The sequence below is a fragment of the Ixodes scapularis genome, unplaced genomic scaffold (assembly GCF_016920785.2).
Source record: "Ixodes scapularis isolate PalLabHiFi unplaced genomic scaffold, ASM1692078v2 PGA_scaffold10__122_contigs__length_95168666, whole genome shotgun sequence".
Classification (NCBI taxonomy): domain Eukaryota; kingdom Metazoa; phylum Arthropoda; class Arachnida; order Ixodida; family Ixodidae; genus Ixodes; species Ixodes scapularis.
The window spans coordinates 24,304,453-24,376,541 of NW_024609836.1; the positions used below are offsets into that span (position 1 = coordinate 24,304,453).

Genomic DNA, 72,089 nt, shown 5'->3' on the forward strand with positions numbered 1-72,089 from the left:
CGTAGATCGCTTTACCTTGCGTTTGCCGGATATGGTTGTGAAGTACCCAACTTCCAACCGTCACTTGGATGACTTTTAGGAAAGTCTCAGGTTCCAAAGATTTTTCACAAGGTCGCCGGACTCCCATGTTGCAAGCACAATCTCTTCATCCTCCGGGATATCAAGTTCCTGGAGTGTAAGAAACTGGCCTTTTGGGCAGTGATCACAGTCTCCTTGAAGGCACAGTTCTGTTGCTGGGTCTCACAGAAATGCCGAGTTCATTTCACCAGTGTTGAATGTTGAGCCTGTAACGTTCTCTAGAGCGGAAATACAAAGATAATAATTGGCGCAGCGCACACAAACGCACACTTCCTGGTGTGGAATACATTGGACCCATCTAGGGCGCAACTAATAAAATTTCGTTAGCCCAACGCCGGAATCGGGATGCTTGTCTTTGTATATACGGAAGGCCTCTCGTATTGAGCGTGTCATGAAGCGCTTTGGCACGAACGTTTTCTCTCCGTTGAGCATGACAGAGATGACGTCCTTCTGGTTGGGACTTTGGAGCGAACATTGTAGCTCGTCTTTCGTGAAGTACTCTAGGGCAGCAGACAGGTTCTCAGGGCTCACCTTGCACCTCGTGTAAGGATCCGGCTCATACCACACGCCATGCTTTTCCTTGATTTTTCGGGATTTACTGATGAGGTACATTGAGGCCTGTGGAATCATCTTTTGAACCTCATTCTTCGTCAGTGTTGAGGGCAGGAGTGTAAGCAGTTGACAACGTTCCCGGAGAGAGGTGGCGGTTTCAAAGGCCTGCCGAAAGTTGTCCACCCACTCAGTGCATGTGGAGCATGTTGGTTCGGACGACCCCGATGGTGCGTCCCTGTCGTACGCAATACGTAGCCTTGAGCGTATATTCTTGACAGCAACCTGCTCTAGTTCTGTCTGCTTTCTCTTGACATAGGCAGGCCTGTCCCGACTTCTTACGACGCTTGGTTGTCTCAGCGGCGACACATCTGTAGGTAGTATGCTGCGATTTAGATCTTCAATTGCTTCTTCAGCTGGCACAAATATGTCAGGGCACTGCTCTGAGCTTCGCATCGAGATCTCCTTAGTGATGTGCATGAAGCAATGGTAGCACAGGTAGTCCGTCGCACTCACTTTGGTGGAACAGTCAGGCGGAAGAATTTGCTTCAACGAGTTTAGGTCCAACTCGCCAACACTTCGAAAAGTCCGCTGCTTTGGTATAGTCTTTTTGTGTTTGCAAAAGTAATCTGCACAAAACACTCGTTCGGAGCTCCAGGACGTCTTCATAATGTATACATAAATAATAGAAATTAAACCCCAACTGATGGCATATAATTGCCAAGTGAAAGAACTACTGGGTGCACAAGTGACAAGTCCGAGGCTGAGGAGCTCACTCACTGCAAACGTACATTTGAAAAGAGAGGTCACAACTGAGGCTGTCGGCAAAGCTTGATCCACGTCAAAGGAAGAAAGAGGGAAAGTCTCCAGACAAAAAATTGTGGTCAGCGGCCTTCGAAAAAGACTTTCCGGAATCGCACTGTCGTCCCTCCACGCGCTGATATGAAAGCACCCGAGCTTCTACCACGTGGTTCATGACACGGCCTGAGCCATGTCGGCGACCGGTTCGCGAGGGGTTGGCGGTGGGGTTACGTTGATGGTCACTCGGATTAGCCCTTGCTGTACTGAGCTACCGCCTGCAGTGCCTTATCGCCGGCTGGTGTCAACAACGAGAACACACACACCCTGTCTACACCAAAACTACAAGCGTTCACCGCACACGCGTCGCCGCCGCTTTTAAGCTTTTGTGAAATTGCTTTCTTTTGCCGCGGAGAACCGCCTTATCTTAACTACGCGCCTGAAATCCTTCCAGGCGGGCGTACACAATATCAAGCGTTTCGAGAAATGCCCGTGGAGTAGAACTATGGGAAAATTCGGAGCCCGCGATGTCGATATCGTCGCCGTTGTGTTAGTACGCCGTCGCGTACTGCAGTCCCCCGTTGGGGGAGGGGGGGGGGGGGGCGGTCTTACTACGATAACATGGCGTCAGCGTTTACACTCTATGTATTTACGCGAGGCTCGAGTATTTGGGGATAATGCTGCCGGTTGGTGTGCCCCTTTGTGCCTGATATTATCGCCCGTGACGCCAGCGAGTGAGATGGCGACAGGCATGACTGCTCAGTAAACAGGCGTCGGCGGCCATGTTTTGCTGGTTGAAGCGAACCCCCTTGTCCTTGACAGCGAGCGGGGAAATGCGAAAAAAAGATTGTATCGGCCGTTTTGCCAGAACTAGCGACGAGTGTCGTCTGCGGTTTCCGGCAACTATTTTGCCATAATCGTGAGCTTAGCGAGGAAATGATTTTTGCTAGCCACAGAACACTACCATGCAGAAAGGGAATGCTTGAACATGTTTTTGTTCTGGATATATATCAGGGATATATATGAGAGAGAGAGAGAGAGATGAAGGTAGAGCGGAGGAGGGAATAGCATATAGTGTCGCAGGAGAATAAAGTAAACAAAGTTCCTAGTGGCCGATGGCTGCATGATCTTTTCTCGGATCACTAGTCCGTAATATGATACCTCTTTGTACACAGTAGTTTCTCCTTAATTTAAGTGTGTGAACGATTTCTTTAGTTATCAGTGGCCTCATCTGAATAAAAATATATAAAAGATGTGTGTTGGTTTCATGAAACTGGAACTCAGAGTCAGTTCTTGTATAAAACACTGCTAAGTGTAGGCTTTGAAAAAGGACCCTACTTTGGGGAGTTGTATCTTCTTTCTCAATAAAATGATGCAACATGTTTTTAATGGAAAGGAATGCCGAAATAGAGTATAACAGGTTACCTAAATTTAAAAAAAAATCGAGGGTGGTGTTTTTTTTTTTATTGGCATCGGAATTTTTCTTTGTATGATTTTTTTTCCATGTTTGACTAAATATATCCTAACTATTTTATCACACAGATACCTTAGTTATTTTTTAAATATTAGCTATATATTAGTAGAATAATATCTGCAAATTATATCATAATGATTAAATTATTTCATGAGATACAGACCTCCAAAGTTTGCCATTTGTCGTTCAAGCAGGCATGTTTGTCAATTTTTAGAAAAATAAATAAATTTTAAATAAATATGATTACTTTATATTACGAGCAAGCTATACCCATAGTTTGCGCCTAAAAAGTATTAGAGTTCTCCTAATGTTATCGCTTTAGTTATTGACTCTCAAACGGGCCCCCTCCATCAGTGCGCGTTAATGCAACTGTCCACCACCTCATGCCTTACGATTTGTCCTGTCCCCAAGTATTTTTTCTAGTCAAAACTAAGTTTGGATTCGTTCATACCAGACAATAGACAATAACATATCAAAACATCAGTTGATTTGAAAATGTCGACTAGCCATCCTTTGGTCGATCTTATCTGAAATCACCCTCCTTCAACTTAATGCGGAGTCGACCCAGCCTCTTGAAAAATTTAATGCCTGCCAGGTAATTGTTTTGCATTTAGTTGATATATCAGTATTCAGTTAGGTATCCCAAGTCATTAGTCGTGTAGGTGGTGTCTCTCTGTAAGTCAGTTATGATTAACATTCTTAAAAATGCTTGTCAAATAATGGCACTGTCGAGGGCATGTGCTCAGCTCGAACGATTGCTCGGCACAAGCTGGTCGTGTGGTTACAGGCAGCAAACATCCCGGTTGGAACGTCCTATTTCGCAATGTAGCTGCAGACTAGGTGAGGGCCCTACTCACAAATATCTATACTTTGCGTCTTTTTAGGCTGGACCACTTTTGACACTACAAGCCATTGTTGCAAAAACAGCATGACACATGATTATAAGCTCGACGTACCATGGCGTCCAACTTGAAGGTCACATGGCTTGCTTTGTGCACTGAATTCACAAGGATGGCTTGAAGCTTCTGTCGTGGTTAACTTTAAGCTGAGATAGTTTGGAATAATGCTCTCGGCTTTTAGTGTTGCCCGGCATGGTTAACAAGTTGGTGATATAGTGCTGCATTGAAAAGTCTGTGCATTCATGACTGTATCACCTTATGAATTCACACTAGCTATTAAACTTCATTCCGCAGAGAAATGAAATGCACTTTGCTTCCAGTTGCACCCGCTTCTGTAACTTCATGGTATGAAGCACCTTATGGCTGCAAGCTCTGACCGATCTTGTTCTCTGGTCTGCGCAGGCCCATTGCAGGGAGTCGCTCCGAGAGCCTCACCAGAGTTTCCTGCCCGTGGTCGTTCTAAATTTTTTTTGTTGTAGGTATGCATCCTTTCTGTCTTTCCCTTAATTGTACTCAAACGTCTTGTTTTCATTGTCGCCGATTTGCCTCAAAATTGGTTAAGCACACTAATGGACGCTGTACAACTGTATCGCACATATTTTGTTCAAGTTAACTTTTCTTTGCCAAAGTTACAGATTTTTTTTATAAAGGTTAGTCTTTTTTGTTGTTGTTATTTACAAATTTATGTGAGTTTCCATGGGCAACACTAAAACGTTATGCCAGGGGCAAGGTCAAGCTCACTGCTCTAACTTGTTCTCAACTGATTGCAAGAAATTTCGTTAATGTCGTGAAACCTCCTTCCAGCGCTTGCTTTGCAGCATGAAAAAAAAAATATACATAGGACATAGTCTGTTTTTTAAACTACTTGCTCATTCTGCAGGTCTGCCTGCCATAGATGTCATGCTACTGGAGAGCAGGTGAATTCGATTGTTGGTTTTACCATTGTTTTTTTTTTAGCTGTTGTCTTATTAGTTCTTGTAAATTTAGAGATTTTCCCAAAAAGCAAGCTGGGAAGAATATTTAGTTTGATTAGGTAGCTGAAAATAATGATTTAGTACCCCTTTGTCAGTAAAATGGACACTGTGTGCCGCTGTTAGTGTCAAGCCGAGATCCACGCTTTTTCGGCATTTTGCTCAGAGTAGTACCCATTTTTATTCGTTAGCCTCTTGGTGCGCCAACTAAACTCTTTCTATCCAGGCACCTGCCCTCTGCTGGTACACTCTACCCTCATGTTCAGCGAATGTATGAACTGGAGTTGTACCCCAGTCGACACTCGCTGAGCACGAGGGTAGGAAAATTTTTCCATTGCTGCAGAGCCATATATGGGGAGAGTCTGGCAGTCTATGATTTCGCTGCCGTAACGTCTCCCTTCCGAGTGAGCTAGTCAGCCCGCGGCACATAGCGAGAGGTGTTAGCGCATGCGCGTGAACTCTAGGCTGCTCCCAGCTGAGCGGGGAGGGCAGCCATTTTCATTCATTAGCCCGGCATGGGATCGATATCCAAATTTCAGCTCTTTCCTTTTATTTGGCAGGCTCTTGCAATAAAATGATATAGTGTTATTCCTCGGTGGCTTAAAAACCTAAAGAAAGTTCCTCCATGTTTGAATGCAAACTTTTATTCAGGCAAAAAAAAGAAATAAGCCCGTAGCAGACGACGCGTAGCCTCAACAGTGCTCCGTGCCGACAGCTTTGCGTCAAAATGGCGGTCGTCTCCTCTTTGCCTCTTTGCTGCCTTCTCTCTCCCTCCTTCGGCGTTCTCCTCCCTTTCCTCCTCTCCGGTGCCTTCGTCGCCACACCCACTGGCTAAACTCTCTCACTATACGGCTCTGCATTGCAGTAGTAGTTTTATTTATAGTCTTTAGAGTTGAATGTGAATATTTGACAGAAAACTCTCAGGTTGGGGCGAAAGAGGGTTAAATGAATGCATTTGATCATTCGCCTTAATTCGGTACCCATCATTTTAGTGCCTACATAGCCTTGTCCTGGGGGGTTACTATGACTAAAATAAAAGGATCTATGTGCTGATCACGAAAGAATATGCTAGCCATTCTAATGTAGCTCTGCCAAGTACTTGATTGTGATTTGTTTTTATTTTTAGCTACTTGGGTGCCTCAAGATCTTTAGATCCTAGTGGCCACAAGCATGGACTCAATCTTCTTCTGTGGTCTGGCCAGGACCATGGGGGAGCTAGTCCCAGCAACAAGAGCAGTGCAGTATCTCCCTGCCTGTGACTTTCAATCAGCGTCACCGACAGGGGAGTCCTCGTGCCACCAGGTGTTAGGTATGCCACTTGAAATAAGCATTCTTCTTACCTATTAATAGAACAGCAAAAGCACTACTAAGCCTAAAATGCAAAAAACATATTCAAATCTTGGGTTGGATGGAGTTCCAATTACAAAAAGGAGTCTGCAGACATGATTAACATGTGAACTTAAAGCCCGCGGATGTAGGTTCGAAGGTGTCACAGAAATAACTTCCCGCAGATCACTTTGCTCGTGCTATACCCAAACAAATTCTTAAAATAATCATTGTGTTACGTTGGTGTCATCAATCCTATGTACCTACCACACCCAGCAGTCGGGACATGTGAAATATAAAAAAAACAGGAACTTGCACACTGTTAGCTTTGCAAAGATTTATATAGTAAACAAAGCATAGCACGTTCAACTTAAAAAAAAAATTCAGTGCAGGCCTATAATCATGGTTGACATATGTGTAATTGCTCTTCATAATGAAGTGAAAACTGCTTAAGTTTTGGCCCACTACAGGCTTTCTATTAGTGTTAAAAAGTGTGTTAGAAAACATGATTGCGCTTTGAAGACGGGGACATAGGAAGGACAGACACCACAGAGTGCTAACTTTCAACTGATTTAATTCCAGAACCTCAGCGTAGAAATACACTGCGTCACCGCACCATGTCTCAACCAATCCGTGGCCCTGCCACGGACCGCAAGTACGCCAACTCCTTATCCGCCAAGTCAATTGACGCCACACTGACAGAACACGTGCCGGAACTATTTATAGTGTCAGCCTCCATAATCTCGCTAACAGTCCTATCTTTGTGCCTAGCAAGAACAGTAGACGAAGCAAATAATGGTTTCCACCCGCAGTCATGACAGTGACACGACAGATCATGACTGCGGGTGCAAACCATTATTTGCTTCGTCTACTGTCCTTGCTTGGCACAAAGATAGGACTGTTAGAGAGATTATGGAGGCTGACGCTATAAATAGTTCCGGCACGTGTTGTGTCAGTGTGGAGTTAATTGACATTGCGGATAAGGAGTTGGCGTACTTGCGGCCCGTTGCAGCGCCACGGATTGGTTGAGATGTGGTGCGGTGACGCAGTCTGTTTCTACGCTGAGGTTCTGGAATTAAATCAGTTGAAAGTTAGCACTCTGTGGTGTCTTTCCTTCCTATGTCCCCGTCTTCAAAGCGCAATCATATTTGCTAATGTACCATACCAACTTGCCCAACAACAGCACTTGTTAAGAAGTGCTTTTGTGTTTTAAGCAGCTCGCACCAAATATTTTCTGGAAATACATAGGTTCATGGAAATTATTATGTAGATGTTGGCAGACAGTCATGGTGAAGCCAATCTTTAATGCCAAGTGGTCCACTTATTCAGAGTTGGTTGAGCCTGTAAATACTGTAGGTCGCAAATTAAATTTTTATGAAACGCAATGGGCACAATCATCCGTAATGACTAGCTCTACCTAGGGGAACCTTATACGTTTACTACGGCCAGATGGTTTCGCAAAACGAAGTATTTAGTTTATTCACTCCTGCACTAACCTTGTCTTTAGAAACTTTTTATATTCTTTACAATGCTGAGATAAAATTCTGGAAATAGTTTTTCTAGAACTACTCTAGATATTTCCAGTTCATCATTTTTCTCTCAAAGCATTCGAGGGGGCCAAACCCTGTAATGTACGGAGGGAACTCACAGAATGATGCGACTGACAGTTTGAAGCATTCGGCACTGTAACAGTAACAGTAATAATGACATGTCACTTATTTAATGCTCATTTTCGCAGATCAAACTGCTCTTTCCGTCTACACTCATTTTCGGTAGACTTATTCAGCGAACTCCCACCTGAGACTACAGCGCTGGGTTCTGCGAAGCAATTTGAATGAATATAGATGCAACAGGTTTCTTTGAGTGTGCGTCTAACACATATTCTTCATATTGAATCTGCTAACTGTATTCATTACCATGTCCATAATTGTATCCACATTATACCTAATTTTTATTTTGACATTTGAGTTTTTGAGAGTACTTTTTTTCAAACATTTGTGCTTGTTCAGCCGTACTCAAGCTCATACATCTTGTCTTTCGCTATTACATCTATATATAAAACTGTTGATGCCGAGTGAGAATTCAAGGTACCGAATCTGTTGTGCGAGTTAAGTAAGAACCAATAAAAAGTTCTACAAAGGAATTTTTTCAAAGGGGGTTGTATGGGTATTAGAATTGCACATGCCATGCTAAAAAAATGCAAATTCTTGTTAGGTATGCAAGAATGAGAATGCTGTACCGTTTATGATGTGTCACCAAAAAAAATCTGCCATACAGTGTCGCTTATGGAAGTTCAAACTGTTGAATTCGAAGGCTAGAAATTTTATTCGAGAATGTTCCTCGCTGCAAATGTATTTAGAGATCTGAGCCACCGACTCATGCGTGACTGTGTGGCAAACATTCATTTTCATGAGCATTATAGTTCACAAGGTCTAGTCTGCATTGATTTATTGCATTCATGCTGAAACTGGGAGGGGTTCCCTGGGTATGAATAAAGAGATAAACATTTCTTGAAATCAAAACATTTGAGAACGGACAAAAGGAAGGATCTGAGAACGGCATCTTAGATTCTCTTTTCTTTGTCTTGTCTCTAATTTTTGCTTTATTTCACCTGAGGCATTTAGTTTTTTGAGTGCAGCTCTTAGGCACCTGTTTCCGCATTTCGCGGCGTCGCTGTCGGTGTAACCGCCCGCCCCACTAAACTTGGCAGGAAATTGAATTAATGTTGAGGTCATGTGACGTTAATATTTCCGCTAAGTCTAGCTGAGAAACTAAATTTTTTTATGGATGACGTGGCACAGTCATGCGATGTCATTTTCCCCGCTACTTTTAGCGGGAAAACTGCATTGGTGTTGAGGTCACGTGACATCAATTTCCGCGCTAAATTTAGTGGGAAACTTAACCCGCTAAATTTAGTGGGGAAATTTTCCCGCTAAATGGGAGGGAGCAGAAGAGGAGGAGAGGGCGAGGAGGGGCCATACCCTCCCATCTTCCTTTTCAAGATATGTGCTCTAATTTCACATTAGAGAGAATTGTAAACGTCTCATTTTTCATCTCATGTTTATTGAACTTTTAATATTGCAGGAGCGCTCGCAGCACAAATCTGGGTTGTGCTGATCCTCTACGCACAAGTTAGGAACTCCTGAGTGGCAAGAGTGGGAGTTCGGTCTGACAGCTCAAGGGACACCATTGTTCAGTATTGAATTTATAATTACCTTTTTTTGAGCAAGCTTAAACTTTGCTGCATGCAATTCTTCTAAAAATAAATACCTGCAACCAAATTTGTCAGGTCACTACATTTCGCCTCTGCTTTTAGTGCTCCTGGTGGGCCTCGGATAAGAGCTTACTGGTGTGCAAACATCATGCTTGTTTGAAACCACTCACTGGTGTAGAGACTCGCTGACATCCAGCATTCCAATAAAAGGCTGGATGTCTGCAAGTCCTTCTTGAACGATACAAGTGGGGAAGGAACCATACAATCGTATCGTATTGGGGGACATTCTACAGGGTGTTTTTTTGTATGTTTTACAGATTTTTTTTTTAAAAAGTCATAAAAGCTACATTTACGCGATCTGTGCACGTGGGTTATATCGCCAGGGCAGCATAGTATAAAAGGCCAATTCGTAATGATCAGTCGGCTTATTACAGAGAAGTGCCAAACTTCTTTCAGAAAACTAGATGGAGGTTCATTCTAGCGTAGTTTTATCCCTCGAATCTGAATATCCCGTTCGTATTTTACAAAGATATAACTAAACGTGAGAAAACAGAAAAAACATCCTACCAATAGGGACATCGTAAGAAGACCTTTCAGCCGCCAAGTGTGTGTCGCTTAAGGGCCGCGCGTCCAGTCGCAAGTTTTCTAGGTATATTCTCCCGCACTGGCACCAGTCGTGACATATTTTTCTGCCCTTTTAAAAAATAGCATCTGCGTGCATAGCTTTGATAGGTGCTGAAGATGTGTGAGCAAAGATTTCGAAAGCTGCTTTTGTCACATCGCTCTCCAGGGAAGTGCCTCCAGCAGTGCTTTAAAAATGATTCTATGCAGCCTCGATTAACCAAATTGAGAAATAATTTTGATATTTGATATCCTGGAGGTCAAAAGGAATATTTTAATGTGTTTCCTCAAATGAAAAACCGCTTCAGCTTCCCTTCAAGTATAATATGTTTAAGGGCCGGTCGCACCAACGCCGCTTAGCGCAAAGCGGAGCTTAGCCGGGAACTTAAGCTAAGTTTTGGTTTCGTTCGGTTGCACCAAACTCGCTTATCGCTAAACCCAGCCCTAAACTACGCTTAACTTAAGCGCTCAACATTGGGCGCTTAGTTTTTGGTTGTTTCTTAATCCTGGATTAAAAACATGGCGGCTGGTTTGTGGCGGTCGACGCGGTGGACGAAATTGGTTGTACAAAGAGTTTTAGGCTACAACAGCGTGAGAGTTTCAACAGAATGACTTTCGATTGTGACAAGGATGCAAAATATCGTCGCGTGAAGTGTTTATCGACCCCTGTTTTCAAGTTGGCTCTCCACTTTCAGTGCGTGTTAGCCCTAACCGAGATACGTACAGAGCTGTGGGGCTCACGTCTGTCTTCGCGTTGGTTATTCTGTCCACGACCAACTCTATTGATTCTGTCAACGAGCTTATTCGTATGTACTTTCTGATTTTCGCATAACTGTAACGTATTGTTATTTACCACTTTGTTTATTTCTGCTTGCAACGCATATCCTTCAATCCGATCAGCGCGTTGAATAGTGGCACTACATGATCTCGGCGATCAGCTGATTCTCGACACCACTGCCGTTTGCATCAGATTGCGGCGCTTTTAAGTAATGAAATAGCAAAAATTAAATTTTTGTCGTTTTCTGAGTTTCGAGACAATCTTCAGTGAATGTTCCTTGTCTCGCGAGTAGAATCTTGGCTTCAGAAAACTGTATCGTTTCATAACCGTAACTTTTCTGGTGATCGCGCTTTTTAGGAATATTTTGGTGACGACAAACCGTAACGACTACTATACGAGATTCGTTCAGCGCTGTATTGGGGCAGGCTGGGGCCGGTGATGCGAAGAGACGACCGTTCTCATCGGCATGATGTGATGTACTAGGGGGAGTTTTCGTACTTCGAAGTCTGCCGCCGTCTATTTGTATGAACTCCAGATCTGCCTATATCACTCGCGAACGAGCTTCTGGTTTTTTATCAGCAGAAAATTAAAGAAAAAAAAACGGTTCTGGGTGACCTTTGCGTGTTCAAAAATTGACAGTTTGTATGATCATCAAGGGATCTATCTACCAGTAGTATCGCTTTGGTGTATTGGTAGTTATACCTTCTTTCCCCTTCACTAAAACAAAATATACGTAGTTCCATTCCCAAAGGGTTTGACACAATCAAGCCATTTAAAGGTGTCACTTCTGTGGTGACTGCACACCCCTTTCTATGCAGTCACCAACGGTAGAACATGCCGATCTCAGTTGCGGTAGGCGCACTGTGCAGAAAAAGTTGGTCCACCAGCTGTTGATCGGAAGCATTCTGGTACAGTATCCAAATCACTGGATAGGAGCATTGTTTTTAACAAATGGGCTTTTAAGGCAGATGTTGAAAGAGATCAGGTTTGGTCTTTTCCTATGAGATGAAGGCTTCGTTTGCTTATACGACATCATGACACTAGTTGCAGCACCAGAGACGATAGCCTTAGGGAGGAAAGACAGGGCTCATGTTTGCATCTTAATGTTGGTGGTTAAGACCCCCCTTGAAAACAGTTGCATGCTGTGACTATCACATGCATTAAAGTTTTGTTCAACATCCCTTTAACTATGTGCTCCCATTTTGTTTGCTTAAAATGCTGTATGCAGTGGCACAGGCAGGGGGGTAGTTTGAAAGGTCAAACCTGCCCCCCCCCCCCCCCAAACTCACTCTCTGAAATCATCACTTTTTCTTTTTTTGTTAGTAAAGCAAGACAAATATTGAAGGACTACCACCCGAAGGTTTGGGACGGCTGTGCCTGTATCCGTCAGTCGTACAGTACATAAACTACTATACGCAAATATGAAAGAAAGCCCCCACCCCCCCCCCCCCCCCCAAATATAAATCCTGCTACACCAGTGGCTGTGTGTAGGCATACATAGACATATTCACCTTATGGAAGGGCAGCAGGATGTAGAGAAATGGCTGTTTTCCTGATTTCAAGTTCAGCCTGACAACTGGACACTGCACTTTCTGGCATTGTGGCAACAGCAATTCTTCATAACATGGTGCTTGAACTGATCGAAGCAGTACTTCGTGTGGATCTGAAGCTGTAAGGCATTGGTGTGTTTTCCTAGCTATGCCAACCGAACAGTCGCCTTGCAGGCTCTGATAAGAGCAACACTAAGACCATTCTGATACACTGTGTGTTTACAACAAGCCTAAGTGCTCCTAGGCATGGCTTCAAAATGCTGAATGGGTATCATGAGCAACACCTTCCTTTGACAAGTTTTCTGGTCAACAAGTGGATGCTCTGTATTGTAGAGAATCATGTTTACCTTTAGTTTTTATTAATTTCACAACTAGCTTTTTTATAAGTAATACATTTTACTGTGCTCATGTATAATGGGGCAGCTTCTGCAGTCGTATTCTCCTACAATTCATTTGTGCGAGTGGTCTGGTACATCTTTTGCACTGTTGTCACTGTCCCTAATCTCATTTTGTAATTAATAGACCAGAAGTCCAAGTTGGGCTAGTCTCATATTTGCAATAAGGAAGTGGTGGACTTAACACTTTGCCACCCTAGGCAGTCTAAAAGTGCTGCCTCCCCCTACACTCGCATAGACATACATGCACACAGATTGTTTCACCCCAGTTCTAGGGTATTCTTGATGGTGGTTACCAACAGCCCCTCTGTAACAACTTGTATGAGGTTGAAGTACTATGGCCTACAATGCCGTCTAACGATGAGATGCACAAAAGTTTGGACTTGGTTGTAGTAAAGTAATTTATGAGTCATTTCAAGCACAATGAAAATTGTTTGTTGGTGCAGTACCCCACAGACAAGCAGAGCAGCACAAAACATATCAGTCTGGATGAAGTCGACAATTCTCTTTATGAAGGCGTCTACTCCTATCAATATCTTCTAGTAATCAGTGTCTCCTCCATTCTCTGGGTTTTTCTTCTGGATCCGTGTTCCTTTTTTTACCTGGAGTTTCGTATATCTGAATCACATACTTGCCTAGAGCCACTTTTCAAAACTTGGCACACACCCACTTCTACCTAAACTGCTGCCATAAACAACTACCTACTTTGCATATTGATAAGTTTTTCACTGGGGATAGGAACTTTAAAGAAAAACAGGAAGCAACTGGGGTGGAGCACTAGATTGTCAACGTTGTAAGTGCTTGCTTCAGTTTTTCTTGGTGTTTCACCTATTGCTGGTGTTTTGCTTGTCTCTAGGCTATCAGTGGCTTGTCTCGGTCTCTTCCTGTAGCTGTTAATAATTCCCTGACCATATAGTAAAAATAATGTTAGAAATACCATAGGTGTTTTCTTTGTATTTTCAACAGAGTAGTCAGCAACTGTTAGGAGAATCCATTAGTTTATTGGAACTAGAAAATATGTGAAAGCTGTGAAAGTAAAAATTGGGTTCATACTGAGCTTAGAAGCACATAAGACATATTGTTATCAATAGGTGATGGCATGAGTGCCAAACTGCATATACAAAGTTCAATGTGGCACAAGCCAAACCTATAGTCACAGTATTTTACTCATACCTACAAGCCTCTAGTAAAAGTGACGAGTGTGGGGAATATGCTAATGTAGGATACCATCTTGAATGGTACAATAATGAATTCAGTATTCATATGTGTACCTAGAACCACACCGTATCAGAATCATATTCACCCTGTGGTCAGTGTACTGTGCCACAGCATATATGCCGTGGCCCTCTTGGTACACATGTTACCACATGCTGTTCAGTATCGTAGAAGCTAACAATCGTTAGGTAATCAGGTCCTTCAATATATTCCATTTCATTATTAAAATTAAATATAATTTTCACCAATGGAATGTGCTCTGTTGCAATGCACAAGTGTTGTGTGGTGAAGTAGGCACGAAGAAAACACCCTACACTGGCCCACAACGTTTTTTGGCAATGCAGTGGAGGGTACTGGCACGCGTCCCCTCTCCCATTTTGAGCGCTGAATAAAGCTGTGCGCGGGCTCTCCTCCTCTTCACTGCATTGCCAAGAAAAGTTGTCGCCGAGTATAGAATGTTTTCATGATACCTACTTCACCACACAACACTTGCGCATTGCAACAAAGCATGCCCCAGAGATAAAAATTTGATTTAATATTTATAATGAAATGGAATACAGTGAAGGACGTGATTACCCAATCTAAGGAGCCGACCTAGTGCTTGTGAGAGGTGGCCCGCTCCGGGCCACCTCAAACTACCTTTCTCATATACCTGTAATAAAGTTTTTCAGACAGACAGACAGAGTACTGCATTTTAGTAATTTGGCTGCAGTTCGCATTTCAATAGATATTTGTGCTTAAATTACTCTTGGCTAATAGCTCGGCACTAGCCCAAGAGTCATGCCTTGCTTATTCAAACTTTTGATCGTCAAATTGCTTACGGAAGTGATTTGCATAATTAGCAAAAACACAAAATGTTCATGAAGGCTGATTTGGGCATCTTAATTATATATTTGGGAAAATAATTTACTAGGTAAGGGGTCGGAAACCTGTGGCCCACGGGCTAGCAGAACGATAATCACTCATCTAGTACACAGAAGATCGGAAGGTCACGTTTGAAAGTTGCATGTAAAAACCCCAAGTTAGCATATGGAAGGTTTGCCCTCTACAGTGGTGACAGAAACCATCTAATTTCATAGCTGAGTGACTCAACACTCTCTGAAGATTAAACATCCCATTTGATTTTGACGTCTATGATCATTATAAAGTCAAAGTAGATAGGTTTGAATCTATAGAAAGATATAAATTGCATATGTAGTGGATATGACCATACAAGGATGCCTTGGTATAAATTCTATTTGTATTCAGTTACCAAAATTGGCTCATTAAATAAAGAAATTGAGAAATATGTATGGTCAGAGCCAGAATATAGGCGCTAAAAAAGATTCATGTTATGCGACAGTGATTAAAAAATTATTAGCACTTCTGTTATCTTGAACCTAGAGTTGGTCACTCTGTCTTGTCAGCCCTTTTCGTACAAGGTTGCTGTCTCTACGGTCACTGCTGTGCAGGCAGTTGTGACTGTGTGGTAGTTGTGGCAGTAGGGCAAGAAAGAATGGCTGCCCCGTCTGTAATTTGTACACGGCTCTCCTGAGCCGAAATAAATATCTATGTGTCTATCTACAAGTGGAGGAGTCATTGTTTCCGTGGTCTGAAGGGGTGTCTGGTGCCAATATCTATCAAAAACTTTGTGCACACTATATCATGGAAATGTTTTGTTGAAAAGAAGTGTGTTTGAATGGGTACAGAAGTTATATGAAGGATCCACAAGTGTCAGCCATAACGGAGCTTATGCCCGTGCATGTCGACGACTGATGACGACAGTGAGCGTGCTTGTGAGCTCATTCTGCCGGATAGACGGGTGGCAGTAAAGGATATGATAAATAATTTGCGAGTCAGCCAAGGCTTTTCGCATGTCATAATTCATGGCAGGCTTGGGTTTTGAAACATTTTTATCTAAATAAAATCTACAGGCATGAATCATTCTTAATCACCCTTGTATTTAAGATTTTTCCTCTTTTCTCTTCAGTTTATATTTGACAGATTTACTGCTCCCACCAGAGAGCATGGATGCTAGATTGTGCTTTGCCATTTCTGAATGGTGTTCTTTTTCAATGAGCCAGGTTTTTGTTTTAGGCCAGTGATTTTCGGAACCTGTAACCTCTTCCCTATAGATAGTTGCAACTGCCACTGTGCGAGAAAAGATCAGTATAGTCGTGTTAAGTGCCTCTAGAGGCTGGACATGCTTGAACTATTCTTGTAGCCTCATTTTGCAAGGTGCTGAGACACATCCGCAGGGCATTGGGGGGCCTCCAGAGGGCACTGAAATGCTGAGGACTATCACGTGATCGTCGTCGTCCCCAAATCATAGTCAATCATTGGTCTTTGACCATGCTGTTGCGACAAAGATTTCTATCTGGTGACCCAACGTCCCTCCAGACAGCACTGAAGTGATAAAAACTACCACGGGATGGTCGTTATCCTCAGGTTGTAGTCAATCATTGGTCTTAGATGGTACTTTTACAACAAAGTTTTCTATCTGGTGACCCAACTTGCCCCCAGACGGCACTGCAGTGCTGAGAATTACCACGGGATGGTTGTCATGCTCCGATTTTAGTCAGTCATTGGTCTGAGACGGTACTTTTACAACCAAGTTTTCTATCTAGTGACCCAACTTACCTCCAGACGGCACTGGAGTGCAGAGAATTACCACGGGATGGTTGTCATGCTCCGATTGTGGTCAGTCATTGGTCTTAGACGGTACTTTTACAACAAAGTTTTTTATCTGGTGACCCAACTTGCCTCCAGACGGCACTGCAGTGCTGAGAATTACCACGGGATGGTTGTCATGCTCCGATTTTAGTCAGTCATTGGTCTGAGACGGTACTTTTACAACCAAGTTTTCTATCTAGTGACCCAACTTACCTCCAGACGGCACTGGAGTGCTGAGAATTACCACGGGATGGTTGTCATGCTCCGATTGTGGTCAGTCATTGGTCTTAGACGGTACTTTTACAACAAAGTTTTTTATCTGGTGACCCAACTTGCCTCCAGACGGCACTGCAGTGCTGAGAATTACCACGGGATGGTTGTCATGCTTCGATTTTAGTCAGTCATTGGTCTGAGACGGTACTTTTACAACCAAGTTTTCTATCTAGTGACCCAACTTACCTCCAGACGGCACTGGAGTGCTGAGAATTACCACGGGATGGTTGTCATGCTCCGATTGTGGTCAGTCATTGGTCTTAGACGGTACTTTTACAACAAAGGTTTCTATCTGATGACCGAACTTGCCTCCAGACGGCACTGAAGTGCTGAGAATTACCACGGGATGGTTTTCATGCTCCGATTGTAGTCAGTCATTAGTCTTAGACGGTACTTTTACAACAAAGTTTTCTATCTGGTGACCCAACTTGCCTCCAGACGGCACTGAGGTGCTGAGAATTACCACGGGATGGTTGTCATCCTCAGATTGTAGTCTGTCATTGGTGTTAGACGGTACTTTTACAACAAAGTTTTCTATCTGGTGACCCAACTTGCCTCCAGACTACACTGAAGTGCTGAGAACCATTATGGAATGGTCATCGACCACAGATTGTAGATTCAATTTTGAAATAAAAAGTGTGATCACTCAAAATTATTCAAAATTATTTACATACGAAAATCTAATCCTAACATGGTGCAAACATATAGATGCTTACGGAACTAGATCATGTAAAATTTACTGAAAAGACAGAGCTTACTTCAATTCATATTACGGATGCAACGCTGACATTAAGCACATTAAGTTTCCCTGGGTAATATCTCACTGTGCTTAGGTGTTTCTGATATTTGGTGGCTTAGCCTGAATTTCCCTTTTCCGTAATGAAACTATACTGAAATTGTACGAACTGCATTCTGTTCAAGACTTGCTACATCACGGAAAAAATCAAGTGAACAAAGCTTAGAGACCGCTAACCTGGGCCGTGGAAAAATAAACTCGTGAAGCTATTCAACGATAGCTGTTAAACAAAAACTGTGTTGAAGAAAGTGTTGGGGGGTTGTTAGCTTATATTTCAATCTATTGGGTGACTATGACTGACCAAGCAATATGTTGTAAGCGAGACCTTCAGTGTTATCTAGAAAATAGCCTGATAAGTAGAATTTCAATTGTGTAGTTCGTATGACTCACTTCAAGAGTGTGCAATAAGACAAACCATCAAAGGAAGCTTACATAATTGTTTATATAAGTGTGTGTAACTTTTATGGACAATCAAATCTCTTTAATTACATATACACTAGACATGTACATATTTGCACAGTTCAACAAATGTGTTTGTTATGAAATTGTAACTTGAGTTAGTTGGTAATTCACAAATAAAGACAACAGTGAGAAAGACAAATATGAAAATAAAAAAAAAAACACAGCATGAAGCTTTCAATAAAGGGCGATTCTTTATGTATAAAGCCATAAGAATAAGCAGCAACAAGAACTTTATTCCGACTAGTTCAAGCCACCTTTTGACATGACATACATTGGAGAGTTTCAAGAACGAGAAAGCTCAAAATGTTCCCGATTGTGAATATATTAGCTTGTTTCGTGTAGGCCAACAGCCTAGCTACCGCCTCTCAACCTTTTGCAATTTGCAATAAATGCAGTCAAGGTCACAAAGAAGTTACAGCGAAAGTCTTGTGTAATTTGTCTAGTGCATTCTTCGATTATACCCTAACCAAACGACTAGGGTTTGAGTTATTGGTTTAAGGATCCCAAGGCTGCTCAAACCGGTCACCGTGGTTGCCGTTTTCAGGATATTGGCGTACTGGGGCATTTATAAAGTTGACAAGCAATTTGTGCCCGCGGCGGGACACATCGAATAAAAAATTCACTTCTTGTTTTTTTGTGAACTCGAGAGTAAAACTGAAGTCTGTTTAGGCTGCAGCGGATGTTCAACGACAATACAGTGCCGTTCTGTCACCTTTCTGATAAAAACGAGTACGGTGGTTGCAAGGACCTCGCGGCGATCTCTTGACGACTTCTATTCGACGATTTCTAGGCGTTTTCGCAGCTGCCGTGGCCAGTTCGTCACTGTTTTGAACTTCATCGGTCTCAGGCATGACTTGATTTTAGTAGTCATCTTACCTGCCAACTTATTCTCGACGATGTTTTGTCTTCAGCGATGTAGCGAGTGGAGCGTCCTTCTCACGTTCAGTGAGATTTGGGGCCCCCGATCAAAATGTAAGCACGAAAACTACTGTTACTGTCAAGATATTTTGTTATCAACCGATATTAAACACACAATCACAGATGTAAAGAGCATACATGTTTATTTAAAGCTCTGACTCCTGTTTTTAAAAGTTAAGCGAGAAAATTATTAAATTTGGAGACCTTAAATTCGTTACTCACCGAAGAAATACAGCGAAAAGCAGACGCCTACGACGCCTACAGCAGCAGATTTTTGATTACATCACGTGATTCCTCTCCGCCAATCATATTCGTCCCTCTGAGCGTTCCCTAGTTTGCTCTGTTTGTCCCTACATTCCCTAAGCAAATCCAGCGTTTAGCTAGGTGCGCGTCTGTAAAGCCGGCTTAACGTTGGTGCAACCGGAATTTAAACCCGTGCTTACCTAAGCTCGGTTTAGGGCGCTAAGCCGGCTTAGGAAAGCGTTGCTTTGGGTTAAGATAAGCGATGTTGGTGCAACCGGCCCTTAGTATAATATGTTTCTTAAAATTTCAATTTGTCAAAATAGATCCATGGTTTCAATTAGAAACTTGTTAAGTATCATCAAAACACACAAAATCAACTTTATTTGTGAAGATACAAGACAAGAGCAGCATTTTACGGCGTTCTAAAAAAATAGTCAATTTGGACGCGTTTCCAGATTTCGATTTCTTACCAGAGCGCATCTTTGCGCCTGCGATCCTGCTGCCTGGTGGCCGCAGTGCAAAGCCACACCCTCGCCTCCCTCGTAGGATGAAGGGAAGCAAGGCGCACGTGTGTTGCACAACTAAACTCTTGGGGAACAGGACCGTGGGCGCAGAGATGCCCTCCGATAAGAAACCGAAACCTAGAAACGGATCCAAATAAACCGTTTTTACAGAACGCATAAAATGCTACCCCTGGGTTATATCCATCTAAAAAGAGTTGATTTAGAGGTTTTCGATGACTGTCGGCGAGTTTCTAATTGAAATCATCTGTTCGTTTTAGTAATTAAAGAGTTAATTAACAAATTGTATTTAATGATCCGACTGATCGTTACAGTTAGGTCCCTATACTACGTACCCCTGGCCGTACAACTCGCCTGCACAAACCGCATTAATTTAGCTTTCACGACCTTTCTAAACATATATGTAAAGCTTAAAACTAAATCGGCCTCTACAACAATGAAAAGGCGATACCAGCATGGTAGAGCCATATGGCTCCACCATACTGGTATCGCCTTTTCGCTGGTATAGGATGTCCCATATTACGTTATGCATGTATGGTTCCGTCCGCCTACATGGTTCCGCCGTAATCCAACATGCTGGTATAGGATGTCCCATAATACGACATGCTTGTATGGTTCCGCCCACCTGTATCATTCCGCCTTAATCCACTATACTGGAGCCGCCTTTTCGCTTGTATAGGATGTCCCATATTACGGTTACGCTTGTATGAGCCTTTTCCGCAATCTTTCCATCATCGAGATTTTCCAACAGGGAGGAGACCTGTTCGAGACTGTTTTTCTGCATAAGGTTGCAAATGGTGCATTTGATTCTCCGCAACTCCTTAAAAGGGTGAACTTTCATGTTTCTTTACGCCTAACCAGACATTTGGTTTGCTTCTATGTTCACTCACTGTACATTGCCTCACCTCTATCTCGGATTCAGGCATTATATAACGCCATTGCTCCACCCCACCCCGATATATCTGCAGCTGTTACAATGTACCGTCGCCATTTCGATAATCTTACATTTGTTTCTTAACATTATGTGTATCTAGAATGTTTTGTTTATTTGCTGGTTTTATTGTTTGTGTTGGTGCACCAAGGGGAAGGCCGATGTGGTTGTTTTTGGGCAGCCAAAATAAGGATTACTATTATTATTTTTATTATGAGGTGTTCGTGGATGCCTGTAAGGCGCTAGGGATACGGCACAAACAGACTTTGCCGCACCATCTACAGGCGAATATCACATAAAGAGTGAACCGTAACCTGAAGCTCATGCTTGTAGCGCATACAGAGCGACACAAAGACCTCAACGAAAAATTGGCAGAAATAGCCTTCACTACCCGCGCAACAATCAACCGGTCCACGGGTTTTACTTTGGCTAAACTTAACTTTGGGAAAGAGCTCGTGTTTCCCCTAGGAAAGGACCTTCTTTGCAGAGTTCCTGCAAGAATGTAGCTCACTACCACGCATTTCGCCAAACATCTCCGGAAGCGTTTCACCGAAAACCTGCGTGAAGCTCGAGAGAATCTCGAGATCTCGAGACTGCACCAGGCAAACCAGTACAACAAGGGGAGGAGGAATCTGTAGTTCAAGGTAGGAGATCTAGTACTAAGGCGAACTCATTCGCTGAGTAATGCTGCTATAGGCTTTAAACTTCACAGTCTCTTTGGCAAAGAGATGGGATGGCCACTACCATGTTAGTAAGAAGCTCCCAACCTGTCTTGTAAGCTGTGCATTGCGAATCTGGTGAAATGTGCGGGTCTATTCACGTCGCCGACATAAAAGCTTTCTATGAACCCGAGGAGGTAGATGAGTCGCAGGTTCCAGATGGTGACGATCCGGACCCCCCCTCAGAAGATTCCACAGCGTCTCTGCCGCGATACACCTTGAGCCGGCGGTGAGGACGACCGAAAGTAGCACGAGCCTTAAATGCATTATGTCCATGCCTTCTTCGGGTTTTCGGGGGGAGAAGAGAAAGTAGTCGCTCTCACGAATGCACAGTAGGGCAGGCATCTTTCGTGTGCACGGCCACCTATTCCTGCCGTGCCATGGCCGCATATGGTTTTATTAATTTCTAGTTCATAGTGCCAGACGGCGGCGACGCAGCTCCCATCAGACCCGCCACAGCCGCATTGGTACTGTCCGGAAGTACTGCCGTCGGACCCGTGCTCGCCCATCTGAGAAGACCCTTGCTGACCCAGAGAAAATGCCTCCCCCCCCCCCCCCTCCTCCAAGACCTCCTATTTTCGTTTTTGAAAAGGGGGAGATGTGTGGGCCACCTCGAGATTCAAAGCATTTGACCGAGGTTTGCCCCTTCGACAATCGTCAGTGGTCACCTCCACCGCGAGGGTGCCAAGGGCAACCGGCCCCACGAGCGGCGCTCCGCCGCTGATAAAGGACCGCCGCAGCGTATGCGCGGGGGCATTTGGGATCGCGGCGCGGGCGATAGTGGGCATTAAATGTTTACGTGTTCTTTGACCGGTGTGTTGTGTCATTCCCCGAGACGGGTACCAGCAATGGAAATCCCACACTACTTGTAGGTACTTAGTAGGCAAGGGCGGTAAACTTTTTGCCGCGGTTAAAATTAAGGCGCTTCGAGCAAACGGGCCCAGGTGTGCGCGTGTTGTCTTTTTTTTTTCCTTAGTCTTGGATTTGCAAGATGTTAACAGACCAGCAGCAAACCTTCACGTCCTTTGTTATTTCAAGTGTTCTGGTTTTTAGTTAAGAAATTCAAATTGATTTGTACAATGGAAAAGGCACTTACCGAGTTTACGTCAATCTCCAGAAAACAACCGATGCACACGCCCGAAGTAGCGTGAAGCATAGAAGCGTTTTCATTCTCGGTTTGTCCATAACAAACCTGCTTATAACTAAAAACACTCCGGGTTTCTCCGCAATTAAAAAGAAATACTATTCAAGTGTTATTTCTCAATGGCTAAAGTTTCGTTCATGACAGCAACCTAGAAATCGCGCGACCCAAAAATTATTTCCACGCGATTCTTTTACGTTTGTAGGTAATTAGGTATAAACCTTGCGCACGTCTTTCGCCCGACTAACGCAGTCACGGCAAACGAACGAAAAGAACTGCAGCAAAATATATAAAATAAGTGTAATCGTCCTACAATGCGCCATGGGGTCAGCTATTATAATCGTACCATCCGCAGCCGCCGTATTTCTGTATAAATACTACCTTCCTTTTGTGGATAAGTCACGTCCGCATTGAATTTGATTTTCACAATATTAGGCTTAGCATCAATTCAAAGGCGATAAGACTATTTTTGTTCCGAGATTGTCTAAAATTATCAGTAACGAGGACACAACAAATTTTACCAAAGCTTTTCTGTCAGAATATTACATGATAACACACTGATGTCCCAAATCTCTCTTTTAAGACTTTATACAGTATAACTATCGAGTAAAAGTTGTTAATTCAATAAGGTATTTATTCGGGCATATTGGTCCCGAAGCTTAAAAAAAATACCGATGAGAGGACTCCTCGGTACTTAATGTCTAGTGAGCGATCAAAACTTAATTTAGCATTTAATTTTTTTGCCCGGTGACATTCAGTTTGTAGACCGACGTTTCTTCTGCAGATCGTTTCGTCGACATATTAGGCTTCCCGACAGTTCTATTGATCAAACGGCCTCCCCCGTTCGTGTTTTTCTTTTCTTTTAAGCCTGCGAAGTTTCAGTCTTTGCGTCTCTCCTGGATTACGATGGGAGAGAGAGGGGGACATGGTAGGTTAGGCACGCCTTAGTGAATCACGCGGTAGCTTTTAGCGGCTTAGTGAAGAAATACTTTGTCAACGAAACGTCGCAGGGGCGTCTGCCAACAAAACACCACGTGTTTCCACAAAACGCCCTGCGAAGAAATGATAGGGATCCTAAGAAAAATTGATTATCACACAAGAATGCTTTAGTTAGTGCGCTCTATATCAGCAAAAATACTAACCTTAGAAAAAGTAAAAAAAAATGCAGGGCATCAATAGTCCTCGGAAAGCTTCTACTCTGGCGGGGAAAAGCAGAAAACTTTCCTCGGGCAAAGAAAACCTCAAACGTGCAAGTCACAAGGAAGTAGATCAAACCACCCCCTCTCCACGAAGAGTAGTGTGGTCCTAATACGAAAAACAAAAGAACTGAGCTCTTCAACATCGTGTGCGACCCTGTGGCTCCACGGTTGGCAAAGTTTCGAAACAAACAGCGCACACAGCTGCCGCCCGTAGACTGCCCTTGTGTTCCTTTCTTTGGAAACTTTGAGTTCTAGCCATCTGGTAGTCCATATTCGTCCAGCGACGGCGCCAAGGCGCCAGCAATGCGGGTGACCGCCACGCGCTGCCTCGGTTACTGCCCCAAGCAAATCGAAAAAAAAAAGAAGTGTTCTTTTTACTTGTGGGTTTTACATCTTTCGAATGGGGAAAGACGTAGAAAGAAAGGCTTCTGTCTGGCTAGCAATGGTTTTGCTCCTTTTTCCAAATACGTTTTTTGTATGACCTCCTTTCCCAGGTGTTCAGACTTCAGTGGAGAGTAAAGGGAACACCGGTGAATGTTTCGGATTCCCTGTGTGGCGGTTGAAAAAGCGGTCAGCGTGGCTTCCGCTGATTTTACGAGTCTAAATGTAATAATGACCTCTGGTGGTTAGCAAGAACATCGCCATAGACGACGACGTCATCAGCGGGAAATGTTGAAGCGGTGAGCTTATGCTGACGTGGAAGACGGGCAAGTTGGAGAGGTGGAAACGATTTAGAGAAATCTTTGACAAAGACGAAGTTATCAAGGGGTTTATTGCAGGCAGCACTCACAATACGGTGTTCAGTATTCGAGCCACGAGAGAAGCACATCTAACCTGTTGGAGCTCAATTATCGAACGGCAAATCCAACCCTTCTTGGACACTTTGGGAAACCGAAGCCTTTTTTCTCTGTGACGAGCGCGATGAAGAATCTTGTGGTCAAGGGCGTTGTGGAGTTTTTTACGAGGGATGTGAGACAGTTTGAAGAAATTGGCACATAACATTTGGGGACGCTGGCTCAGTGTTTCCGTAACTTTAGAGCTCAGTGTGGTAAGGTTCGAGGCGGACATACTGTTGCCACACACGACTACGGTGTCTCGGCATACGGCACATCTCGCCGATGAAACAAAAATCCTTGTGAAAACGGAATACGTTCCATCGTAGAGTGGCAAGGTGCAACGCAATCCTTGATTTTTGAACGAATGATTAGCGAAACAACTGTTACCTTGGTACAACGCTGCACAACATTAAGCACTTCAAGTTGGGGGAACGTATGCTTTGCTCTATAGAAGTCGGCAAGAGAGAAAGACGAAACGTGAAAACATCCGATCTGCAGTACTCCAGGCGCTGCAAAGGTTTGACCTTCAAGACTGTCTTACAAACTTTGTATTTGTTACTGACAGAGGCACAAATGTTATCTCGCCACTGAATTCCTAAATTGTGCCACATTCTCAACACTGTTCTTGAGCCGACAATGCTTTCTGACCAACGGGATGATGCCTTCCTCTTTTAGATTTTCTTCGTGCCTGTCGATCCTTGGTTACATTCTTCCGTGAGCCGACCTGCAGCGCCGTTAAGAGTTATCGCTCTAACGAGAAGTTGAGACTAGATGGAACAAAAAGCCAGTGAGGTTCTCATCTATTTTTCAGCAACTGGTCCAAATATCTGCAATTCTGACAGAAAAAGGCGAAATAGGCCGCGTCATAAAATAGAGTAAGCTACTTTGGAGTGTCTCGTAAACTTTCTTCGGCCTTTCAATACAGCGTGTAATGCCCTGGAGTGATGATGTAGTTAAACCATCTATTTTGTGGTCGTGTGGCGAACATAACTTCTGAAGCACCGAGAGAGAGAAAGTAACGATTCTGAGCTTTTCCAGGTGCTTAATAATACGTGCTGCCTGCTCCTTCAAGAAAAACTGGAACTGCACAGCTTGCACAGCGTCGCTGTGTGCACCCCAAACTTAAACGCCTGCGTCTGGTCGACGACTCACACATGCGTTCCGTACACAATGATGTCAGGAAAATGATCGCAGTTGCCAAAGAGCGACGAGTGAGGATAGAAGATCAAGTCAAAGATTTCGAGGTGTGTGTGTGTGTGTGCGCGTGCGCGTGCGCGTGCGCGTGTGCGTGTGCGTGTGCGTGTGCGTGTCCGTGTGTGTGTGTGTGTGTGCGTGTGTGTGTGTGAGAGAGAGAAAGAGAGAAGCGTTGAAAGAAAAGAAGACGCCCCTGCAGCAGTGTCCAATAACCTAAACGTCGTCGTCGACGGCCACGACGCATCAGCACTTGTGAACGCCGGAGCAGACTACTCAGTCTTGAGTGGGAGGCTCTCCTGCCGCCTTCGAAAAGTCACGACGCCGTAAGATGGACCTCAAATACGAACCGCCGAAGGACACCTCATCACGCCGTTTGGGAGATGCACTGCTCGCGTCGAGATCCACGGTGAGACGTCCCCTGTCAAGTTCGTCGTTCTGCAAGACTCTTCGAGGGACGTTATCCTCGGAATTAACTTTCTCTGCGAGGTTGGCGCCGTCATCGACCTCGGAGAAAACCGGCTGACGCTACGAAAGCCTGCTCCAACACCGGAGGAACCCAAAGCGACGTCATCCGCGGTACGAGTCCTCGCAAACCACGTGAACCTACCACCGCGGTCAAGTGTTTTCGTACCCGTCGGGGTTGATGAAACTTTCTGCGGCGACGTTTTGATCGAAGGAAGCCTCCAGTTGCTTCTAGGAAGAGGGATCGGCATCGCAGGAGGCGTCGCGGAGCTCCAAGACGGACACACAGTCGCACTCGACTTCCGACAGGAGGCCCAGCACCTTACGAAAGGCACCGCCGTGGGTCACGCCGAGGAACTCCCGGACACAGCCGCAATCGCCGGAATATCAGAAGACCTCTCTTCATGGCCACTCAAGACAACGCCGCCTTCGCAGTTTGACATCGACCCAACCCTGCCTACCCCACAACGACGACAATTCGGTGACCTTCTCGCCGAGTTCAATGAGTGCTTCTCCACGTCGTCAAAGGTGCGGCAAACGACCGTTGCGAAACATCGAATTGTCACTGAAGACAACGCGCTTCTTGTTCATCGGTCGCCGTACCGTGTTTCTGTGAAAGAGAGAGAAGTCATCCAGAAGCAGGTACAAGAAATGCTCGATGACGACATTGTCCAGCCCTCAAGCAGCCCATGGGCCTCACCAGTAGTCCTTGTGAAAAAGAAAGACGGGACTCTTCGGTTCTGCGTGGACTATCGCCGACTGAACGCTGTAACAAAAAAGGACGTATACCCGCTGCCACGCATCGACGACACCCTTTACCGGCTGCGCCACGCCCGATAATTTTCGTCAATGGACCTAAAGAGTGGATACTGGCAGATCGAGGTCGACGAACGAGATCGTAAAAAGACTGCCTTCGTCACGCCGGACGGGCTGTACGAATTCAAAGTAATGCCGTTCAGACTATGCACAGCACCGGCGATGTTCCAGCGCGTGATGGACACCGTTCTTTCCGGCTTGAAATGGCAAAGTTGTCTCGTCTATCTCGACGACGTCGTGGTATTCGCCAGCGACAGTGACGAGCACCTCAGATTTTTGCGAGCCGTGCTACAGGCTATCCAGATTGTCGGAGAGACACTGAAGCCGTCAAAATGTCGGTTCGCTTACGGTGAGCTCCAATTCCTGGGCCATGTCGTGAGCGCTCAAGGTGTAAGTCCTGACCTTGCAAAGACATCCGCTGTCGCCCAATTTCCGAAGCCATCGGACAAGAAAGCCGTAGGAAGATTTCTTGGGCTGTGCGCATACTACAGACGTTTCGTTCGCGATTTTGCAACGATTTCTGCACCGCTCACGCATCTGACAAAGGAAGCCGTGAACTTCCAGGGGGGGAGGAGCAAGAACAAGCGTTCAACGAACTGAAGGTAAGACTTCAGTCGCCCCCTATCCTCGGACACTTCAATCCATCAGCGGACGGAAGTTCACATAGACGCCAGCAACGCCGGTCGAGGTGCGGTGCTCGTCCAAAGACAAGACGGAGCAGAGAGGGTGATCGCTTACGCAAGCCGGGCACTGTCCAAGGCAGAAAAAAATTACTCGACAACCGACAAGGAATGTCTCGGTGTCGTCTGGGCGTTAACCAAGTTCCGCCCATACCTGTACGGGATCCTGTTCCGCGTTGTCACGGAGCACCACGCTCTCTGCTGGCTCACCAACCTCAAGGACCCATCAGGACGCCTCGCTCGCTGGAGCCTTCGACTGCAAGAATTCGACGTGACCATTGTGCACAAGTCTGGCCGCACGCATAATGACGCCGATTGTTTGTCTAGGGCCCCAGTCGAATCTCATCTCGACAGCACCGACGACGACAATGACGACCGTTTTCTCGGAGCAATTACAGATACCGACATGGGAGCACTTCAACGAGACGACCCCGAACTTCACGCCGTGATCGACTCCCTCGAAGGCCAAGGAAGCTCAGTTCCGCGAGTCTTGGCCCGAGACTTGCCAAGCTTTGTTCTGCGGCGAGGCGTGCTCTTTAAGAACTTCGGAACGAGCAACCCTGCCTGGCTGCTGGTTGTTCAGGCCAGCCTGCGCGAAGAAATCTTTCAAGCATGCCATGACGACCCGACGGCTGGACACCTTGGCTACAACAGGACGCTCGCCCGGATTCGTGACAAGTATTATTGGTCGAGACTCCCGAAAACAGTCCACCTGTACACACGGTCGTGCCATGAGTGCCAACGACGAAAGAAGCCTCCGGCGAAGCCAGCAGGAATCCTGCAGCCGATACCTGCACCGACTCCAGCAGGTCGGAATGGATTTGCTTGGGCCGTTCCCACCATCAACGTAAGGAAATCGGTGGATTATCGTCGCGACCGATTACCTTACACAATACGCCGAGACGAAAGCCCTGCCATCGGGAACAGCCGTAGAAGTCGCCAAGTTTTTTGCCGAGTCTATTCTCCTTCGACACGGCGCACCTGAAGTGCTGATCACAGATCGCGGGTCAGCCTTCATTGTACAGCTGACTCAACAAGTTCTTCGGCTCAGTCATACCAGTCATCGGCGAACAACCGCTTATCATCCGCAGACCAACGGGCTAACGGAGCGGCTCAACAAGACGATCGCCGACATGATCTCCATGTACGTCGACGTAGAGCACAAAACATGGGACGAGGTGTTGCCGTACGTTACGTTTGCGTACAACACAGCGGTGCAAGAAACCACGGGAATGACACCGTTCGAGCTGGTACACGGCCGGACGTTTACCACAATGCTCGACGCCATGCTGCCTCAGGTGCCGGCCGACGATGGCAACGACGATGCTCAACTGATCTCGCAACGTGCGGAAGAAGCTCGCCAACTGGCAAGAATCAAGATTCATGACCAACAGCGAGTCGACGCACGCCGCTATAACCTTCGTCACCGGGACGTCCACTTTCAACCCGGAGACCGGGTGTGGGTGTGGACGTCCATCCGTCGCCGCGGCCTCAGTGAGAAACTGCTGAAACGGTACTTTGGACCATACAAGGTACTTCGTCGCCTCGGCGGGCTGAACTACGAGGTGATGCCCGACGGAACACGAACATCGTCACGCCGCCCACCACGACGTGAGGTCGTCCACGTCGTGCGACTGAAGCCGTGCTACGCCCGATAGGACTATGGACCTGATGTGCTCCAAAGGACACTTTAGTTTATCGTTCTTCTTTATTTGGTTTGTCTTGTGTTGCATCGGGGCGATGCACTTTCTTTTTAAAGGGGGCAGCAACGCCGCGCGCAGCTGGTCAAGTAGGCAGCGCGCGCGTGGCCTAACGGTTATCGTACCTGGTTCTCCGCGAAAAGCCAGGGTTCGATTCCTGGGAGCGCCACATCTTTTGTTATTCTTGCAATTTAGTTTTCTGGTAGATTCGAGAATCATGTTGGCGTGTTCGAGGTCCGAATGTTCTACGCGTCGAACATTCTACGCCGATTATTCCAGAAGCTCTCGCATGTACATAAGGGGCGCCGCGTGGCGAACCGGACTCAGTCTCGCCCAGCGCTCGATCCTGCGGTTTCGCCGACATGGACGCCCACGACGCTCTCCTGCTTTCTTCTGTTTTCTTTTCCTTTTATTAATTTGGGCACAAGTTCGCCCCATTAAACGTTTAGTTTACTTCAGTTTTCGTCGCCTCATCACTTGTCATCCGTGACAATATTATATATATATATATGTATACCCTATCGAAAAGACCATCAGGAAAATCCTGATGGTCTGATGGGGTCGTATTTTGGGACTTCTGATGGTCTGTTGGCCTGATGGTTTGATGGTCTGTAGGCCTGATGGTTTGATGGTCTGTTGGCCTGATGGTTTGATGGTCCGTTGGCCTGATGGTCTGTTGGCCTGATGGTTTGATGGTCTGTTGGCCTGATGGTTTGATGGTCAAATGACCTGTCGTATCTTGAGACGCCTATTTTTTGCGGTTTGATTATGGTGGTTTCATGGCTAATTTGAAACAGTTCGAGTTGGCCACAACTTAAAAAACAGAACAATATGTGAATGCATAATCTGGAAACTTAATTATGCCATGCCTGGAGCATGACGAGTTGCATATCCCACTTAGAATTTAATTATATTGTCCACTGCACACTGGTAATCGCCAGCCCGACATTTGAGTACGGCAAATGCAGCTACTAATAAGAATAAAGTCAAACAAGCTGCATTGCTTTGATATTTTTATTATGAAGTTATGAAATCATACATTGTTTCGCTGGGTGGAATGGCTAGGTGGTACAGAAAAACCAGAAACATTTGAGGAAGTACTATTGTGACCAATATTAGTTGAAGCGTCATGACGCATGGCGTGTGGTACTATCAGAGCCACCTGTCGGATTTTCAGTGAACCTCTGTGTTTGCTGAAGTTTAGGCAGGTTCCTTCTTGCACTCATTGTGCCACTATGAGCTGAAGATTGACACGGAACGGCATAGTGGCGCAACGAGCACAAGAAGTGATTTGTTTCTACCTCACCGCATACCAAGGTTTGCTGAACAATCTGAGAGACAACTTTCATCGCGTGTTACGTGCAGTGGCGTTTCGGTTCATATTGGCTGCGAGAGTACATTTGTTCCATTTCAATAGTACTGGCAATATATAAATTAAGCTAAATTAATATGAAGAAAAGGGTAAAAAGGCTACAACATGGGGTCTAAGCGATGGCAGACCTGCACCAGCTTGGGCAGTCCGTGGTGGGACCACGCATCGGGGGAGGACAGGCAGCAAAGGGATGAGCCTGGACATATCAAGGGCAATTCAGAGATCAGCAATGAGTCCAAACACAGGACGACCATTGACATACGTAAACAGCAGAGTGGGCCTAGAGACGACTAAGGGGCAGTAAGAGTGACGTGCTTCATTGTAATTGTGTGACCATGCAACTTTTTGGAGAGTGAGCGAGCACGGCCTGATGGGATGGCAGTAGCGACCAAGCAACCCACAGCCTTTTTCAAGTGGTCAGCTGATCAACAGACTACTTTAAAGTTGTTTGCATAAACATTTGGATATATTAACCTCTAAATAATTTATCTATACCATCATTTAAAATAATTGCTTGTAAACTTGAGACCCAAAATAGTATATTACTTAATTAAGGAAGTTAGAGTATAGATGCACATACCTTTGTAGTGATTTCTCTTGAAATTGGACAGCTTTTCTGACAGGTACCGCCGTATCTTTTGGTGCCGGGCTGCCTTTTCAGCCTGGCGGTACCTTTCTCCCTCAGGTGTAGTTAAAAGCAGCCTGGAATATTGAAAATCCAGGGTAATTATTCTTTGCAGTGCTCAGACTTAAAACAATATAGAATGTCAAAAATACAGGCTGGAGGGTCACAGTTTAAGAAGACCAAGGGTAAATTAGTCTCAAATAAAAGCAATTAAGTGGCAGCTGGCACCTTACAAACCTTCAACGTTTCTTAGTATTTACAGTGTTCAGAGATTACCGTGAAAACCAAAGTACCGCAGTATCCTGATTTATGTTCCACTCCCAATAGACAGCTCACCCTGGCTTCTGTTAGATTCTTTTAAGCACAAAACAGGTAGCCCATGTCTATAAATCTCACTGCTAGGCTAGTGACCTTGTAAGAAATAGGAGCTACAACTGTATATAAAAAGACAATGTACGTTGGAAACTGCTTATACTTGGTTATCATCCCTCGCTGTGGTAACAGCTTGGACACGCCACAGAATTAAAAAAACAGCATCATGAGCACCAGAAAGAACAATGCAGTTCTATATAAAAACAATCTTTCACATTCCTTGAAAGATCTTCCATTCATGGCCTGGCTCTAAATTTAAAGGTAATTAAACAGTCTTTCAATGTGCACCTGGTGGAGGCCTCTGAAGCTTCGTTGGGAGGTAATCTAGTAATGTTGGGGATCTTGGACGTAGTCGTGACATGGCGAAAACCGCTATGTAGCTGCACTACACATCGGAGCAGCGCCGCTGTTTGGAGGTATACTCAACTGTTGGAGTAATCTCGCCCTGAATGCGATGACCTTGACATTACTTATCTCACACATAGGCGCTTAGACGGCTTAGTCCGCTTTGGTCCACGTAAAGCCCACAGGTGTTTCAAATGGCTAGGCTGTAACACGTCTACACCACGACTATGCACCCGAACGGCACAGCTCGTAGCCACGCCAGCTTTGCCGGATAGCCCACGACGCATCGAGCTCTCCGTTGACTTCTCTTCGAGCACTTGCTCGAGTTTGTTGCTTAGAACGAAAAATAAAATTATCTGTTCAAAATACAAATGTGCGATTATTTACGGTTATTATCTGTTATGATTGACTCATTCTTGGCGGAGTACTCCCATCACACGTCCAGGTGTTAGCAGACAACCTACTAGAGTAAAATCTCGGTGATACTAACTGGTACGAATTTCGGAATAAAACAAATTAACAAATTCCCCGGCCTAAGTGCATTGTATACGACGTGAACATTTTTTGGGTGTTCCGAATTCTTCTACGCGCTGCGACGGCTGATACGAATGCGTGCTCCACAACTGATAGTGGCAAGGAGGCCACGATCGGCGACTGTAAGCTTTCAAGGCTCCGGGCGGCTGATTGCTTGCTGCTGCCAGGGATCAGCCGCACTTTACCCATAAACTGGAGCTCAAAATTACATGCATGTTACAATCGGACCCAAAAACCAAAACTAGACAAAATGCAAAGAAAAAGTGTGCAAAGTGGCCAGCCCCATCACCATCAAGACATGTTTCAAATCCAATCCAATCTGAATCCAAAATCGCTTTTTTGTTTTTGCGATCTCGTGGAATGGTGTTTCAGCCTTGGAAAAGCAAAATCGATTTTACTATAAGGTTACCTCTAAAAAACAAAGTAACTGCGTTGGCAAAAACAGAAAACCGAGTGATGTTGGTGGTGTCCTCGGTGTGGTCCACGGTGACATGCGAGCTTGGTTGGAACGACAAAGAAACCGAATTTTTGCTTGCAAGTTTTTGATGTAGGGCTTCAACAGCACATAGCGTGGGCACTTTCCGAGTATGTGCATTTGATAAAATGTTTTCCACAAAGGGTATGTTGTTCAGCCGTCATTATTTTATCTGCGAAGTAGAATCGACATTTATCTGCGCAGTAGAATCGACATTAATTCATTTTTTCAACATTCGTGGGTTGATTATAACCGTCTGTTACTATGGGGGGCGTGTTAGAATCGTGTAAATTGCATACAAGATATTTTCTGCCATAAATAAATGCACATTCATGCCTTCCTTGTGCTTCAAAATATAAATTTTGTTTCGCTTTCGTTGATACGAATTTAGCATGAAATATTTTACGCGACTCCGCGAGATTCATATCAAGATTTTAAAAATGTTTGCTTAATGAGAGAGCCTGCACCTTGCGCTGAGTGAGTGGGGCAAACGCCTTCTCTTGCCTCGCTGCCTTTGCTTTTTGGAGAGGCTGCCGGTCATTGACCTCTTCAAAGGCACTTCCACTCACCCTATGGAAGCAGCAGTGATCTTGCAAAACATGAAGTCGCACTCTGCTTTCCGCATGTTTTCCACATTCCTGGTTGACGTGCACACCTTGCCCGACATGGATCTGTTATAAACAAAAGCGAGAAACAGCTCCACATATACCTGTCGTTGACGTAGAGTGGTACTGTAAACTTCAAGATGCATTGAAAATGCACTAAAATAATTACAATAATGAAATTTAGGCCTTTAAATTTAAGACAGCACTACACATGAATTCCTATCTTCATGGGCGTCTGTGAAGCTGATGGGCCTACAAAGCTTCATGGCATTTGCATGAAACAGCTCCGTAATCCCCTAGTTGCATCAGGTGAGCATGACAATAGAATGTTTTCCAGGCCCTGGCTGTAACTACAATTAAGAGCCTGGCTACAATAATGTTTTAACGACTTCTTGTTGCAATCGATTCAATCCACTGTGCTTACATTATCTCAGGAGTGGCCAAACTGAGGCTTGCGAGCCGCAGGCGGCTCTTTGCGGGTCCAAGTGCACCTCGCGGCTCCCTGGAAAACATGTCCCCTAGACGAAAAGGGTTCTAGAATTTAGAAAGAGCTACAAATCTTGGCAGCCTGGCAACACACTACATATATACACCTGGAATGCTTTTTGTCACATGGATGCGTCGAGTGACCCTGTTTCCTTTATTGTTCTAGAAAGACTTTCAACCGTATACGCATAAGAGTTGTCAGGGGCAGTGACTGGCTAGTGAATCGTGTATTAATTTTTGCTTAGCAGTGGAAAGGACCTTCTGATGCATAGTGTCATTTGTTGTTATCGCCCATTATACTTGTCCTCTATGGAAATAACTGTTCCCTCCATATTGTTTCTTGTTAAAAGTAGCCCCCCCCCCCCTTTCTTTTTTCCAGCGACTCTAAACTTTCGTAGTTTTGTCTGCGGCTCTAACTCTATGTCACACTGGCCACCCCTGCACTTTCCTAAACTCTTTTAATGTATATTATACACTGAACGAAAGTGAAAAGTTTTTTTATTTTACCATTCCTTCCTTTTCTGTAGGCCGATGCTAGGATCCACGATCTCATTCTTTGCAAGGAGGTCCTCGTCAGCAACTGAAAAAAAGAATTTCACATTAAAAAAGTACAGAAACCAAATTCCAGCGCTCATTTTATCGCTTTAATGAGTTGCATGTTGCAACATAACCTCAAAAATACCAGTTCTTTGCTGAAGGGCACAAGCAAACTAATTTTAAAGCTAATCAAACAATCTTTCAATGTGCACCTGGTGGATGCATGTGGAGCCTATTTGAGAGGTAATCTAGCAACGTTGGGGAACTTGCTACGTAGTCATGACGTAGGAAGGACATTCCTCGGTCATTCTGCTCAGCAACAGAGCGCAGCCACAACAGTAGAGTAGAGAGCTCTTTGCCGTTTATGCCTTCTTTCTCAGCATTATTGTTTCCACCCTTTATGAATGATTATCCTCTATGCAAGATATAAGCGACGTGTTGCATATGACATGTTCGGCTCTATCACCGCACAGCAAACTTCTTTCATATACTGCAGGTTCATTTAAAAAGTTACCTTTTTAATGCTAAAGCATGGGTTCTGTTAGTACGGTAAACATACGAGTACCCAGAGGTCAGGCCATAAATGACTTGCGTGTTAGGCAGTAGGGCCCTACAGCACCTCCCGCATCAGCAGCCGAGCCGCAGGTAGTCCTGCAATTGATAGAGCAGGGTAAGTCAGAGAAAGGTGTTTCTAGCAGCTCTGCCGGTGTGCCCCCTAGCAGCATTATTCACGCACATTGGGGTGTAGGTAGAAAGCATGGCATTCCTCATCAACAAATCATGACAACACATTGTTGCCGGCATCAAACTGGATCCCTGTGCTATTTTTCTTCTTTTTTTTGTGATTTAGTTGATTCTTTGTCTTCCTTGTCACTCCCGACTGCTTTACTGGCCTTTGTGAAATAAAGAAGGCTTGGTAAACTACAAAGCCTTGACTGAGCGGTGAAAGAGAGCAACCCCAAGGAAGTATAAATGTTAAGGACTCGATATGACATTGCGCAGTGTTGGGATTCCCAAGCTGCTTTCCACACTCACATTTTGTGCACGACCAGCTCTCTTTCTGCATCAGTTGGATTGGTCAGTTGTGTGCCCGTTTCGGTCGCTGCTAGCCATATGTGGCTGGCGCTGCTTTTGAGAGCCTTGCAAGATCGTCACTTTCAGCTTTTGTCCTGACATAAACCGCATCTAAAAATTTAATTAGCGCTAAGATTTAGCTTTTGGACACTCCCAGAAAAAATAGGCTGTACCGCATTACATAGACAGGTAATGATATTCTGGTGACAAAATTTCCACAAAAACTGCTTTGCGTTAGAGGGCACAAGGGCTGACGTTCCTGGGAGGAGCAGCTTTGTGTGAACTTGCAGATGCTTCAGCTGCCTGTTTGCGCCTGGCCAGTTCGGTTGCCATTTCCTCATGGGTTTCTAGTAGGTACAGTCGGGGAAAAAAGTCTCCAGGACATGCAAGCTGCGACTGAAACGCATTCCTCTGCCATCTGCCGCCGGGTCGCCTGGTTTCGAGATCACAGAAGGGCGCACGTGCGTCCTATTGTACCTGCCAACGTGTGCGCTATCCCGCTCTGCTGCTGCGCGGCCCCTAACTCGAAATCGTGGCGCGTGGTACCACTTCGGAGGTAGTGCTTACTGACATGGCACCTATAAAGCAAGAAGTCACGGCAGCTCAATTAAGCGATAAGCTCAACTGGTTATAAAGCAAGGTGCGCTGACACGGCGAAATGCGGCGCAATGCCCCAGGCGGTATCTCGAGTTTCGGAATGTAGAGCAGACGCTCGTCAGCCGCCAGCGCTATCTCCGAGGCGGTACCATGTGCCGGATTCCCAGTTAGGTGCTGTGCCGCAGAAGAGCAGGAAACGCACATGTTTGCAGGCAGAGTAGGACGCGCATGCGCTTTTCTGTGGTCTCGAAACCAGGCGACCCGCCGGCAGGTGGCAGAGCAATGGGTTTCAGCCGCAGCTAGCACGTCCTGGGGACTTTTGTCCCCGACTGTACATTTGTGATCATGAATAAATAAATTGGTCAGGAAGCAATGGCAGCTGATGCAACATCAATGCAAGCCATGTATTGTATGACTCGCAAAATTGACATTGAATCAGCCACGATTGTGCACCTAAGTTTGTGCTGCGGAGCGCAAGAGTTTGGCGCTCTGTTCATTAAATGGGCAGAAGCGCCACCAAAGGACTGACACTCAAGCGTGCTCTTTTTGCACCGAGTATTTCTCGAAGTGCAAGTCATTTCTTCGCGCTGACAGAAACGTCGCCGAGACGAGGAGTGCAGTGGATCGCTGCCTCATTTCAGATGAAGAATGCTTAACCCAGCAAGTAAAATGATTTGATTTCAAAGCAAGGACCATTACGGAAAAGGTTTGTTCCCGAATCTCACCTGAAAACGAATTACCCATCGAACAGTAGCGTTATGATGGTACAGCGACAGAAAAGTTGTCGGGATGAGAGGACAGTCCGATCGCTGCCCTTTGTAGAATGCACAGCCCTGCAAATAAAGATACTTCGATTGGAAAGCGAAAACGTTGCGGAAAAAGTTTGTCCATGCATCTCGCCTGAAAACTAATTAATGTGCTATTTATTGAACGGTGGTGTGCCAGTATTGGAGTAGCACATCGACAGGTTCCGTCTCGCGCTGGAAGACGGAAACCCAAGATATCTGACAAGTTTGAGAGTTTCTTGTTATGACAAGCGAGTTCAAGAATATTGTCTTTTATTTGAGTCTAAACAGCATCCATGGTCAATAAATAGATCGGTCAAAGTAACATCCAGCATATCTGGTCGAAGCGAGTCTTCAAACCTTTCACAAATATTAAAACATTCGTAAAAATTTCCTAACGTCGCAGCGCATTTCTCTTCTATTTTTTTTTTTTTTGTTTTGGGGGGGGGGGGGGGGCTTTTACTTTACCGTTTCACAGAGCCCTTAATTAATTTATCTTCAAAATAATTTTGGCATCCGCGAGATGCTGGGTTCGTCATAAAACCAGAGGAGTGCAACTTCCTATGCCGCCCATAGAACGCAAATTGGAAAACCCTGGGAGGCCGCAGCGCCATTTGAATCCCCTGGTATCTGGTGGCTGTACTAAAATCAACATGGCGGCACAGCGAAACCAAAACCGAAACTGCACGGCAGCGCCATTGTGTTTGGATGGATGGGCGGTAGCTTGCGCCACCTAGATTTAAAAAAAAAATATATATATATATATATATTGTAGCTTTTTTGTTTTGCCTGGTTTGCGCGTTGCTTTGCTAGGCTTCTGCTGCTTTGCGGCTGGTTTTCAGATTTCAATGCTGGTTAAACGCACACAAGCCAGCACTGAAAAGCGAGACCAGCAGCAAAGCAGCAGAAACCTAGCAAAGCAACGAAAGTGACACATACACAAAAAAATATGCAATGCTTGTCCTTTTGCGTTCATTTTTTATTCAACAGACAGTAGAAAATACATACGAAATGTCTCACTATTTTGCACACAAGAATCAAAGATATGAACAACAAAACAGGATAAAACGTTAAGTTTACGTGCGGCGAAGGTGATGATATGCGTCCTTGCAAAAACACTTCGCTAAATTTACATAAAATCTCTAGGTTCGTGATCCTTTTCGAGCTTCTTGGCGTATACTCACAAGCCTTACGCCGTCCAGCCACAGGCGTGGAACATAGAAAAAAAGAGTTGAATTGCTTGATTGGCCATTACGTGCCTGATAGGGTCATATGAAAACAGCGAGCATTTTCTGCGCCTCCTTTCAAAAAACGGTACTTGGAGTTCAACACTGCGACCCTAAAAACTCGTGCCTCCTCTATTTTTCTTCTTGTTAACTTAAATGCCTCCACGCTAAATTGACAATCATTTCGAATTTGATTATGTAAGTAAGCATATAAGTAAAGACCGACGACGGTGTCTTGCAACTAAAGGAAACTAAGCAATGAGCTCAAGAAAAACAGCTCAGCTTTTTGGTATTGAGTCTTCATCGAGAACCTGCATTCGTTTTTAATATTATCACTTAAATTTAGGAGTGCGTCACTGCTAAACGAAACGGAAAACCAGAGGGCATCACTCATCCTCAGTTAATCGAAAAATATTTAGGCTCATTTTCACTCCTCGCGAACAGACGCTTGAATCGCTGACAACAATGCCAAATAAACAGCTCACAGCAAAAATTTTCCCATCTTTTAAAGTGAGCATATGTGCTCGATCTTGATATGACACAAAAGTCTCCAGTAATTGGACATTGACATATATTTCTCGCGGCAAGTGAAGGGCAATCCTGGACAATGATAGGATTTGGTTTTGTGATTGGAAACCATCGTAGCTATTGCCAAAATCAAACAATTAATACTCACTACCACTGCGACAGTTAGGTTTTGTTGCAAACATCTAATCGGAAACTTGAGCAAGAGAAGGCCAAGAGAGCGTACCTCACGTCCATTGAAACTCGAAACCATTGATGTCCCGGCTTTCGGCAGTCTTTGTTTCCCCACTTGGCACATCAGGTGGTGTGGTGATGACGAAAATCCATGCTACACAAACAACGAGTTTCCACGGAAAAGAAAAGAAAGCCGCGCGCGCACGAACGCGGCATGAATCTCGCTCCGCGACGCACTCCCAGAAGCGAAACAGCTCGCCGGCTCGCGTCCCTCGCGCGTTCTAACGGTCCACCGACTTCCCGGCGCCAGCGGCCAGCGTATCTCGAGGCGCGAGGCGCGGGTTCAGAGAGAGAGAAAGCGCGCCCAGACACGTTGAAAGAGTGAAAGAGAAAGTTACGATAACAAGCTTCAAACCCATTCACACCTTCAAAACAACTTCACCTTTATTTCGCTTCATTAAATATATGAATCATATTTATTTAAAATAAAAAAACAACTGCCAACAGCCGCTGGGAGCGCGGCAATCGGAAGCAGTTCGCCGGACCGGACGAACGTCATAAGTATACGCGGCCGGACGGAAGTAGCCGGGAGCTTCAGCCCACTGATAAAACTGTGGTCGGAAGTGGCTCATACAGCTCGCCGACAGCTTCGGTGTGTTGCGCTACTGTACGCTATGCTTCGTTTTAATTGCTGCGCTCGAAGTGTGAAACTCGGAACGGTGGAGTACGAGTAAATTAGCGCGGACTTAAGGCACAGGAGCAATAACGGCTTGTAGGGTGCCATATGATGTCACGTGCAAGGCAGTTCAGTCCACACGTTCAACTGAAGTATTAGCCCATGCATTCATCTGCCTAGCTTGGTGCCCCATATAAGCAGTCTACAATATTCACTTTTAATTACAGTCGCAATGAAAAAGAAAGAAAACGGCGATTGCTTGTGGCTACGCCGCACTTTGGGATGGTAAAAAATACACACTCACCCGTCTGTTCGAGGATCTCGGCGTCGTAATAGCCTCCTCGAGTGTTCGCGTCGCCGTCCCAAGACACCTTGTACGCCGTCCTACGCTCGAAGTCGACCACATTCGAACGATTGCAGCTTTTAAATAAAGCCCTGTGGACGTCGCTTATTTCACCGTTCTCCCAAAATCGAGTGAAACCTACCGAAATATATAAAACCTCGAAAACACTCCACGAGGAAGGGTGAGGCTGCCCAGGCAACAAAGCGCACGAAACAACTGGATTTGGATTTGGATTCGAAGCTTTTGAAGACGCATTTGCTGGAACGGATATAAGCGGCGAACGTTTTTCAAAATATAAAGTATACATTAAAATTAACGGATCGTCGAGTGTCGAACACTGCGTATGAACTTGAATGAGAACATTTTTGAGAGAAATCTGTCAAGTGTCAACACTGGGTGTAAAGAAACTGGCGCCGCAAGTAGCCGATGCGTCGGCAGTAGCCGATACATTAAAGAATAATTCATAATTTACGCGACCCTCGATAACCCTTTGCCCGTTTTTTTTTTTTTTTTTTTTTTTTTTTTCTGGAAACGGTGAATAAATAATCCAAAGAAAAACGCACTTTCAAAAACTCAAAAGCTTCGACGACTTCTTTGAGAAAGCCAAAAGATCGCGGCATTGCCACATGATCGGATGAAACAACGAGGTCAGGGAGGAGATCCATCAAGTGAGTTTGGAGAAAGGTCCTAAAGAACGGGTGGGAAGACGTTCTGAGGAATGTGAAACGCGAAACAATTTTCCGTACAAATAAGTGTGTTAAGCCTCCCAGACAGCGCACGACGTCGGGCCAACATTGGTATTTGATTGGCAAACAATGGTCCAACATTGGGCCAATGTGGCAACCATAGAACCAATATTGGTGGTACACTGGAATATACTGGCCAACGTTGGCCTGACTTGACCAACGGCTCACCAACGTTGGTAATCGATTGGCTTAGGCTGGCCAACATTGGCTTACTTCAGCCAATGGCTTACCAACGTTGGCAATCGATTGATTTAGACTGGCCAACATTGGCTAACTTCAACCGACGACTTAGGAACATTGGCAATTGGTTGGCTTAGGTTGGCCAACATTGGCCTGTCTTAGCTAATTGGTTACGAACATTGGTAATCAATTGGCTTAGGCTGGCCAACATTGTTCTATGTTAGCCAATGAGTTGCCATCATTGGTAATCGATTGGCTAATACGGGCCGATGTTGGCCAGCTTAAGCCAATCAATTACCGACATTGGTAATCGATCGGCTTAGGCTGGGCAACATTGGCCTGCCTTAGCCAGTGGCTTACCAATGTTATATATACTTGGCTTAGTTCTTTTAATGTGCTGATCGCGCACGCTGAGAACAATCTCTAGCTATGCCTCCGGGGGGAACGATTCTTCTGTTTTCACACGCAGAGCAAGTTAGCAACTGAATTAGAACGCTGTATGCATTGCGAGCTGTAGCAAGTTTGAACGTCCACGCAGAAAAAAACCGTGTTCGGTGACAGGTTAAAAATAAACGCTGGGGAGGAGGTCGACTCCTCCTGATCTTTCGATCTACAAATATGGAAAGAGATGGGAGGAGCTTCTACCACCTGTCACCGACTATAACTAACACGCGTCTTCCCAAAACTGATAGTTATGCTTAGTAAATTCCACACGAAATACAAAATGCACGCTTCCTTCGATTTGTGTATATGTTTATACGGCGAAAAGCATAGTGCCTCTTCTCTTATGCCCATTTAGCGACGCAGCCGAGAAACCTTTCCAAAGAGGGGGGGGCGGCGAGGCAGGGTTCAACCCCGAAATTTCCACCCGCCTCCCCAACCTAGGACACGGGTGTAATGTCAGCTGTATGTGATCTTGAAAATCTCAAGGCAACCCGCTTTGCTGAGCCGCAAAACGCGGCCTATAATTCAGACTGAACCGGACAAAATTAAAAAAATAAATAAAAAGCACTAATAATTTTAGCAAAAAAATAAAACCTTAAACAAATATCCAGCGACTGATTAAGCAATCACATGTCTTCACGAATAAAAAATTGCGTTGAATTAACATCTCGAACACCCTATGTTTGAGGTAGGAGGTGACATAAAGCTGATGCGCATTTCAATCTGCAAAGAAAGGTTATCACGCAACATATAACAGAAGAAGCTAAGCACTATGCCTGCTTGCCCAAAAATGACTTCAAAGTGCGTACAAAATACGGCAACTGCAGTACTGACTACGGTAGTGACATCGCCCTCAGAAATATAAGCTGTAATAGAGCCAACGGGTTACCAAAGTTGGCAATCGATTGGTTTAAGCTGGCCACCAATTGCCTGGCTTAGCCAGTGGCCTACCAACGTTGGTAATTGATTGGCTTAGTCTGGTGTGATGAGCGATCCCGCGACCAGCCGAAGAGGACGAGAAAGAAGACGAGGTGGGGGCATGCGAGGAGCGCGAGAGGGGATTCGGGCGGTTGACAAAGGACGGTGCAGACGCGACCAGGCCGGACCTCCGTCGGCGTGACCAGACGTCAAGAGGCCCGACCCACAACCCACTTCTCACGCAGTCCGGGAGCCAACCTTCCGGAGGTAGACAAGACTGCATGCGTGGCGCAGTTGAACACCCGCTGCCACTCGGTGTCACGGACGTTCTAGGCCTGACTCAAGCTTTCGGCCAACGCCCAACTGCCTCGTCGCTACGTCCTTCGGCCCAGACCTTGGCGGACACCTGGTCATAGGCTGCCACCGGCGTACGGGGCCTGATTCAAGCCTGCGGCCATCGGTCAACTGCCTCGTCACTACGTCCGGACCTCGGCCCTGACGTCGTAGACCCCTGATCATCGGCTACCACGGGTGCTACGCCGCAAGGACTGAAAAGTCGTGAGCGAGGGACTTTTTAGGGGACACTCAAACCTTAACATTTGTTGAAGTGCTGCTTGGGAGTGTGCTTTACTAAGACCAATGTGGGTTTGAAAGCGTTGATCTTTGACCTTTGGATCTTTTCGTAGATGCCATCAGTGCGAAGCTAACAATTGAAGAATCGGCAGCTTAAAAATGGTTCTGAAGTGGCTGCCAGGGTCTTGCGACAGGGGAGGCTGCAGGAAGAGGCGTTCGGAAGCCGTAATGGCTCCCCAGCCCCAGGACTCGCCCCAGGACCTTCCCCGGGACCAGGCATAGGCTCCCCGCTGAGCTTCCTCCCTAGCCCCTTTCTATAAAAGTTCCGAAAAAAGTATTAATTGATCTTGAATTAGTCATTTGCTCGCCAGATAAAATAGTGCACAGACAAAGCATAGGAGGACCTTGCCATTTGTGCCCAGAATGTTTTTCTTGCAGTGGGCTGCTAATAAGAAACAGGCCAGGGGTCCATAAAAACCAATGTTGGAATAACCAAGATTTAAACACATTGCCATCATTGCATAGCCAGCATTAAAGATATGGCATTAACACTGGGACATGCCAATGAATCAGCTTGACTGCCGATAACGGCCTATTCAATGATTGAACTTGTATACCAATGATGGCATAGCCATTGAATTAGTGTGAAAGCCAAAATTGGCATAGCCAATGACATAGTGTGGATGCCAACGATGGCTGAAATATTGGTTTAACGATGGCCTGAAAAAAGGTGCCAATGATGGCTGGATCATTGGTTGAACGATGGCCCAACGTTGGCGCCAATGACGGCTGGAAGGTTGGTTGAACGATGGCCCAACGTTGGTGCCAATGATGGCTGGAACATTGGTTGAACGATGGCCCAACGTTGGTGCGAATGGCTGGGCCAATATTGGAAGAAGTAGCGCTCGGCCAGAATACCAATGTTGGACCAGCCTCCGGAGCCAGCGTTTGCCATTGTTGGCCTAATGTAGGTCCAACATTGGTGTGCTGCCTGGGCTAGTCCTCCCGCTTCGATAGACCGAAACAGATTGTCGCGCCGCATTGGCTCCCATGAAGAGTCCCATATGAAGGTCGCAAATATCCTATGGAAACGCTGAAGGTGTCCTCGGGCACAGTGAATAACCTGAAGCACGTACCACAGTTTTGCGACTAGGAAGATGTTACATGCAGTAGCGCGGCCAAACACCGAAAGATGATCAGGCTTCAGCATGTCCGCTCTGCGCTTAAGTTTTTTGACACTTTCTGTCCAGTAGCGTGAGCTATTTCGAACACATTCTAGTGGCGCGCCAAGGTAAGTAGTTGGCACGTCAGAACACGCCATTGGCACGTCCGATGCGCACAACGGTTGCGGGGCTCGGGGGATGCCGTGTCTATAAAAATTAATGTGTCGACGAAAAGTCTGTCGACCTTCCGTTGGTAATGAAAGGCGTAGATGAAGCATATGCGAAACGATGAACCCTACCGTGAGTACGGGTTTCCACGGTGCGTGATTGCAGAAGAACGCACAGTTGCCGGTGAATCGGGGACTCAGTGAGTAGACAAATCGCGTGACATAGTTGTGTCAGCACCTCGCGAGCCCGCGACTCATCACATGCTGGCAAATATGTCGCGACCCATATGTCAATTGTTATTAAACGCCGCTGACGGCGCCGTCAGAAAACCGCGAGCAACAATTAATCAAGCACTTTTGATAAACATTGTGCGCAAAGAAAGTCCCGACGGCCGGGAAATAAGGCGCTTTTGATGGAACCGAAGTGAAACATAAAACTTCTGACGACCATTAGACCACCTCTGACAGCCCATCAAGAGTGTCCAACAGACCACTAGGCGCCGTCAGGAACTTCTGACGGACCATCTAAACGCATCTGATGGTCCATCAGGGCAGTCGGGTGGTGCGTCAAGAATGGGCTGATGGTCCATCAGACTTTCTTGATGGTCCATCAGACCTTCTTGATGGTCCATCAGGAAGCCTGATGGGCCATCAAAAGAAGTCTAATGGTCCATCAGGACAGTCGGATGGTGCGTCAAGAATGGGCTGATGGTCCATCAGACTTTCTTGATGGCCCATCAAACCTTCTTGATGGTCCATCAGGAAGCCTGATGGGCCATCAAAGAAGTCTAATGGTCCATCAGGACAGTCAGATGGTCCGTCAGGAATGGGCTGATGGTCCATCAGGAGTGGGCTGATGGTCCATCAGACTTCTTTGATGGTCCATCAGGAAACCTGATGGTCTTTTCGATCGGGTATATAAATATATATATATATATAGGGAACGCGACAGAACAGCACACGACAAAACAGCACGCGACAAAACAGCACGGTCAAAACAGCACGCGTCAAAACAGCACAGCGTCAAAACAGCACGGCGACAAAACAGCACGCGTCAAAATAGCACGCGACAAAACAGCACGGCGTCAAAACGGCACAGAGACAGAAGAGCACGTGCCAAAACAGCACGGCGTCAAAACAGCACAACGACAAAACAGCACGCATGTAAAAGGGTGTAATAGGTCGCGTTTTATGAAAACAAAACAGAACGTAAAGAAAAAGGGTTGGACATTGCATGGCATTATTTAACAGCTAGTGGAGAAACAATAAAAAAAAGTACGCTGGCGGCGACGGGATCGCACACAAGCCAGTGTCCCGAGTGCTGCTGCTGTGTGATTGCTAAAAGCAAATAAAGTTAGCAGTAGTTACTACTACTTAACTCCGCTAATCTCTGAAGAGATTGGGTAGTTAGAGAAGATACCTTGGCGTCAATCTTGGCTTCGTTGTCTGGTGTATTTCGAAGTATTAGGAAAAGAGGAATAGTTATTGGGAAAAAGATATCAATTAGTTCAAGTTATGAACTGCCCGGTTTGTGGCGGTCCGGTGATGTTCCGTAGTACTCGTCGTTTCGTAATTACCACCTAAGCGTAGAACATCCCCCCCTCCCCCCCCCAAAAAAAAAAAACAAAAAAGAAAACGAAAAGCGGGAGATGCTTTGATTACAGATGGATTGATAGAACCGGTAAGATAATGTGACTTTAATGTGGAGCGTATTCAAGGTGTATCATGGGCACCGATTCTGCGGGGTTCATTCGCCGTGAATAAAATCTCCTGGAAACACGACGATGGAGCTTGCAGGCGAGAAGTTGTATGTTTAGAGTTAAATTCACAGATTATTGCCGGCGAAGGTCTTGATCGAGTGGAAACCGGTGAAGCAGTAACATGCTGCAGCCTCAATGCTGTGGCCTTACACTGCAGCATGGGCTGAGCACACCGTTGTCGCACACGCTTTCTGTTTTTTGTTTTTTTTTAACAATTAACGACAGCACATTGCCGTGCGATTGAAATATTTATTGTAGACGATATCACCAGCAAACTTGTGCGTCAAAATGAGCAAAACTGCTCGAAAATTGTGGTGGCTTAGCTCGGCTATGCGTAGTGTGAGCTTATGCGCACAAAATGAGAGGCGCTATCAAGCGGCTCCGGTGCAGCGTCAGACTTCACTACTGCGCAACGGAGGCGCACAGCTGGGCACACGGTGTCGCCAGTGTGTCTGCCGCGGCTATGACGTCACTCCTCTGGAATGCGCACACCGGCGAGGCGGGCGCGGCAGAGCCGTATATGTAGAGTTTGGCCATTCGTTGGGAAGCATAGGAGACAAATGAGGAGGCGCCATTGGCCGAAAGAGGGCTGGGCGTGTTTCAGGGCGTCTTCAGAAATTCGAATGTGACCAACCAGAAGCCGGAAATAATACCCTGGCGGTGGTCGCGAGGAACAAACCTGATAACTGCATTAGAGTAACCCTCGATGGCTGAAAATATGGTACACGTGATGTTTCAATCACGCTCATCCATAATGATGGTGGAAGAGTGCGACTAGCGGAACGATCGACATAATCCGTACGCCCAGCGCCGAGGGCCGGGAATTTGCCGTCCGAGCGGTCACACTCTGTCCGAGCAAAACAGAGTTGAGCGGCGCATTCGTTTCTTACATCTTTCTGCAGGATTATGATCAAAACAACACGTGCACCCTATTATCAACCACGAAGAGTTACTACACTTCACTCTTACGCGCTTATTAAAACCATTTACGAACATAGACCTTTGATCAGAACTGTTTCTCGCTACCACCGCTAGGGGATTCTTTTCGGCTTCTGGTTGGTCTAGAGAGCATGCCGAGCCCTCTTTCCAAGTCTGGTGCACGCCCTGGCTCTGCCCGCGCCTCCCATTGACCAAACTCTCTACATATACGGCTCTGGGGCGCGGCGGCGGCGGCTCCGGCGCGCCAGCTGTGCGCCGTGTGACGTCACTGCTCCTCGCGCATGCGCACGGCTCATTATGCGATCCACGCGAAACTGCTCAACCTCAACCCCACGGAGCACGGCTCATTATGCGAGCCACGCGAAACTGCTCAAACTCGGCCGTGGTAGCTCACGCCACAAACTAGCCAGAATAAGCACCAGCGGGGGCTTGGGTACTGCCCAGGGAATTCTCATGCGCGCATCGAGTATACTCCCCACTCCGAACTTGCTTCCAAAAGAACCGATTAAAAAAATTGGCCGTCGACGAGTTGGCTTTCGACGAATCGGCCTAGAACCTCAATTCCTTTACAGTGCCTTATTTGAGACGTGCATTTTTTAACTTCAAACGCTATACGTAGCGTTCAGCGTTTTCGGGTTAAACCGAATCAACCGGTAAAAGTACGCTGAATTCATTTTTTCAAATTCGGTCTTAACTGAAAAGTTTAGTATTTTTGAAGGCGTTGGGAGTGGTGTGTGTGTGTGGTGGGGGGGGGGGGGGGGGGGGAGGGGGGGAGGTGACTGATAATTAGGGTTTCGTGTTTTTGGATAAATTCGAAAAACATCCGCCGGTAAAAGTTTCGTCTATTCGAATTTATCTGATAAACTCTGAATTTCGATGTGCCAATCCCCCCCCCCCCCCTCCCCCCCCCCCCCCTCCCCCCACACACACACAAACATTTTTACAATTAATGGTTTAATCAGCGCATAGAGTAAATGGTCCTGGGAAAATGCTACGACACTTATGTTTCAAATTTCGGTCAGGACAACAGGTCATTTTACTATCGGGTCAAGACAAAAGTTACTGTTTATGTTTCCGGTTTGGGTGATATTATTTGTGCCTGAGAGGAAGGAGAGGTTGTGTTTTTGTAACCGTGAAAGCTATGGACCATAGCAATTACATAAAGTGGGGAAGAGGACAAATGAAACTTCTCTATCTAATCCTTTACCAGTCCACCTCTTGCGGCCGCGCGGTAGGTTGATGGAATAGCATGGAATGAATAGAGACTTCCCAGCGACTACCTCCAGTAGGTTATTAATTTTAAAGAATCGACATTTATAAAAATAACACTTGTGTGCCATTTTGTTCTATGACAAATTAGTATTGACAGTAGCAATGGCACCAACGCCAAATCCAACTGAAGAAAATATTAATTAATACAATCATGTTTTTTTTGTTTTTTTTTTTTGTTCAGCATACGTTTACATTTGGATATTATTTGTTTATTTTTAATAATAAACACTGCGAAATTGAGCTCCGAATTTTGGAGAATTCGGAATCAAACAAAAATAAACTCCGATAAACTGCGAATTTTCGGCAAAAAAATAAACTCAGAAGCACACCCTCCGAACTTGACGAAAACTAAACTCCGAAAACACGGAACACTACTCATTACTGACCGTATGACCACTTCCTTTCGCAGTTTTCAGCTTGTCTGCGAGATCGGTTCAACTTTCATCAAAAGCTGCGGGGGTGCAGGGGTCTTCAGGACAAAATCTGGGTTTTTCACCTGATAGGGATCTGTGCCGAATTCTTTGTTAAAAGAAGAGAGTTTAATCGTGAAATCAAACAATGGAAATCAAGAGTGTCCGTAAATGCCGCGCATTTTTTAACACCCCCAACTTCCGTCTACAAGAGGAAGGCATAAATACGAGTGTTTTATTGTCATTTCTGCCGTCGGCGCGAGTTTATCACCTCTCGCAGTTACGAAAATGGGGGAAAACGCACCGAGTACAACGCTTGCTAATTTCTCCATTTTGAAATTTGCCTCTCCGACCGAAGTGGTACTGAAGCTCATGCTCGTCCTGTGTACAAATGCGAGCACACGACGATAATGTCAGATCAGGATAAGCCCCAGTGCGTCTTACAGAACAGTTCGCGTCGGCTGCCAAAGACGGCAACAAATGAGAAGATCAGCACCTGGTACTCAATATACATTTTACACAAACGCTTTTAATTATTGCGTTTTCGCTAGTATACTGGTTTTCGTCAATAAACCGAATATAACTTAAAAGTTTTTGAGCCTACAAATATTCACCGCAATAAACCGAAAACTTCTGTTTGGAATAAAAACCAAAAAAAAAAAAAAAGTGCGCGGAATTTCAAATAATACAAACCGAAAACCCCGAGCCCTAGTTATATTGTCAATTTCATGTTTTGACGCTGTGCTGTTTTGTTGCTGTGCTGTTTTGACGTCGTGCTGTTTTGACGCCGTGCTGTTTTGGCACGTGCTCTTCTGCCGCTGTGCCGTTTTGACGCTGTGCTGTTTTGTCGCGTGCTATTTTGACGGGTGCTGTTTTGTCGCCGTGCTGTTTTGACGCTGTGCTGTTTTGACGCGTGTTGTTTTGACCGTGCTGTTTTGTCGCGTGCTGTTATGTCGTGTGCTGTTCTGTCATGGTGCCATATATATATATATATATATAGAGAGAGAGAGAGAGAGAGAGAGAGAAATATATATACACACATACGTGTGGGACGATCATGTATCTGCTATAATATTCTAGTGACGCGCGGTGTTCGGGAAGGCTGATCGGTATTAAATTTTGATATAAACACAATAAAACCGATAATAATAAATTGGTATCCACCACATGTTCTAACCCAAACATATATTTGTACAACGGTAAGCCAGCAACTTAAAAAGTTAAACTTATTTTTTTTCCATTCACACTAAATTTTTTATCTACAATGATGCCTGGATTATGAGTCGGATGCGGCTCCACATTTCGTGGATAAGGTACGGATACGGATACAATGCATGCGAATGTAGATTCGATGCGGGCAATCAAACTGTTCTCTGGGCAACGCTCTAGAAATGGCGACCGGAACACTCTTAGCAAGCATGTCATTTTTAGCGCATGATGCCGAAACCTATTACGATGACGACTAATATTTTGATAAAGAAGCGGTTTAATTATGCTTAGTTATTCGTGAATTCTCAATAAACAGAGCACGGGCTATACTTGGCAGGAGCGGTGCGAAACACGAAGATACGCTGTTTTTTTTTTTTGTTTTTTTTTTTTCGGGCAAGCTCACGCCGTTTTCCCTTACCAGGTGGACATGGGCGCCCCGTGTGCCCAGAAACCAGATTCGTAACGAGTACCGTGCGCATGCCTACGGCGCCGACAACAGCGCCACCGCTGAGGCGCGACTTCAAAGCCGAGCGTTCGTAGTATATTTTCTAAAAAAAGAAATAAAAATAAAAAAAAACGAAAACGCGACGCAAAATCAGATTCTTCACTTATCTGTTTTTTTTTTTTTTCTTTTTTTTTATACGCTGTACTTCTTTATTCTCTCGCTTGCATGGGGCGCATAAGTACACGTGAATCATTGTTCACCGAGTTCGGTCAATACAGATTCTCTCGCATTCAGCCTTGGACGCGTGAACGTTTTTTTTATGACAGATTTCGTCAAACACGACTATGCATCGCTTTCCGTCAAAAAGCCAGTAGTTGGTTGGTAGCTCCGGGCAGGGCGGTTCTGGCGAGCCGATAGAGCAGCGGGCGTCTCCTTTCTCTGGAACATAAACGCATCAGGAGCATAAGCTGCTAACTGCAGCTTTTTTTCTTGGGTCCCACCATCATAAAGGATGGGAATAAAGTAATATTATTATATTACTATTATTATTATTATTATTATTAATATAAGTTCGACCGGTTTTCTTGAGCACGGCAGGCCATGACGTCAGAACGTAGCCTCCGATTGGATGAACGGTGGGTATAGTAGACCTGGGGCCCTAATCTGGACACTTGGCGGAAAAGTCGGTGAGAAATTCGGTGGCTATGATTGGCCGGCGCCAAGGCCAAGTGTGGCGTTGGCCAATCGCGGCCGCCAGATTTCTCGCCGTCGTTTTCGCCAAGCGTCCAGCTTAGGGCCTCTGGAGGCAGCTATAGTATCTAGGACTACCGACTATCCTTCCTATGGTAACCAATCATAGATCGGCTTTCTGACGTCACCGCTACCCACTGCAAAGAAGAAAAAGCAGACGATCTTGCGCTCCCGATACACTCTTCTACACTCAACGAGTCCGACCGCAATCGACCGTACATGATCCCCCCCCCCCCCCTAGCCGATCAAGCAACACCTAAAATGCACCATCATGGCGCTCGTCATCTTCGTGCGTTTTCTACATCAGCCGCTAAACTCCGCACGCGCACACTGACTGCGTCGGGATTCGAGGATTCTTCCATTGCGTGATTGCTTTAGCCGGCGATGGCCAGCGCAGAAAGACGACGACCGCCATGATGGTGCCATTTCTGGCCCCGATTGATTGGTTCCATCTGGTCGTAAACACTTTTGCATCGCTTATCACCCGGGCGAAAAATGCCGAGTCATTCAGCTGTGGACGCAGGGTCGGGTAAACCGCAATGCAGAGCAACACCGGATGCTCAGAATGCTTTCCACAGCCCGGCAGACAAAAATGGCAGCGCGCAGAAGGCGGATTTTGCAAATGTGTATAAAGTCGTCTGCGATTGGACTTGGCGAGAAACAAAGTTCATGGAGATTCGGCTTCAACCGAGAGTTTTAGAATAAGGGACGTCATCGGTTTGGGTTGCCAGAAAAACTTGAGATGTCGGACTGCACATGCGCCGAAGTTCTAGGCATGCATGGTGGCGACGCTCCGAGGCTGCTCGGAGAACCCAAAGTCTTGTTGTTATGTTATTGTCTTTGCTGTGGTTTTTCTAACTCTGAAGTCAGTTTTTCCGCTAAACCATAAACACTCTAAGCGGGAGTAAACAGCGCAAAAACACAAGGGACAAGGACACAAAAGACTCACACACTGGGCTAAATTACGACTTAATCTTTTTTTCATCGAGACAGAAGGGCACAATAAAGAAAGAAAAAAAAAAAAAACACGAAGTCATGAGTCAGAATTACACTCGAAGCTGCGTATTCCGGTCTCTCAAACATGCCTGCGCGTCTACTTACACGCAAAACACTCAAAGAGCCAATCTCCACGATCTAGGAAATCAGCTCAGGCAATGATGACGCGGAACATCTGTTTAGAACTCAAAATTAAGTCTGCGCTGTGGCATTACGCAATGCAAGCATTACGCTTTACACTGTTCAATGCAACAGCGCAGCCTTCATTTTTAGGTCTAAACGGATGTTCCGCCTCATCATTCGCTGATCTGATTTACTAGAACGCAGAAAATGGCTCCTTCAGTGTTTTACTGGTAAGTAGACGCGGAGGAGTTTTTAGGGTGCGGCGTAAAATATAGTCAGTATATTAATATTCCAATTGAGCTTTATATAAAATAATATATTTTTTTAAATGTTGGATTCAAAAACGAAACCGCAAGTAGTATTTAAAATCCTAAAGCAAATGGTACCATAGAAAAGGTACTCACCGAATGGTTCGTCTAAGATAGCTCTTCCGGAAACCACAACGAGCGCCACTAGAAGGAGAGCGAAGCGGAAGAACGTCTCCATTGTTTGCTTCTCACGGGACGAACTACGGAGTGCGAAAAACATTCACGATTTTTCGATAATCAATAAATATCCGACGGTTATTAGCGAGTACTAAAATTGATCCGCACGGACGGATGAATTCCTAGAATTCGCGCGGTATAGACGGGATTTCGACATGATATTTTTTATTACCCCACGCAATATCTGGAAATTTGTGGTTTTACTGCTTCCCAATTATAATTATGATAAAACTCTCAAAACGTTCTCAGCCGCGCAGTCGAAGTTTCTGAAGTCGTGTTCCGCTCGAAAAAATAAAAAAAGACACGTATATAACCACTAAAAAATCTTAATTACAAAACTTAATTGCTGCAATATTGCTTTTACGTGTTAAGGTAATAAATTGTATACCTTGAGCAGGTTTCTCGCATTATTATATTTCGTTTCACAATAACCGCAACCAACCCTAAGACCCGATGGAGATATTCGATCATCGTCTCATGGAACTCCTCGTCTTTTGTGCGTTTGTGCGTTTTCTACTCTGCGTTCTTGCCTTGTTTTTGTGCGTGATTTGTCGAGCTGTTGCTGTCAAACGTACGAAAATTACGAACGTCTTCACGATGCACTTCTCACGCAGCTTTATTGAATTCTCCATATCAAGTTGGCTGTGGTATTAATTGCATCGTAAGAAGAGAGGAACGACGTTGCTTTCTCTCCGGGCATATGGGAGAAATGTACCGCCCTCCCGCCTCTTCTTTTGGCTTCGTTTTTTTTTAGCATGCGGCGCGCGTTGATTAACAAATGTTGCTGAGTTGATTGAGCTTCAGCGAAAGCGAAAGCCGCCTCTAATTCCGTCTCCTACTCCAAACGTGCGGAACATTACGATCGCATTGATGCATTTTACCATAATGTTTACATACGGGCAAACGAAGCCGTTGGAAACTGCGAAGTTCCGAAGCCGTGCCAGCAGTGCCGATAGCGCTACTTAGACTAAGTTAAGATGGCAGCCTGCATATCGCAGAACGACCTGCGAACGTTGATGAAGTTATGGACACCGCGGAAACTTTGTCCAACGCGGGCAGGTTTTGCTACCGGGTGCCCGGGTGCCATCTCTGCCGAGTTCGGTTCTGCTTTCCAATGCCGAGTGCCGAACGGAAATCAACGTGGTTCTGTATTTCTGCCTTTCATCAACATAGCACCAACGTCGAAAGTTAGTGTTTTGCCTTGTGAACAGAAGACTGAAATTATCGCCGATGTAAACGTGTATTCGCTTATCAGTGAGTAACAACAAGAAGAGATTACGTAAACTGTCGGGCATTGATGCCGCTGATCCGGCTGTGATCGGAGGGGGTGGGGTGTCGCAGGTTGACATTCCGCTTTACATTAAAGAGCGTATGACCGCTTGAGAAATTACAGTGCAATCGATCGACCTGCTGATAGTAACGCTGGTCCGAACCGTACGTCCTATCGTACTGCGGACAATGTGACTGCCGTCGGTGATGTCCTGTTGCCTCCAAGCCGAAAGCGATTGTGCTGGGGGAAAGGACTGATCGGTATTGACATATAACGAAAAGTACGCATATTTACACTTTGAAATTTTGTCATTGAGCAAAAATGGTAGGTGAAATCGACAAAATCGAAAACATATCCACAGGGTCTGTTATGTCATCCCTAAGACGACTTGAAGACGAAAACCCAAGCGCCGAAGCCGGTGATAGCGAACCTCCGAAGACAGCGTGCTCTCTGACGACGCACTTTTTGGAACCATTAATCGGACGGCATGCCGCACGTTTGCTCTTCACCGCTTCCCGATCAAGATTGTCCTCCTCTCCCGCTGGGTTTGCGCCGCGCCTCTGCCGATTCTGGCACAAGTAACGCCGTCTTGTGGTCCAAAGGCGAACCGTGGGTTTCGGTACCTTTCGTGGCGCCGACGTGTTTTCGTACCTTTTCGCTACGCCGACATGTTTTCTTAATTTTTCTTTCGTCGACGTGTGAACTTTTAAGGTCGACTGAACAACGAAACATATAAGGCTCTTGCGTTTAAAGCCTATATCCTTTTTCGCTTTTTAAGTGACGGGCGTTTTCTCGAGGAACTTCCCTCCACGTGGCGCGCTAGAGCTAGAAGTTTCGAGCTCACCACGGGGTAGCCCTGTATGCTTTACATTTGCCGCAAGTCGCAGCTTGGACTGCAAACAAGTTGATCGAAAAGCGATTTCTCTGCCCGTGAAGAATTGCTTCCAGCTGAGGGAATACCCACTCTACAGAGATTGATTAAGACAACAATTGCAGCCCCACGCGATCAATACAAATAAAAAAAATAAGCACTACAATGGAACAACTGGCTACGATGTGATGTGCGGGGAAGCAAACACATGGCTTGTAATTACAGTGCAGCGGCTTGTTTTATTGGCTTTCAAATATTTACGGCATAAGCGTTTGCATTTTTCTAAGGATTCATTTCCTGACCACTTTAAAATACTCTCAAAGGTATGGCATTACTGAAAGAAATCGATAAGGTGGGAATAATATTTGTTGCTTATGTGGTCTCCGAGAAAATCCGTACTTTGAAATCGACGAGTATACAAGGCGGAAACGCAGAGCTCGGAAGTAGTAATCGGGTCAGTGTGCTGTTGTATTGATATTTTTATGTTTTGTGTATGTGTTTGTGCTTAATGTTTACATTCAGCTAATGCTTGTAGTATGTGTAAAGTATCTATATTTGTATCTAGTATAAGTGCCCACAATTCCAAAGCGCAATGGTGTCTAGAGTAAATAACAATTTTTTTAGCATACGAATTGAGAGATACTTATTGTTACCTAGTCTAGCTACTTACAATTACTGTGCTTGACCCTGTCATCTGGTTGCAAGCGATTTAACCTTCTTTCACGCTTCGCGATAATTTCGAGTTACCATGTAACAATGAGCCAAGTAGCTCTGCCTTGGATTTGCTCTTTTGGGGTGGCTTTGGTTTCGCGAATGGTTTATTTCTCCTCTGTGATGCGTGGTTGACGAAGGAAGGCTTGAGGAATAGCAAAGGTAAGACGTAAAGTGTGCAAAGTGACTGGGTATCGGTTGTCTCCCTTTAACGTCGCAGTGATGACGACATCAAGACTGAGTGACTGCTTTCAAAACGGAAGTTTCTTTACTTGCGGGAGCAACCTGGCTTCAGAAATTAATACAGTGCGCGGAAGGCTCGTGTACGCCTTCAATTGATGCTTCTCTCGTCCCGTAAAACAGACGTAGCGCCTTTTTTAAGTCATATTGAGTTCGATTTGCTTGATTAGGGGCCGCTATAATCAGATGCAAGCGAGGGAGGAACTTTTCCCCTCTGCTTTCAGGCCGAAAGTTTTTCCCTTTCTGAAGGAACATAGGTTACAAGAGCGTTACTTTATTTAGGGAATAGAGACTCTTTCTTTTAATAATGTAGCGTTGATAACTGGACTAAATGGTAATCCATGACAGTCATTGCCAACACTGTGGACATCCTGCTAGACAAGGAGTTTTCAAAAAAAAAAAAAGATAATTCGTTTCCGTTCAACGATACCCCGGCTATCGCAGCCCTCGAGAACAACAAAATATTTTATGGAGACAACAAGAAATTGAAAATTGTGTCAGTTATTTCAGTAGGATACAATATAAAAAAAAAGTAGAGAGTCGTGGAAAAACGTTTAGCGCGAACAAAAGTTAAAAATACTGCGTAATAATTATGAAGACTGGCATGGAAAATATTCCCGGCGAACATTGCTGTGTTTGCCGGGTTTGGCAGTGCATCAGCCCAAGTATTAATGTCCCAGAAACTTTAGAGCAAAATTTAGCACAAAAAGACGAGGACGAGAGAACGACAAACACGGCGCTAATTACCGCTTAAGCTTTATTCATGTTAGCATTCAGTAGAAACAACCACCAATGCCAGCAAAACACCCAACCTATGAAATTAATACGACATAAAATCTCAATGGCGAATATCTGTGTCCATATTACGTGTCATCTACAGCATTGACACAGGTTCCTCCCACTCGTCGACGAAAACGCATTTCTTTATCTGACAGCGACAACGAGGGTTCTCTAACAGAGTGTAGCCCTAGTTTATTGTAGCAATAGAGGGGGAAGTGTGACCAGTGTCGTGTAACTGGATTGTAGAAAGGTTCCACCACAAGCCATGAGCTGCGTTTTCGCGTGGTGAGGATGAAAGCAGGCGAAAAGGCAGAGAAGCTCGCAGACGACCAACGCGTTCATCACCGCTTCGCAGCTCCTAATGCGAACGCGGCCCATTCACCGCGTGACCCTGATCGAGCAGTTGGAAACTTTTTGCATTGTAAGTTCTCTAAAACTTTTGGAGACCGCCGACTCGCCTGCTGGCTGCAACGCCCCTAGCCATCCCTAAAACTCTCATTCCAGAATTATTAAAGCTGAAAGTTCACCGCGCATTTCAGGCTCACGACCCATTTAACGGGTGTAACATCCACAATTCATGTAGTTGACAAAGAAGAAAGAATACAGTCATACATGTTTTGATAAAAATAAATTTCAAAAAATTGGTGCGTGTATATATTTTCGCTATGTGTCGAATTTGCCAAACTTGAGATTCGGCAACGTTCCACACATGCCGAACTTTTGAAGGAAAATTCGGCAAGGATGTGGCAGAAACACAGCAAAGGTCTGCGCACGCGCGAGAACTCGACGGCGCCATGGATTGCAAATGGCTGCCGCGCGGTCGTGCGGTTAACATCGGACGTTGTAGTACTGCCAGCGGTTACGACGAAGCGCGGAGTACGCGACATGGTACCTGATTTCAATTTTATTTTTTTCAGTGATGCAACCACGTAGTTAAAACATTGACCGCCAAGTACTTAAAGAAGATCTTGTAATTTTAGCAATCACGTTTTCGGCTTACAAGTAGATTGTGTCAAAAAAATAATGTTGCTTTTTAATTAGGATGATGTCATAGTTTTTACTTATCCGCATAAAACGAAAACGCAAAAATATAATGCTCGACGTTGCACCATCTGCGGCATTCCTTACTCTTCACATTTTTCTAAACGACAACCTCTGTCTTAATATCAGAGATCGGCATTTTAAAAGTAAAAGACGAGACGTCCAGAACACCGGACGCTGGAAGGGCGTAGTCGGGGCAGGTATCGGCTGTAGGAGTCCTGCTGGCTTGGTCGGAGACCTCGTACGTCGTTGGCACTCATGGCATGACCTTGTGTACAGGTGGACTGTTTTCGGGAGTCTCGGCCAGTAGTACTTGTCATGAATCCGGGCGAGCGTCCTGCTGTATCCGAGGTGTCCAGCCGTCGGGTCGTCATGGCATGATTGAACGATTTTCTCTCGCAGGCTGGCCGGAACAACCAGCAGCCAGGCAGGGTTGCTCGTTCCGACGTTCTTCTTGAAGAGCACGCCTCGCCGCAGAACGAAGCTTGGCAGGTCTCGGGCCAAGACTCGCGGAACTGAACTTCCTTGACCTTCGAGGTGGTCGATCACGGCGCGAAGTTAGGGGTCGTCTCGTTAAAGTGCTCCCATGTCGGTATGCGTAAGTGCTCCGAGAAAACGGGCGTCATCGTCGTCGTCGGTGCTGTCGGGTGGAGATTCGATTAGGGCCCTAGACAAACAATCGGCGTCATTATGCTTGCGGCCATACTTATGCACAATGGTTACGTCAAATTGTTGCAGTCGAAGGCTCCAGCGAGCGAGGCGTCCTGATGGGTCCTTAAGGTTGGCGAGCCAACAGGGAGCATGGTGGTCCGTGACAACGCGGAGCGGGATCCCGTACAGGTACGGACGAAACTTGGTTAACGCCCAGACGACAGCGAGACATTCCTTGTCGGTTGTTGAGTAATTTTTCTCTGCTTTGGACGGTGCCCGGCTTGCGTAAGCGATCACCCTCTCTGCTCCGTCTTGTCTTTGGACGAGTACCGCGCCAAGTCCGGCGTTGCTGGCGTCCGTGTGAACTTCCGTTTCGGCTGATGGATCAAAGTGTCCGAGAATGGGCAGAGACTGGAGTCTTTCCTTCAGTTCGTTGAAGGCCTGTTCTTGCTCCTCCCCCCACTGGAAGTTCACGTCATCCTTCGTCAGATGTGTGAGCGGTGCGGAAATCTTGGCGAAATCGCGAACGAATCGCCTGTAGTATGCGCATAGCCCAAGAAATCTTCGCACGGCCTTCTTGTCAGATGGCTTCGGAAATTCGGTGACAGCGGATGTCATTGCAGGGTCAGGACTTACACCTTCAGCACTCACGACATGGCCCAGGAATTTGAGCTCGGCGTAAGCGAACCGACATTTTGACGGCTTCAGTGTTAGTCCGGCATTCTGGATAGCCTGTAGCACGGCTCGCAGGCGTCTCAGGTGCTCGTCGAAGTCGCTGGCGAATACCACGACGCCGTTGAGATAGACGAGACAACTTTGCCACTTCAAGCCGGAAAGAACGGTGTCAATTACGCGCTGGAACGTCGCCGGTGCGGTGCATAGTCCGAATGGCATAACTTTAAATTCGTACCGCAAGTCCGGCGTCACGAAGGCAGTCCTTTCACGATCTCGTTCGTCCACCTCGATCTGCCAGTACCCACTCTTCAGGTCCATCGACGAAAAGTATCGGGCGTGGCGCAGCCGGTCCAGGGTGTCGTCGATGCGTGGCAGCGGGTAGACGTCCTTTTTTGTTACGGCGTTCAGTCGGCGATAGTCCACGCAGAACCGAAGGGTCCCGTCCTTCTTTTTCACCAGGACTACCGGTGAAGCCCACGGACTACATGAGGGTTGGACGATGTCGTCGTCGAGCATTTCTTCAACCTGCTTCTGGATGACTTCTCTCTCTTTGACAGAGACACGGTACGGCGACCGATGAAAAAAAAGCGCGTTGTCTTCAGTGACAATTCGGTGTTTCGCAACGGTCGTTTGGCGCACCTTTGACGACGTGGAGAAGCACTCATTGAACTCGGCGAGTAGGTCACTGAGTTTTCGTCGTTGTGGGGTAGGCAGGGTTGGGTCGATGTCAAACTGCGAAGGCGGCGTTGTCTTGAGTGGCCACGAAGAGAGGTCTTCTGATATTTCGGCGAGTGCGGCTGAGTCCGGGAGTTCCTCGGCGTGACCCACAGCGGTGCCTCTTGTAAGGTGCTGGGCCTCCTGTCGGAAGTTCGTTACGAGTGCGACAGTGTGTCCGTCTTGGAGCTCCGTAACGCCTCTTGCGATGTCGATTCCTCTTCCTAGAAGCAACTGGAGGCTTCCTTCGAGCAAAACGTCGCCGCAGAAAGTCTCATCGACCCCGACGGGTACGAAAACACTAGACCGCGGTGGTAGGTTCACGTGGTTTGCGAGGACTCGTACCGCGGATGACGTCGCTTTGGGGTCTTCCTGTGGTGGAGCAGGTTTTTGCAGCATCAGCCGGTTTTCTCCGAGGTCGATGACGGCGCCATACCCGCAGAGAAAGTCCATTCCGAGGATAACGTCCCTCGAACAGTCTTTCAGAACGACGAACTTGAGAGGGCACGTCTCACCGTGGATCTCGACGCGAGGAGTGCATCTCCCAACCGGCATGGTGAGGTGCCCTCCGGCGGTTCGTAATTCAGGTCCATCCCACGGCGTCGTGACTTTTCGAAGACGGCGGGAGAGCCTCCCACTCAAGACTGAGTAGTCTGCTCCGGTGTCCACGAGTGCTGATGCGTCGTGGACGTCGATAACAACGTTTAGTTTGTTGGACACCGATGCAGAAGCTTCGCTGCGATGCGCGGCGTCGGGAGAGTGGGAGCGCTCCGTCGTTCTTGGAGGCTCTTTACGTCGGTCGTCTTCGGCAACTCCACTTCCAGGGGTTGCCGCGCCTAGTTTCCCCGGCAAGGAGCGAGGGGTGACAGGCTTTCACGTCGGAGTCGGTGATCGGCGAAGCCGGACGGCGTGGCGATGGCGACCGGAACTCTCGGCGGGAGGCAGGCTCGGGGGACTGAGGTCGTCGAAGGTACTCGTCGATCTCCCGAGGGCGTTCACCGTAACGGGGGCGTGGGTCATTCGGGTGGAACCCCCGCAGCCCGAGTCGCCGGTATGGGCATTGGCTGTACGTGTGGTTCGCTTCCCCGCAGTGGAAACACAAAGGACGTCGGTCGGGTGTTCGCCACACGTCGGTCTTAAGAGGTGCGCGGGGCTCCTGGCCGGCGTACTGGACCTGGTCGTCGCGGTGGCGGTTGTGCTGCGGCGCAGGAGACCGACGTCGGGGCGGAGCGACATAGGCTCGAGGAGGAGGCGGTGGCCGTCGGGCCACTGCGGCGTGGGTCAGGCTGGGCTCCTCGGGTACGGCTACGGTGACAGGAGTCTCGCCTGGAAGGCTCGGTGGACCTCCTCTCGTACGACTTCGGCGAGTGAGAGAGAAGACGGGCGATCTGCAGCAGGTAGGATCTTGCGAGCTCTTCCCGGACGATATCCCGGACGATCTCCCGGAGGTTGTCGACACCGTTGGTATTCGGGTCCAGTAGGGAAGCTGCGACGGTTGGAGCAGTAGGCGCGCCGGCGAGTCGGTGGTAGTGACTTGCTCGGGCCGTCAGTGCGCGCTCGATGTTGGTGGCTTCACTGACAAAAGCATCGACGGTCGTCGGGGGATTCCGAACCAGGCCTCCGAAAATTTCTGCCTTGACGCCTCGCATGAGGATTCGAAGTTCCTTTTCCTCGGTGGCCTCCGGGTCGACTCGGGCGCTTAGACGCAGGACATCCTCAACAAAGCTGGTCAGGCTTTCATTGGGGCCCTGCACCCTTGTTTGAAGCAGGTCCTCTGCTCGCTGACGACGATGGTGGTTAATGAATATCCGCTTAAGTTCGGCGACGCAGGACTCCCATGTAGCGAAGGAGGCTTCGTGGTTTTCAAACCAGTGCCTCGCAGTGCCTTCAAGCGAGAAGTAAAGATTGTGGAGGCACTGCTCAGTCGTCCATCCGTTGTGGCGGGCTACACGTTCGTAATGTTGCAGCCAGTCCTCGATGTCCTCGTGGGCGTCTCCGTGGAAAGGCGTCGGAGTTTTCGGTGCGACGGGCAGGTATACGACGAGGGCGGTGGACGGGTTCTGCGACGACTGGTTGTCCATCGTTGGCCTCGTTGTCTGCTTAGTCTTGGGCGGCAGAGCTCCGAATTCCGGGTGTAGGCCTTGGGTGCGACGACTGAACCGGATCTCGTAAGTGCTTTCGTTGGTTCTTCGTGGGCTAGGCGTCGGACTTGCACTGCGGGCCCTCGGAGGGGTACGCGGCAGGGGCATGTGGTACCCCGCACCTCCACCAAAATGTCACGAATGACGAGGTGACAAAACAACGAAATAACTGAGAAAACTGAAACGTTTTATGGGGCGAATTTGTGCCCAGGAATAAAAGGCAAAAGAAAATAACAACAGAGCGTCACGGGCGTCGAAAGCGGCGAAGCAGCAGGATCGAACGCTGAGGCGAAAAGCTGACTTGACAAGGTCGCGGGCGGCCTCTTATCAAGTGTGAGTCACTATCTCGAAGATTCGGCGGAGAAGGTTCGAGCGTAGCGCGCTCGGGGCGAGGATGAACACGCACTTTCTAGAACAAGAAAGCAGGAATAAAGGATGGAAGTTACGTCCGGAACAAGAATAAATGAGAACATTCTAGAGCTCCGTGACCGAGCGTTGATTTCCCGGCACAGCGCGCGGCAATATTTTGGTTATGTGTCGAATTTGCCAAACTTGAGATTCGGCAACGTTCCGCACATGCCGACCTTTTGAAGGAAAATTCGGCAAGGATGTGGCAGAAACACAGCAAAGGTCTGCGCACGCGCGAGAACTCGACGGCGCCATGGATTGCAAATGGCTGCCGCGCGGTCGTGCGGTTCACATCGGACGTTGTTGTACTGCCAGCGGTTACGACGAAGCGCGGAGTACGCGACATGGTACCTGATTTCAATTTTATTTTTTTCAGCGATGCAACCACGTAGTTAAAACATTGACCGACAAGTACTTTAAGGGAGATCTTGTAATTTTAGCAATCACGTTTTCGGCTTACAAGTACATTGTGTCAAAAAAATAATGTTGCTTTTTAATTAGGATGATGTCATAGTTTTTACTTATCAACATAAAATGAAAATACAAAACTATCATGCTCGACGTTGCACCATCTGCGACATACCTTACTCTTTACATTTTTCTAAACGACAATCTCTGTCCTAATATCAGAAATCGGCATTTTAAAAGTAAAAGACGAGACGTCGAGAACACCGGACGCACCAGTTCATGCAAATCTGGCGCCAAGTGACTCAAATTGAAAAACATGCATATACTTACAATAATATAGTTATCTCTTGAGGCGAAGGCTCAGCAGCCGCTGCATTCATTTTCGTGCACGAAACGGCAGCTCACAAAGCAATTAAGAACACAATGTTACCGCCATCATTTTAACAGTGTTCACACTTGCAATGTTTCGCTGATCAAGCCTCAAGACCGAAACGCGCCTATCGTGGTTGCACCGACAACTACCCAAACGCGTTGTCGCACCACGTCTGCAAAAAGTCACTGTAAAATTGTCGGTAAACATACGAAAATCACACCGAGAGAAATATCTTGCAGAATATCACCTTATCTAGTAATTACTTTGCAAATATGCATTTAAGAAAAACCCCAAACATTTGTTCGCCCGAAAAAAACGCAATATCAATATTTAAGTATCGAAAAGACTGGAAGATAACTTTTTCTTCACCACACAACGTATAAAAATAGCAATGAACAAACAAATTCCATTATGGTTAGCGTATTTGGACTTCAAAAGAGCGTATGATAATGTGAGCCAGAAAAATCTCTGGCGTCAGCTGAAGGAGCGTCATTTAGATGAAAACTTTGTTCGGTTTGTTCAGTAGGTGTATACACAGATAATAAGGTAGTTATAACTTGGGAAGCACAAACCACACAGCCTGCAGCAATAAAAAGAAGGCTCGGGCAGGGCTGTCCACCGTCATTTCTACTTTTTATGATTTATCTCAGTGAAAGGGATAAAAAAAAAGCAGAGCAACCTAGGTTTTGATGTAAGTTATATAGAAGGAGGGACAAATATAACACACGTTCTACCAGGACGGATATATGCGGACGACATACTACTTATGGCAGATAAGCAAGATACATTACAGTAAATAGCTGGAGTATCTGGCGAGGAAGGGCACAGCTTCGGCAAGAGTATTAGTAGTGGCAAGTCTGTAGTAATTGTTTTAAACGACGAAAAGAAAGAACCCTCGAAGAAATAAGACATTGGAATAGACAAAGTAGAAAAATGCGTATATCTGAAAGTCTGGCTCAATGGGTGATGGAAATATTTAGAGGAGCATAGGGAGAATAAAACTAGAAAAGGGAAAATAAATTAATGTATTATGAAGCTCAAGGTACTATGAAACTATATTAGATATGAAGTGACGAGAGTTATATTGTAAAGAGGGATAGTACTATGGCGGACAATATGAGCTGAAACAGCGCTCCGGCCCGCGCACGGTACTACCTGCGCCGTCTGTCGCCTTGCGCCTCACACACGGCGCACCCTGAGGCCGAGATAAATTATCACCTGCGCTCGCTGCTCCACTGCGCTCTTCCTGCCGTCTGCTAGCGAGACAGCGTGTGTGATAGAGGGCGTGTGCAAGGTAGGGTGGCAAGGGGGGGGGGGGGGGGGGACAGAAGAATACACTTGTCGCTCTTTTTTTCCAATTAATTTACTTCATTCTATCGTGTAGAATCGCGTAGAAAAAACTCTGACTGGTAAAGAAAAAATGTTGAAGTATCTTGAATTGCAGCTGCAATTATCGTTCTTTGGAAGTCACATCAAAAAACGTTGTAGGTTTTTGTTTTTGCTTTTTTTGATGAATTGCGTGCACAATTAGGGCATAGAAGACTATAGGTAAAAATTTGTATACGGGATTAAGGCCGGCTCCAAGGTATTTACTTTTTGTTTTTGTATTGTGCACAGCTGTGTAATAAAGAAACAACGGTAACGATAAAGGTCACTGCGGAGGTTTTGAAACCTTGATTGGCTGAAAAGGTTTAAAAATATTACTTCTTTGCTACTGGGCCCACATGTTTGTTTCAAGCAAAACAAGTGCTGACAAGACACCAATGTTTCATTTAAAATTCATAGTCCTAATAAAGTGCAACAAACAGTCATATGATTGCCAGGAGTAGGAGCTTGAAAGTTCATCGAAAGAATATTCGCAGTGGACAATGACAAACACAAAATATTAATAGTCGGCGTGGAAGTTCAATTGCACTATACAAGAAGATGGGGAACAAGGATTCACCACTCAAAAGTATGCGCTGGTTAACAGCGTCAAACAGTGTGTCGCAATTGTAACAGCAAGTTTGCTTCCAATCGGCAGAGGTCCGGTTCACGGGGTCCTGAGGCGCAGTAAAACTTCAAAAAAGAAGTTAATACCGGATCCACGGCTTTCATCCTGTTTGGTAATGAATCATTGACAGCGGCCAAGAAGCCTGGCTTCGGCCCGAGACATCTCCCATTCACGTCTCACCGCTTCCAACAATTCGTCGGACATGACGCGGTGGATTGGAAGCCACGACATAGCTACCTTGATGCGACTCAAGACGTGTTCGATGATATTAATATCGGCTCCTTTTTGGGGCCAAGGAAGCTCCGTCAGGTAGCGCTCCTCGAGGAAATACGACCGTAACACTGCATTTTTTACTTCAGTGCTTTCTTAGAATGCACTGAAATGCATTATCACTGCAAAAGTGAATATTAGGCTGCACGGCACAGGCATCGTGATGGTGGTTCCGTCAACCAATATTTTCGCTAGCAGGCGGCCGGAAGAGCTCAGCGGCGCAGTTAGCGCAAGTGAGAATTTATCTCGGCCTCGGGGTGCGCCGTGTTCACGGAGCGATGCTACAGGCGGCGCAGGTAGTACCATGCACAGGCCAGAGTGCTGTTTCATCTCATATTGTCCGCAATAGTACCAGGACTCTCGTTTGTGAATAGGGTACTGCGCATAAATTCAGAGGTTTAATCGGGATTCGAAATTCAACAAAGAAGCGCAGGCAGATCGGCATTTGGAGCACACGGAAAGACACCAAATGAGTGAGTGCAGGGGCACAGGGGCTGGTCGTGTTTTCAGAGCAGGGAGACAATTAGTAAGTTAAAATTTGGAGAAAGGTTGGCCGAAAGTAAATATATTTGGTGTGCACGAAAGGTATTTAAGTTTTTACACATTAAAGTTCGAACACAAAATGGACAAACTGAACCTGAAAGCTTACTTTTAAATACCTACAAACTATACTGGTGAGGATGAGCATACTATTTCAGTTGAAAAGGGAGTGAGAAAGTCAGAAAGAAAATGTGGAATATAAGAATGCAGGATAAATCAGCAATACCAATCTACAGGTCTCAAAAATAGAACATAAGAAAGGAAAATGTTTGACAATTCACTGGGTAGTCCTTTACTGTTTGAGGCTAAAACGGGAGTTTTGAGCACAAGGAGGTATAAGGTCAAATTTCATAAGAAACACATTATGTATTTATTATTATAATGCAATTAAATGCAAAGGTGCAAGCGAGCTGGACGAGAATGACGAAATTAATCCCTGGAGAAGGGGAACAACAGGGACAAAGGACAAACATAAAACTCCAAACACAGCTAGGTGACTGGTGAGCGACCGAAAAAATCCGCCTGGTCCGGGTATCGCACCCGGGTCCTCTCCATTACAAGTGGAGCGCTCTACCAACTGAGCTAACCAGGGGTTAGACGTCAGTAGAGCAAACGGGTTTTATCAGCTGCCACCAGTCTAACACCAACAAGGGTGAAGCTTGCAAATTTAAAGTTATAATTATAATGCAATTAAATGCAAAGGTGCAAGCGAGCTGGACGAGAATGACGAAATTAATCCCTGGAGAAGGGGAACAACAGGGACAAAGGACAAACATAAAACTCCAAACACAGCTTGCAAGCTTCACCCTTGTTGGTGTTAGACTAGTGGCAGCTGATAAAACCCGTTTGCTCTACTGACGTCTAACCCCTGGTTAGCCCAGTTGGTAGAGCGCTCCACTTGTAATGGAGAGGTCCCGGGTTCGATACCCGGACCAGGCGGATTTTTTCGGTCGCTCACCAGTCACCTAGCTGTGTTTGGAGTTTTATGTTTGTCCTTTGTCCCTGTTGTTCCCCTTCTCCAGGGATTAATTTCCACATTATGTATTGCCGGCCGTAATGAGAGCGAGGCACTAGAGCACTTGATTTTGAAGTGCACGGGGCTTCGTTCTGCTCTCTCCGAAGAGATAACCGATTGGACCGGGACCCTGGGTTTCGCTGGCGACGAGGAAGGACGGAAGAGAATACGATTACAGTCACAGAAGCAATTAGGAGATTGGAAGAAGTTATTTAGAGAAAATTGAATGATGGCACAAATAACTAGCACAGCTGGGGTCAGTCGGGAGAGAGCAAAATTTGGACTTCATCCCACGTGGCTCCGGCCAAAGCCTCAACCTTGTTTCCTAGTGGGTCAGGTGCTAGGGTGAAGCCAACAGGATTTGTATAGAGAATAACTGGCGACTCCCTCAGCGGAGGAAAAAAGCGGGGAGTGACGTTTTCAGATTTTTTTTTGTCCTCTCTCTCAAAGGTCAATCTGGTGAAATCCTACACTGCCTGGTGATAGTTAGGGAAAAATGGTCTTAGAAGGGCGGGAGGAATCACATGTTTCTCTTTATAGACTTAGGCTAGTTGGCGCAAACCGCTGTTACGAAGGGTATATTTCGGCAAAACTTTGACTTTGCCCAATCTTAAAATTTGGCGCCAAATTTCTGAATCGGCAAAAGTTCGGCCCATCATTAAAACCTATACAGCCTGAAGTTAATTGTCCTCAGTGGGCCTCTGGTGTCTCTCAGCTGTAGATGAATAATTCAGCCGGTGTGGTACAACCACCAGCCTCGGTGTTTTAACGTGGACCACCCCGTAGCGATACAGGGCCACACGCCGGTACGATGCTCATTCAGATCGAAAAGGGCAGGGGTTCACATCAAAAGTAACATATGGTAGCAGTTCGACTTTTAATAATTCCGAAGCCTCAATCAGAAGATAACGAAGCTAAGTGACCTGTCAACACACGCGCTGCACGCAGGGCGTGTGTTGCGATGAAACTCTTTGCCACCGGAAGTGCGCTGCACTGTGCATGCGAGTCGTTTACATCGGAACTCTGTGCATCCCTTTGTTCCCCCTGTCACACTTCCCCTTCCAGCCACCATACCCAGTCTACCAATTTTATAAGTCTTTCAAATTTTCCGAGAGATTTTGTCTTTATTAATATCAAGCACTGCACAATCCGCGAACGTAGGTTTGCAACAGCAGTCACTGCAATGTACACCAAGATGCCACGTCACCACTGTTTCTATATATTATAGCGGTGCTCCCGTAATCGATCATTCAGACAGCGTCCTGTCTGTCGCTCATATTGTCGTCCAGTAGATAATGGAATGGAACACAGTACCCCTTCTACGCATTCTGCATATTGGTTTGGATGATATTTTATGCAATTTTGTTTACCTTTAGAATCTGAATTTACCATCTTACACATGCCAACCATCATTTCCGGGGCTGAAACCCTACTTAGGAAAAAGAAAAGTAGCGAGGGAACAGAAGGGCAGAGGAAGGCAAAAAAGAAAGTCGTGGTAATCAGTCTTGGGTAGTAACGCATTACTAGTAACGCGTTACTGTAACTTCGTTACTTTTTTGGTAACTTGTAACTGTAACGAGTTACTTTTTAAAAATGTAACTTGTAACTGTAGTTCTATTACTTTTTTCTGAGGTAACGATGAAAGTAGCGACGTTACTTTTGTCGTTACTTTCCAGTGTTTTATGAATAATATATCACTGGGCGAGTGCAATTTAGTCATTCCTTGCATTTTCCAAATCGTCTATTCCGACATTTCGAGTGTCAAGTTGGCCTTGCACAAAGTTGTAAATGCGTTCCTTTTCGCGAGTCACGACCCGAATATAGCCACGTGTAGATTTTATGAAAAAATATCTAGTTATCTTTCGTACGCGCTTGTACTTTGTGACTGAACACTTACATCTTAGTGTCTTGAAGCACTACCGATGTTGTGTTTTTTCTTTTTTCTGTACAAACGAATTTAAGCGGATGAATCGACCGTGAAACAACAATACACGGGAAGGACATTGCGCATGTCTCGTATTTTGATTAGCGCCACTACTCCGCACTGCGCATGTTTCGTATCTTGATTTGCGCCACTACTCTGGCATGGAAACTTTCGAACACTAACTTCGAGAAGCAACTGCTGCTAAGTTACAGTATGAAGTAGAAAGCGTGCTTTTTTTAATTTTATGGAATAAAACCCTGTGAGCGGCTTTTCTAATTTTTTCTAACTTTTTTTGTGTTATAAAAAAGTAACTGAAAAGTAACGTCGTTACTTTTTAGAAGTAACTGTAACTGTAACGAGTTACTCTTTTGTTGCAGTAACTGTAACGGTAACTTTGCTACTTTTTTCTAAATGTAACTGTAACTGTAACGAATTACTTTTTAAAAGTAACTTTCCCATGACTGGTGGTAATACCCTCTCTTGGTAGGTTTCCAATAACCGAAAAAGGAGAGGCACAGTAATGGCGTTGACGTTGTTTTCTCAGTCAAAGAAAAGTTGTTTGGCTTGTGTAAGAGTGTAAATTTATATTCTAGACGTAAGCAGAACTGTAAAAATAAATAAAAAAAAATAAAAACACCGAAGACACTATGTCGAATACGTAGAAGTTTTTTTTTGTATAATATTTCTTTATTGTGTCGACGACAATACGTGGCGCTGACAAGACCTTGCTGAAAATTACCGGTGCACCGGTAAAATATAGATATAGAGGTGAACAGGAATCTTGTCACACATTGCCATGACCGCGGTTGCAAATGTATGCACGAGGATTGTGCAGTGTTCAAATCTAATAAAGACAAAAATACTCGAGAAAGCTTAGACGCTCATAAAATTTATGATAAGGGTACAGTGCATTGGCGCGCCCTCATGGTCGTTGTAAAATAAGGAATTGCATCATTTGGGCGAGTGGGAAAACCAATGACAATACTGAAGGTGATATAAAAGCTGTGCATGGATTTTGGCGTTTCAGTTCTAGGTGGCAATGCTTGGGCAATAACATCCGAGCCACGATCTGAGACAAAAACGTGGCCAGGCAGAGCAATCCACTTGACACTCAAATTATGCTAGTGTACAACATTAATCGTGCTCTCAGCACTTTAATGTTAATCACAATAAAAAAAATGCAGCTCCCGTTTTTAGACATTAAATAACATCAATTCAAAACCGCCGTCTCTATTTAATAATAATTCATAATATTTATATTGTGTATTTAAGAGGAAGGCATTAAGAAACTCTGAGACCGCTCACTGTCTTCTGTTGCAATTAATTACATTATTTAAGATAGTTTACACTTCTGCCCGTTCACATAAAATCTTTGCTTTAGGTGTGTTCTTTTTTTATAAGTTTCTAAACGCACGTGAAAACACGGTTCGAACCCTGGTTGTCTTAGTTTTGTTTTTCAACCATACGAAAAATTTTGCTTAATACCTTATTCTTCGAAGCGGGCCTACAAAAATAAATATTTTGGTCATTTAGCTTCTAGTTTCGACGCACGCGCACTACGATGTCTGGCGCATTAAATTGTTCATTTATTATGCTTAGGAACGTATGAGGTATACCTTACCATCATCATTCACTCTCTGTGAGTAAAAAAATGGTAGACGCATTTCTGCCACGAGCGCATCGCTCGTGGAAAGAATGCGTCTAATATATTTTTTTCCCGTTACGCTTTACGGGTTACCAACAAAGTTTAATGTTTCAAATTCGCAGTTCGTCGCGTCGTTGGCTTTAAATATGAAAGAATTTCTCATCGTGCCTAACAGTGTAAAGCTCATGAACAACTGGACGAGTAAATTATGACAGGTTCGTCTCTGAGCAATTCGTGTCTTTCCTTTGATATTAAAAGGCTTCTTAAAGGGACCATGAAGTGATTTTAAAATCGAGTTTCATCCACCGCACGTCGTAAAAGGTGTGAAAAGAAACACAAAAACACAAAAATAGGGAGCCAAAAAAAATTATTTGCAATAGAACTTTTAAAAGAAAACTGGACTCTTTTGCGCTTTCCTTCCTTCGCCTGTTCACTACGATGCATCCGCGGAAATGGAGCACGTCAGACAAATCCAGGTCGCCTATTGGGTAAGAACCTACCTCACCAGCACCGCGATCGTAAACAATAAATAGCCGGCGAATGTTTCATAAAAGTTTTGTTAAATAATATTCAGATCCACATTTTGTAGCATAATTAGAGATGTGTGGCGAAAATTGTCAAATTTGATAATGCTGAGAGCCAAGCGCCATCTATCGTGTGGTAAACGAAGCAACTACTGCGCGTGCGCAGTAGGGCAGGGCCGACAGTTACTTGGGTGACGGCGACCGACGAACATTTCTTTCTTTGTTTTCCTTCCTCTCAAAACTCTGACTGACTGAACGTTTATTTTTCTACGTGTTCTTCCCGCGCGTGCCGACTTCAAGCAGCAAGAAAACAGTACTTAAAACAGACCACGACGAACAAGAACGCTGGATCCACCGACTCCGACGAAGCGAGCTGCTCAGAATATAGGCCTAGCGGGCATTCCGACTCGGCGCTGCGTTGCTTCGTCGCAAGACCGTCTGCCTACGACCGGCTGGCGTGCTAAATGGAATATGCCCGCGCGACCCTTGTGGACCCTTCCCGTATTATAGTTTGATCACTGACCTCAATTCTAGATTAAGAGGTGAGGTCAATCTCTTCCCCTTGTTTTCCGAGGCAGTGTTGACGAACACTCGTCGAAAAGGGACTCTCGTCGATTCTATCTTCTTGTTTTGTGTGATATAGAGCTGAAATAAACGCCGTATGGATTACCTTCGTAACACGGTATGTACACTTTGTTATTGGTATGCCATTTTTATTCTGACAGACTGCACGTCGCTGTCGAGCTATAACAGTTCGTGGGAGGTATACGTACAACCCCGGTCCAACCTTTCTTTGCCGAGTGTCGCGTCAGTATCGAGTTGCAATCGTAAAAGAACGGTCCCGAAGCGCTTACAAACAGCGCGAATACAGCACTTCCATCAAGCGCGCGCGTCCGCTCCGAGTGTAAACAGGTATTTACGTGGCTCTTGCTGACACTCGTAGTTCTAACATATCTTTTTTAACGTCGGCTCGCTCCTGCATCTCCGAGGCCGCAAAAAACGCCATCTAGGTCGCTTTGCAAACGACTGACACGGGCTGGCCCTTCTGCCAACAATGACAGGGTGGTTGACTTCTGGAGTCTTCACCGGAAGACTCGCTGCACTTCCCAACAGGCATACCGGCGTATGGGACTAGTCCAATGCTGTCGCTGTA

General features: G+C 45.8%; 1 protein-coding gene across 1 annotated transcript; it reads right to left on the reverse strand.

The window, feature by feature from the left end:
• Positions 1 to 30,397: 30,397 nt before the first annotated feature.
• LOC115325781 lies at positions 30,398 to 34,885 on the reverse strand. The gene is made up of 5 exons (XM_029986493.4): positions 34,733 to 34,885; positions 34,164 to 34,257; positions 33,704 to 33,805; positions 31,364 to 31,485; positions 30,398 to 30,979 (listed from the first exon to the last, which is right to left on the reverse strand). Exons 1-5 carry the CDS (start codon positions 34,776 to 34,778, stop codon positions 30,882 to 30,884), a joined length of 462 nt encoding a protein of 153 aa, XP_029842353.2. The 5' UTR covers positions 34,779 to 34,885; the 3' UTR covers positions 30,398 to 30,881.
• Between the last annotated feature and the right edge of the window lie 37,204 nt (positions 34,886 to 72,089).

What these genes read in the sequence shown, in the direction of transcription:
- LOC115325781 (XM_029986493.4), bottom strand. Translation starts at nt 34,778, where the DNA reads ATGAGATCGTGGATCCTAGCATCGGCCTACAGAAAAGGAAGGAATG. An exon ending in TTGGCCACTCCTGAGATAAT is followed by an intron (nt 33,806 to 34,163) that starts GTAAGCACAGTG and finishes TGTTTATAACAG; the next exon opens with ATCCATGTCGGGCAAGGTGT. An exon ending in ATCACTGCTGCTTCCATAGG is followed by an intron (nt 31,486 to 33,703) that starts GTGAGTGGAAGT and finishes TCAATATTCCAG; the next exon opens with GCTGCTTTTAACTACACCTG.